The 70,169-nt window shown below is 48.3% G+C and overlaps 2 protein-coding genes across 3 annotated transcripts; both read left to right on the top strand.

Moving 5' to 3' along the window:
* Nucleotides 1-6,678: 6,678 nt before the first annotated feature.
* Nucleotides 6,679-33,439, top strand: NSFL1C (NSFL1 cofactor). 2 transcript variants are annotated; one of them, XR_011651366.1, is made up of 10 exons: nucleotides 6,679-7,135; nucleotides 9,441-9,538; nucleotides 17,553-17,627; nucleotides 20,052-20,217; nucleotides 20,835-20,927; nucleotides 21,925-22,034; nucleotides 22,421-22,558; nucleotides 28,661-28,825; nucleotides 30,617-32,991; nucleotides 33,105-33,439. XR_011651366.1 is itself a non-coding variant. In XM_053926158.2 (9 exons), the coding sequence occupies exons 1-9, from the start codon at nucleotides 7,031-7,033 to the stop codon at nucleotides 30,777-30,779; spliced, it is 1,113 nt and encodes a 370-aa protein (XP_053782133.1). In that variant the 5' UTR covers nucleotides 6,679-7,030; the 3' UTR covers nucleotides 30,780-33,439. The 2 variants fall into 2 exon arrangements, 1 of the variants encoding a protein (XP_053782133.1); XM_053926158.2 differs by having other exon boundaries at nucleotides 30,617-33,439.
* A 4,346-nt stretch (nucleotides 33,440-37,785) lies between these two features.
* On the top strand, nucleotides 37,786-61,862 carry FKBP1A (FKBP prolyl isomerase 1A). Its single transcript, XM_024559471.3, has 5 exons — nucleotides 37,786-37,935; nucleotides 38,017-38,064; nucleotides 55,947-56,059; nucleotides 58,740-58,904; nucleotides 60,791-61,862. The coding sequence occupies exons 1-4, from the start codon at nucleotides 37,899-37,901 to the stop codon at nucleotides 58,866-58,868; spliced, it is 327 nt and encodes a 108-aa protein (XP_024415239.1). The 5' UTR covers nucleotides 37,786-37,898; the 3' UTR covers nucleotides 58,869-58,904; nucleotides 60,791-61,862.
* Nucleotides 61,863-70,169: the final 8,307 nt, after the last annotated feature.

Here is a 70,169-nt window from a genome sequence, read left to right as displayed (position 1 = left end):
GGTATATGCCCACAGGTAGAGCTAGAAGGTCATAAAGGTTTTATGCTTCTTCAGCTCCACTACTTTGCCAAGTTGTGTCTCCATGCCTTTCGAGCCCACATACACTCCCGCCAGACACAACAGGACAATTCCTGTTGCCTCACGTCCATGCCAGTACTTCACGTGGTCAAACCTGTAAAATGTTTTGACCGTTGGACAGGACTAAAGGGCATGTTCTTGAGGTCTCACTGCTGACTAGTGCAGCTAAGCATCCTTTCGTTCACAGATGGGCAGTATTGTTACAGGACCAGTAGTAGTAGTAGTTGGTTTGGAGAAGGTGTGAAATGGGAGAAATAGTCCCAACTGCGCTGAGGCAGAGGTAGCAGGGAGGGGTGAAAGGTGCTTCTATGTATGGAAGCCTCTGGAAGATCTGACTACTAATTGATCATCAATAGGTTGCTCCACCTAACAGCTCTCCCTAGACAGCGAAGCTATAGAGGGGTCTGCTCTTTGGGAACCTGGGGGTGGGTGGGGCACTGAGGGGAGATGCACAGGCCCCACCCACAATGACATCACCACGAGTGTGGAGACGGCAGGAGTGCCACAGGAAGGTGCCGTGGGGAGCCATGGAGAGTGGGACTAAAGGGTGGGACTAGGTATGGCTAGGGTGGGAACTAAGGTGGGGATGAGATTGGAGGGGGGCTGGGAATGAGACCTGGGGTGTGAAAGGGTCAGGCCAGTTTCCTGACCCACCAGACTGCTCAGGACCCAGTCAGGCCAGTTTTCCGACAGGCTGGACTGCCCATGACTCAGTTATCCTGACTCACTTGATAGCCCAAGGATTAATCCAAACTCTCCCGCAATGGACATCTGACACCAGCCTCAATGGTCAGACCAACCCTCCTGTACCTGGAAACAGACCCACCCTTTACCTAACCCACTGTCCGGGCTCACATCCTGAAACCCTGAGGCTACAGCCCAGAAGAACAAGAGACTAACCCCTCCTTTACTCCCTCCCCACCCCCACCACTCACAACCCTGAGCTTTTTCTTTAAAAAACCCCATTCCTGCTTCCCTTCATGGCTGCACTCTGTCCAGACTCAGCCCACCTATAAGGGCAGCATCGAATAAAGGCACTTGGATCAAATCATCTGGTTCCTCCCGTCTCTATGTCTCACGCATTTACAACAGGGTGGAAGTGGGCACCCTGGAGGGTAGGGGTATGTACTAGTGGGGATGGGTTTAGGGGTGAACATGGGGCTGGGTGGGTCAGGAGGTGGTGGTGGTGGGTCTTTAAGGCAGGGGTGAAGCCAGAGGTGGCAGTGGTGTTGAGATGTGGGGCTGGGGATGGAGACAGGAAAAGAGGCTGAGTTGGCCTGCGGTACCCCTCCCCCCCCCAATTTTGTTAAGCACATTTAATAAGTGTTATGAAAGTGTAGTTTCAAGCCGACACCCTCTTATCCCCTTCCAATTAAATTGCCACCCTAAATGCCTGCAGTCAGGTCATTTGGAGCTGCCTCCAGAAACTAGAAGAGACTGACCAGCACAGTCCAACCGACCAGGGAGAGACAGGGTGGTGTAGTGGTTCGGAACACAACAGCTGGGTGCACACTCATTTAGGAGTCTAAGGTTTTGTTATCTATAAAATGGAAATGATAATGGAACTCACTTCATAGAGTTAGTGTATTTAAAGTTCTTTTAAGAGTATCCAAGGTGCCCTGGCTGGTGTAGCTCAGTGGATTGAGTGCCGGCCTGTGAACCAAAGGGTCACTGGTTTAATTCCCAGTGCAACACACGTGCAGGTTTGCAGGTAGGGGGCACATGAGAGGCAAGCACACATTCATGTTTCTCTCCCTTTCTCCCTCCCTTCCCTTCTCTAAAAAATAAATAAATAAATAAATAAATGAAAAAAGACTACCCAAGGCATAGTAAGTACGCAGTCAACATGAGCTGTCAGGCGGTGTTACGGGGGAGAAGATGCCCTGCAGCCTCTAGAAGAGGCCAAAGAAAAGACTTTCCCTAGTGACAGGAAGTCGAAGAGGGAGTAACATGTGGGTTCAGGGACTTGAACCCCAGCCGAAACGCTGGATCTTGGGGAGCCACAGATCTTTAAGCTGGGGCAAGTTGTCGTCCGGTTCCAGGGTGGAAAGCCTTGCTGGCGGCCGAGCTTGAGCACGGTCCCGGGAAGTTGGGGGACGTTTTCGGTTGACACAGCAATGAACGGGGCAGGGACTGGGACCAGGATTGGTACTGGGCACCCTTGCAACAGAAAGGAGAGTCTTGAACCACAAACGTCATCCTCCCACACATCCTGCCAGTGTCACAGGTGGGCACAGGTAACCAGGTTCTTGGTGATCGCGGACAAATAATTGAACCTAACACACAGTGTTTATAGCAGAGAGAGCAGGTTTATTAAGCAATAGTACACTCCACAGAACATAGGAGCAGGCAAACTCCAAGCAGAGATTGACCTCAGGGGCTGGAGGGATTCTATTCTTCCAGGGCGGATCCCTCCTGGCTAATTTTGGTGGGCTTTTATTGCATATGTACAAATAGTTGTATTACTTTAAAGCTACTGTGCATGTGGTCTCCCATGATTTTCCCTGATTGGCCACCAGGGAAGGAGTCGCACAATGTTACCAAATGAATCCCCCCTTCTCCTGGGGTCCCCTGTACTAGGTTTGCCTTGCCCACCACCAGGGAATCATAGCTCTCCATGTCAGAGACTGTTGAAAAGGAAAGGAACTATTTATTCAAAAGTCATACACACTTAAGAGTAATGACTCAATGTCTTCATTAAAATCCCAAAGTCCCTTAAAACACCCACAAACACACACAGTCCTTCCTTCCCTCCTTTGCCCAGTCTGGGGTACTGGATCTCAGGAAAAGAAATAGAAGTCCATGTCTCAGGTAGCTCCCAGTTCTTCCCAGTAATCCGTGCTCGGCTGGCAGCCCTCCCTCAGTTCCGGCACCATCAGCTGTGTCACCAGGATCTCCAGGTCTTAATCCAAAACCACATGACACCCCCTCATGGCCGCCAGCAAGAGTCCTTTCACCCCTTTCCTTCCCACAGCATCTCTCCTGCATTCTTCCGAACTGCTAAGAGAGACCTCTGTATCGCTGCTACCTCTTGCTTTCCTGGCTTCCTAAGCTGCGTGGCAAAGGGAGACCAAAAGCCGCGTGGTTCTTCTTGTCATGGCTGCCATGCCAGGGTGTAAATCCCGGCGCCAATCTTCCTCTGCAGCCCCATTTCCGACTCCTCCCACAATCGGCTACACCTGCCAGCATTCCCGTATTTTTCCAGCTTTGCTGGGCTGCACTAGTAAGTCTGGGCAGGTGTGGCCCTAAGGCGTTGAGCCAATCATCTCCAAGCTCTTACTCAGGCTCTGTAACCTGGGGGAGTTGCCTCCCAGTTACATCCTGGGTGGAAGTCCCTCCCATCTCCCTGGCTCAAAACACAGCCACAGGTACAAAACCAGTATCTATGAGACCAATTAAAACTTATAGATATGTTAAATGACCATGCTTGAGGTTATTTACGAAACTGTTGCTCTGCAAAACAACTCTCAATAGCCCTGCTCCATGTGTCCCATCCCCCAGTTCAGACTTGTGGGGGTGAGGACATCCATATTTTTAATATTTCCTGGACACTCTGAGCTCTGGACCCCATTAAAAATCCTTCTGGGGGGGCAGTGCTTGGCTGCCCCCTCTTACACCAGGACCTAGTACAGCTTATAAAAACTTGAACCTACATCCTAATTCATTTGACATGTAAACAGGAAGTATTTGTTGCCAGGTTTTAATATACACCAGATTTCCCCGAAATGCAACTACTGTGTCAGCTGAGGGAAGACTGAACTTTATGTTGTTCATAACTTTATTAAGAAGCCTTTTTTTTTTACTATTTTGAAAAATTGTCATCACAGCAACACACAGTATTGTAATCACTGCTAAACAGCCCTATACATACAGGCAAGCATCTAACTATAAAAGGGTGCAGCCAGAGGGCCCCAAAAGAAGAATTTGTAATTGCACAACAGTTTCATAACTAACCGCAGGCATGGTCATTTAACATATCTATAAGTTATAACTGGTTTTGAGCAATAAAAGCCCGCCCAAACTAGCCAGGAAGGATCCACCCTATAAGAATAGAATCCCTCCAGCCCATGAGGTCAGTCTCTGCTTGGAGCTGGCCTGCTCCCACACTCTCTGCTATAAACTCTGGGTGTTCAGTTCAATTCTTTGTCCACAATCACCAAGAACCTGGTGACCTGTGCCCACCTGTGACATAACTGCTTCACTTGGTCTTGCATTATACTCACACCTGAAGCCCGAAATACAGATCATTTTTAACGGGGAATGAACACTTACATAGAGCTACCTGTATGAATCTTAGTAAATTTTAAACCCAGTTTGTTACTCTAACCTGATTTTTCTCTCAAAACTACAGTATTATATGTTAAAACTTTCTTTTCTAAGTATACTTTACTAGAATCAACAAGTTCAATTCCTGTGCAAACCTAAAAAACAACCCGACCTTGGAATCTGGCTAAGCTGACAAAGACTAGATGGCCAACTCAAGGACACCGACCATAAAGATCCACATGGGACCTGCAAGGACACCGCCTGCGTGTCCACAACCCCTCCCCCCTGATCTTTGTTCTGCTTTCCCTCCCTTCTCTCCTCATAAAAACCGCTGCCTTCACTAAAATGTGAAATTATAACCATGATTAGTAGCTCCCAGCTAGTAATCAAAGTTATGCATTTTGTAACAAACCAAAGTATATAATCAACCCTGTGCTTTAGTTTTGATTGCAGTTGTAAAGTAAACCACAGGTGTCCAGGAAGGGAGGAATGCTAATGCAAATTGAGAGGTAACATCCAGGAACAAAAGGAGTAAACCTGGGTGGGAGCTGCAGGATTCCGCTTTCAGCCCTCCCCCCTTACTCCTGCTTCCCTCTCTCAAGAGAAACTGCACATCTGCACTCCCCCCAGGAATTCCTCCCTCCTGAGTTCCCATCAACTCCCTAGACCAATCCCTGGCTTGAACAGAGATGCTTAACCAGAGATGATTTTTGAGGACAGGAGTCCCCCCGCCCCCCTCCCCCCCCCCCCCCCCCGCACCATCTTCTCAAGATGCCAGCACTTGAATAAATCACTTTTCTTCTCACCAGCACCTGTCTCACAAGTTTGACTTCCGTTGCGACATGCAGCGAAACTTGGATTTGGTTTCAATGTTATTCCCAAATTTTTTCCCTTTGTATCTCCAGTTTGAGCATGATGTTGATTTTTTTTTCCCAATAAGCGTAAGTTAATTTTATTATCTTTGAATTCCATTTAAAGTAGCGACGGGGTGATGCAAAATATTTGTTATGAACAAAGAGGTCTGGGTCGGAGAATGCTGTGAACACTGGCCTGGCCCACCTCCCAGCACCCACCTCCCACCTTGCTCCAATGTAGGCCCTGAAGCCCAGAGAGAGCAAGAGGCCTTCTTACTTCACCCAGCTTGTCAGGGAAGAGCCCAGCCCACAACCACAGTGAACACTGAGAAGAGTGGCTTTTCAGCCACCTCACTTTGGGACAGCACATTTGCAGATCGGAGGGCCCAGGCCACTTTTCCTTGACGCAAGGCCACCTGTTTTATGGAAAATGAAAAGTTTTATGTATTGATTTACTACTCGTGCAAATGCATGTCTGGCACACTGAGGAGCATCAGGAAGGGCAGTGTGCCTGGGACAGAAGAAGCTAGTGAGAAGCCTAAGCGATGAGGAGGAGGGGCTACATGGGTCTTGCAAGCCTGTGAGATTCACATGGCCTAAGATGGGGAGCTATGGAAGGGTTGGGAGGGAGGAGTGACCTGTTGTTCAAGGTCTATTTTTGTTGCCTAGAATGTGAACGACAAGAGGGCAAGGACAGCCCTGACCAGTGTGGCTCAGTTGGAAAGGTTATGGGTTCGATTCCCAGTCAGGACACATACAGGATTGCAGTTCGGTGGCTGGTCTGGGCACATATGAGAGGCAACCTCTTAGTGTCTCTCTCTCACATGATGTTTCTCTCCCTCTCTCTCCCCTCCCCCTCTCTCTAAGAATAAATACATAAAATCATTTTTAAAAATAAATAAAAAAGAGAGGAGGAACTTTGCTTACCCTGGAGAGCAGGAACCGGGCCCTTGATAACATTCAGTAAATATTTGAACACGTGAATGTGAAACTGGAAAAGACACCGGAGTTAGGGCTGCCTGTCACTGCCAAACTCAATAAGCAAAGACAGTGATCGAATATTTATGGGCGCTTTATTTAGATTGCCGGTGATTTGAGAAGATGGCGGGTTCATACCCTAACAGGCCATCCTGTCTTTTCTTTCCAGGCCAAGGTTTTTAAATCAGGGAATAAACAATGTGCGGTGAGGGGTTTTGAAATTCAGGGAGGGTCAGATAGAAGAAACTGCAACATTCCTGCCCTGAGCAGTTAGCTGTTCTCAGGGGCAGGTGGTCGTTTGCCCTTCCTTGAAACACAATGGCCTGGATGCCTCCACTTGTCCCCGGGGGGTAATCTTTAGCAGTGCCCCATGAGGTCGGCTGTTTTTCCAGGAGCTAGGGTGGGCTTTATCTGTAACAAAAGCTTTAACGTATACATTACTTGCTACGCTTATAACTATTTACCTTAAACTAAAATTTTCCAACTCTTAAGTTTCCTATCAAATGGATGAATAAATTAATGAAAAGATGGGATGAGACCATGAATAAGAGTGACTCTGACTCCGTCAGAATCCTCCATTGCACATTTGTGTTTAAGACCTCCCCTCCCCCGCCTCTCATCCTTCGGACCACTCCCACCCCAGCCGTTGGGCTGCGGATCCGCGCCGCGGCCGCCAGAGGGCGCGAAGCGGCAGATTCTGCCACACGGAGGACATAACGTGAGGCACCGCGTGGGGCGGGGCCTGAGGCTGGGCGGCGCTCCGCTAGGCTGGCCCATCCGCGGGCGGAACGCAGCAGCGTGGCTGAGACTGTGCAGGGACGACCGGAGCGGTTTGGGCAGCACACAGGGCAAAGATGGCGGCCGAGAGGCAGGAGGCGCTGAGGGAGTTCGTAGCCGTGACGGGCACGGAGGAAGACCGGGCTCGCTTCTTCCTCGAGTCGGCCGGCTGGGACCTGCAGGTAATGCCGCGAGGCGGGCTGCGTCGGGCAGGCTGAGGCTGCGGGGCGCGGGCGCCTGGCGGGGCAAGCCCGTGGCGGCCGAAGCGCACAGTCATCCCGCCGGGCCGCAGCCCGACGCAGGCCTCAGGCGCCTGTGCTCGCTTTACACGCGTCGCCAGCTCGGCTTGCTGGTCGGAAAACGCGGGGTAGCCCCGGCCCCGGCCTGCTCTGCCTGGCTTCAGTTTCCCCTCTTCCTCGCCGGTTCGCTGGGCCCGCGAGACTTTGGGCACTGCAACAACCCGCGTGGAGTGGGGGAGCTGGGGGCGTGGCGGCCTCGCAGAGTCTGGGACGGAGGCCGGGCCGGCATGACCAGCGCTGGAGTGGAGCGGCGTCGGGGACGAGGTGGTCGTTTATCTCCATTGGTGTAGGCGGAGCGCGGGTGGCGGGATAAGCGGGGCCGACGATTTGGCCCACGCCCCCTCCCACCTAATTGCCGGGAGAACTACTCCTGGGGTGGCGACGCGCGGTTGGAGCCTATTTATCTTTCTTAGTTACCTTATGTGTAACATGGGGGTCTCGTGGAGATTATATCGTCTAGTTCACTGGCACGAATTAAATATTCATAAATACTTAGTAATTAAGACATTAAGATGAGCCACACGAGGCAGGGGGGTTTTGTCGACTGTTTGATCGCCTGTGCCTGGAACAACGCCTGTCACACAATAGGTATTCAGTAATTGCAGAAAGAATTGCGTAAATGTTCCTGGCCAGCGTACATCTTAGAGGATGATTAATGGTTGTGAGCACCTACCATGAGCCAGATGCTGTTCTAACTGCATTACGTGTGTCTCGAGTCATTTTGCAGCCGAGGTCTAGGGAGGTTAGGTTACTTGCTCAGGCCTCACTACCTACCAGGTGAAGAGATAACACTAGAACTCAGCGATGTCGGATTGCGAAGTCCAGACTCTTAACTGCCATATGCCTGGCACTTTACATATGGTGACCCTTTTAATGCTGGCAATGCTGAGGTAAAGAGTGGCCTCATCGTATAGATGGGGACCTGGAAGCTTGGAGGGTAAGTGATCTGCCCGAGGCTAACCTGCCATTGAGTAGTGAGGTTGGGATTTGAATTGGTTCTGCCCACGTCATCATTTAAATTGCCTCCCTGAAGCGATAAATCATCACACCTCTGCAGTCACACAGGGTGAACGAAGCCCTTGTTCAGGGCAGAAGCACAAAATGCAGCTTCTGCCTGAAAGTGTTACAATTGGTAGGTTATCGGTCCCAGTCTCCTCACGCTGTAGGTGGGGAAACTGGCTCACGTGTGTGACGTGACTTGCCGGACAGGGCCGGGGCTTGAGTGTAGGCACCTCTCAGTGACAACCTAGCACGTGTCCCGTGCCAGCACTCTTTCTCCCGGTAGGCCTGTTAGGTCCTGCAAAAGCTCACCATTTCTAGTAGGCTGATTGTGCCCCATAACGGCTAGCTGCCTGCTGTAAGACTGGTGACCTTGAGGACGGGAGCCATGGTCTCTTTAATCTCTGTAGACCTCAGTGCTCTTATTTCTTTGTGCAACGTGAGTAGTAAATGCTTACTTACCCATTGAGTCGATAAGAGAAACATACAGTCACAGCTAGCCCGAAGACTGGCATACGCCTTGTGTGTAGAGCTAAGACATGGCTATGCATAAACACTATGATTCTCTCATCCATTGTGTGGGTTTGGTGCCCCCATTGCACAGGTTAGGTAGCCAGAACTCAGAGAGAAAGTAGAAGTAGCAGTCTGGACTGGCCTCCCAGTTCAGGACTCCTGGCTATCAGATGGGGGTTGAGAGTAAGGGCCTGAGCACACTGCCTGGGATGGAACCTGGCTCTGCCCCTCACCAACTGTGTGGCCTTGGGCAGTTTTTCCTAATGTCTCAGTACTTCCAAATCAACTATAAAACAACATAATAGTACTAATTACATAGGGTTCTTTGAGGCTGAAATGAGTTCACACATATACAGTTAACATATACTCAGTGTGGCCCATAAATAAATGCTCAATAAGTGCACACTGCTTTTACTAGGTCGCAGTTTTTAGTAAAATGAGAATGAGGAATGACTTCATCCCAGCCTGCCTTCTTGCTGTTTCCCCCTCATAGTAGGTGGAATTTGTTTCACATAACATGAAGACTAACAGTTGGTCTAATTTTCTAGGACCTCCAGATACAGACCCACTTGTAAGTGTGAGCCGTATCTTTGTGTCTTTGCTCATTTGTACTCACAGGAAGTATGTGTTAGATGAAGGCCTGCTTAAGGATCCCAAGTTTCTGCCTCTCTTTCAGATCGCCCTAGCGAGCTTTTATGAGGATGGAGGGGACGAAGACATTGTGACCATTTCACAGGCGACCCCCAGTTCAGTGTCCCGAGGCACAGCCCCCAGGTAAGAGCCAGTTTCAGTTGTTGCTACATGGGTGTGCTTCAGCAGTGAGGAGGAGCTGTTTTCTAACTTGATGCAGGGTTGAGGCTTGGGGATATGGGCCAGTGGGTTTGAGTGAGAAAGCTAGACCGATTGGTGGGTATAGCTCCTTGTCCAGAAAGAAAATGCCGACAGCGTTCTCAGAAGCCAAGCTTGTACTAGCACCTAGAGGAATTGCGTGTGGAGCCAGCCTTCCCCCATCCTGCCCTGTTTGACCTGACTGTTGCTTTCCCATAGAGGTGGGGACCCTTACGTGAGTGTAGTTTATGGTCTAATCCTGGGGGGAACCACACACCCCACTTATAAGGTGTTCGAGAGTCTTTTATTTATGAAATGTGAGGAGTGACCTCTCCATCTCTGTAGGTTTTCCGTAGAAACTAAAGGAATTCCAGGGGTGACATAGAGGAGAAGATTAGCCTTTAGCAAGTTGTTGGGGTTGTTTTTGGTTTGTTTTTTGTTTTGTTTTGTTCTGACATTTTAGGATGCCCATTACCCTATTAACAAGTCTTAGAGAAAATAAACCAGTGTGACTTATCCTTTCCCAAATCGATTATGGAGACCTTATCTTACTAGGTGAACTGGTATTAACCTTATAATTCCATTTACCTCCCTGTCCCAGTTACCTTGGCTCCAAGGTTCTTTGATCTGCAGAGTAAAATAATGCTGGTCTTGCAGGACAAGCAAGGCCTCTTCCTACAAGTGTCTGAGCTATAACTTCTCTCTGCATTAGCTTGGTTTGCTTCTATTCTCTGGCATATGTTTTTACCAGAAAAATTTATTTGGGTTTGAATTCAATCCTGGAATATAGATAATGTTTCTTTGCCAGTGAAGTTGCGAATTGTGTTTCTGAGCCTTAAATTACATTTCCTCCACATGAAGGAACATTAACCCCAGATCTCATTGCTGCTTTAACTTCTTCCCTACCTCCCATTTCCAGAGGAGAGAGCTTACTGGCCACTCATCTTTCAGTTGCTCATAGGAGCTAACCTGCGAGATGCCCTTAACCCTGCGGAGGTCACGGCTGATCTGAGAGAGATAAAAACAAACTTAAATATTGCTACGTATATCAGGTGCATAGGTTCAAGGTCATGACTAGCTGCGATGACGTTTAAGCAGTCAGTTTGGTTATAACCGGTGTTTTGTAAGGGTGTGTGATATTTGATAGTATTAAATTACTATTCAGTAATAAATTGTATCTGACAAATACCACGAACTCCCAAGTCAGGGTTGGTGTAGTTCTTTTTGGTTTTGTATTTGTTTTTATTTTCCCATGAACTTCGGAGTCAGTGTTGTGTTGTGTTTTGTTTTGTTTTTCATTTACCATTTGAAAATGGCTGGGAAAATGTATCAATTCGATAATGGAAGAGATGTTGAAGAACTTCAGCGATTGCTACTAGAACTCAATGATCAGAGTGATAGAGTCGAATGTAAAAACAAAAGTGATTTAGAAGAAGGAAGATTATGTGGAAGTTCCTTCAGAAAATTCGGATATTGAGCAAGATATTTCTAGTGAGGAAAGTGAAGGTTAACTAGGCATGAGTGAAGAGTATTTTTTTGGAAAGGATAAAGAATCAAAATGGAGGGAAAATGCAATAAGAAGACACATTAGAAAACGGCCACAGAATATGTTGGGTCAACTTCTGTTAGTTTGGCCAAATGCAAAAATGCCAACACAGAACTTGAAACTTGGAACTGCTTTATCACAAATGATATTAGATCTAGTCTTATTATACACAAATAAATACATCAATTCTATCTCAAACCTGTTTTAATGAGAAAGAGATGCTGAATGAATAGACAAAACTGAATTGAACGCATTTGTAGGCGTCTCAGACCTAGCTGGTTTACATTACAGTGATCAGGTAAATTAGCAGGGTTTGTGGACTGCAGGTGGTAGTGCGGTGAACTTCATAGACTTACAGTATCTTTACAGAGATTCCGGTTTATTCATAATAGTATCAGGTTTAATGACAAACTCACCTGCTTAGAAAGCCTGAAAGTGGACAGATTAGCAGCTGTCAGAGACATTTCCTCAGCATTTGTAGAAAATTATAAAGTATGTCACTCTCTGGGACAGAACGTAACAATAGACAAAGTGTTACCTAGATTTAGAGGCAGCTGAGGGTTTAGACAATATATTCCATCCGAGCCTAGTAAACACGGTATGCAAATTTTTGCTATGGTCAATTCAAAGGAATTTTATACAGGAAATCTTGAAATATATGCCAGTAAGCAACCTGAAGGTCCTCACTTGACTAGTAATAAACCAACAGGCATAATCAAGAGACTTGCAGAACCCATTTACGCATCAGGATGTAATAGTACAGCAGACAACCGGTTCACTGATACGAATTTCATCTCCAGCTTGAGAAGGAAGCAACTTTCACATGCGGGTACTGTTTGTAAGAATAAACCCCAACTACCCCCTAATCTTGCGTCTTCTAAAAACAGGCCTTAAAAATCCAACTTACTTGATTTTGGTGCAATTGCACACTTGTATCTCATATACCCAAAAAGGGAAAACACGCAATTTTAGTTTCAAGTATGCATTTCCATGATGCCATAAATTTAGATTCACAAAAGCCTGATGTCGTGGACTATTACGACCAACCAAAGTCCGGAGTTTGCACTGTGGACCAAAGGACATGTAATGGACATGTGGACATGTAATGTGGCTAGGAGCACCAGGAGGTGGCCTGTGGTTACATTCTACACAATTTGAATATTGCAGCAGTAAATCCTCAGACCAGTCATATGCCAAACAGCAATGTGAAAAGAAGGAGCAGAATATTTATTAGAAATCTCGTAATGCTGTTAGTGTCAGAACAAATAAAAAGGTGTTCAGAACTCTACAGGTGTGCCTAAGCCTTTACACCTGACACTTCATCAGTTTCAAACACGAAGGGAATTCTAACAACAACATAGACATGGCTCCCTCAACAAGCAGAAAAAGAAAAAGATGTGTTAGGTGCTATAAACCCAGAAGGAGTTGCTTATCACAATATTGTTGCGAGTGTCGTGCAAAGTACGCCTCGAGCCCAGCGATACCGTTTGCGATGACTGTTACAAACGTTTACAACGCCAGCTATTGAAGAGACTGATAATTCATGTTAAAGACATTTTTTGGTTGTGTCTTTTAGCAATACCCATGTTTCCATTATTTGAAAAGAAAAAATTTTAATCTTTATGTTTTTATATTTTTTGTTTAATGATTTCTAGATTGTAACTGAAACTAAATAAAAAATCGTGTATTATTTAAATATAATAAATGCAAATTTGCAGTGTTTTTAATTTTTTTTTCGCATTTCAGCACATAGTAGTAATGAATGTATCTCAGATACACACGACCTACACTGTAATTTTTTTGCTCAAACATCCGCAGGGTTAATGGCACATCAGGATGTTACTCCCTGTGACGTGGTTATTAGTGTAAGGGCTCTTCTTGCAGCTGCTGGTTTCTGGGGTGTGTCTTTCATAGCCACCCCAGGTTACTATTGGGGTGTTGGCATGTCAGAAATACAGAGCGGGAGAAGTTGAAACTTAGACTATGCTGTCAGTCACATATTCACACTTCTCTGGTAGTCCCAAAGTCGTGTCAAGGGAGTGGTTTAGTAGAGCGTGGGCCTAGGAGCCTGACTGCCTAGGTTCCAATCCCAGCTCTGTCACTGGAAATTTGTAACCTTGGGCAGGTGACTTAACATCTCAGTCTCTCAGTTTTTCTCACTTGTCAAATGTTAGTAGCACCTACCAAATAGATTAAATGCGTTAATACTTACAAAGCATTTTGAACATGGTAAATGTTAGCTGCTGCTGTTGTCATTTTATTAACATTAGTATCCCTTCTCACCTTCCCCATTCTTTGTGTTCCCTGTCTCATTTCACAAGTACGCATATTTAAAAATAGACATAAAAATAAAGGAATCAAGGAAAATGGGAGAGTTTAATGTTAAGACTGAGGGGAGTAAAAGACTGAGCACATGCAGACCTAAAGGCCTTGCTTTGTAATTTTGGGTAAGCCCCAGACTTGGCACTGAGGGGGAGGAAGGGCACGGTTTGTTGTGTTGTTTTCCTTGTCCAGAAGAAAAACGCTGACCTCACTCCCATAACGTAGCCAACCTTGTACCAGCGCCTCAAAGGAATTCCGTACAGGGCCTGCTTCATCCTCACCCCCAGTCCTGTGTGACCTGACTGTTGCAGGACCCTTAGCCCGCCTCTGGTCCTCCCCCTGCCCCACTCTCATCTTCTCGGGTATCTTTCTTGTCATCACGGCTGCCATGGACATCAAGTAGTAAATTACTCCTTTGCCTGTAGAACAAAGGTTCTTGGTGTAGAGGCCCTGGTCCCTTTGGAGAAATCTGTGGAACGACTGTGAGAAGGTTCATGAGTTTCCTGGATGTTTAGGCAAAAATTTGTTAGTTGTATCTTTTCTGGAAAGGAAATCCATAGCTTTTAAGATTCTCAAAGGTCTGCAGGACATAAGCAAGGGTAGGCATTGCTATAAACTGCGTAGTAACTGCCGCTGTTCATTGAGCACTGGCCAAGTGCCAGGCACTGGGTTAGGTCCTTACGTGTATATTTCTGTAGTCCTCGCTACAGCCCGACAAGGTGAGTACTGTTGTTGTTCCCGTTTTACAGGTGAAGACACTGAAGCCGGGCATCTTCCGGGATCTCACAGCTAATAAAACAAGGATTTAAAATGCAGATCCGTTTCTGCTTCCAGCATTCAGCCAGTACCCGCCTCTTCTTGTGGGCATTCGTGGTCCTCCAGAGTTTGCCGTGAACCTACCATCCTGATCTTAACCCCTTTTTCTCATTGCTTAAATCTTCATTTTAACCGGACTGATTACTCTGGTGTCTCATTTGTGCCTTATTTTTGGTTCTGCTTTTTTTGTGACACCTGACTAGGCCTGTCCAGATCTCAGTGCCTCTTTCTGTCCACCTTCGTGTCCACCTGCCCCGTTGAGCACATTACCCCCGCCCACGGGCAGCACGCCGTGATCTTGTGCCTCTGCACTCCAGTCACAGCTGTCCTTCAGTTCCTTGTATTGCTTGGGGACATCTCTACTGTTGTCTTGAACTCTTCTCCTGCCGTTTAACTTAATTTTTCCTCCCTCAGTAAATCATAAGTTCCTGGAAGCAGGAGAGCTAGTATTTGAGGAACACTCACATCTGTAGCTCTGCCAGATGTTCTCACCCGTGTTCTCTACTTACATCAGTCGCTGTGGAAGTAGGTAGGGTGCTCACCCTTCACAGGTCAAGATGCTGAGTCTTAGAGAGGTTGAGTAACTCACAGTTGCCGTTATGTCAGATCCAAACCCAGGTCTGTGTAAATCCACAGATACTACCTTCCTGTTCAGCACCTCCCGCTCCTGCACCTGGCGGGGTCGACCAAAGGATAGCAGTTAGTTCCTGTTTTTCCTTTCAGCTAACAAAACTGTTCTTTTTGAATTGTATGATTCTCTGAAACTATACTGTCCAATATGGTAGCCACTAGCTTCATGGGTCTGTTTAACTTAATTACAGTTAAGTATTTGCACTTAACCACATTTCAGAGGCTCGGTAGCCCCATGTAACTAATGGTTTCCATATTGGACAATTCACACCACAGAAAATGTGATCTAACAAAGAAGTTTTGTGCCTCTTCAGGGTGCCAGGGTAGCCTGGGAGATAGAGCTTTGATGCTGAAAAATTAAGATTTTTCAGACATTTTGCCAATTTGTGGAGTACATAGACAAAATATTCTGAAATTGGCAATGTCCCCAAGACATCCTTACCATTAAGGTAGCTCTCAGAGCAGTGGTTCTCAAACTTGAGCGTCCCTCAGAATTGGAGGGAACCTTAAAAGCAGATTGCTAGACCTTCCCCCAGAGTTTGTGTGGAAGAGGCGGTCTTAAGGCGAGGCCTGAGGATTTGCATTTCTCACAGTTTCGCAGGTAACACGGATGCGCCAGTCCCAGGACCAACACTTTGAGAACCACTGCTCAAGAGTAGTACTTGAAATGTGCTCCAACATGCATCAGTACCCCTCCTGTTCACAGAAAGCCTAAGAAGTTGGTGCTGTGACTGTCTCCATTTTCACGTGAGAAAACGGAGGCTTCGAAACTTCATTAGCATGCCCAAGGTCCCAGGGTGGGCGGCTAAGTTGGAATCGGACCCAGGTATGTGGACCCCAGAGTCTGTCAGGTACTATGCAGAGTCTAGGTGTAAGAACTTTAGGGGAAGGAATCCAACCCATAGCCAGGGCGAGTGGTTTGCTCAAGGGCACGTGTGTGCATTTGAAGGTGTTTAACAACACAGCAACAAGACTTGTTTTTTTGAACCATGTCACACAGAGCATCAAGTATTACCCAGGGGGTTGTCGCAGCTAACTCAAGCAGGGAATGTGTTTGCCTCACCAGTTGCTCTTTGTCCTGCCAGGTCAAGTTGATAGACCCTCAAAGCCTGTTCTGTCCCCTATTTGTCTCCTTGAAATTAATCTTCAAGACTGAACTGGAGCTTCCTTCCTAGTAAACAACTCTTCCTTCTCTGTGTGGCCCCACAAAATCTGTATTACCCTCCTACCTCCGTATCATAGGAAAGCTACTGTTTTCTCCTAAGAAATACAGAAAATGTTTTTATAAAAATGTATGTCTTGTGATCCTTAAAAACTAAGATTGTTCCTTGAGGACAAATCTAAACTGGGAGAAGGGGCAGTGTAAGACAACGTCAGAGGTGTCATCCCTTCTCACACTGATGATTAGTGTGCCCTCTCCACCACACGCAGACAACTGCCTCTTTTCTAGACAGTAATAAATTCTTCTTGACTAAACTGCAGTAGAAGCAGGCAGGGGCCTCCTTGCCCGCATATTCATTGCATTTCTACATCTTGACCACCTGTCCTTCCTCCAGTGTGTTGCTCTTGACGATCTCTGTGTGTGTGCCGGTGCCACTCTCCTGTGGTGCCCTGCTGGGGCCCTTTCCCACCAGCCCCACCGCCCGTACGCAGTCGCCCATGCCGTTCCTCAGCGCTCAGTCCAAACCTTGCCTTTTTCTGGGAACCTTTCTTGGTGCTTCCCTTTCGCTGCTCAAAACGTGGCGCTCTGCTCCTGTGTCCCGTGTGCTTCCCTCTGCCGCGGCCCCCGCTGCACAGTGTTTAGTGATGGTTCCCTGCCCGAAGTGCTATAAGGACTCTCGGTGGTAAGAACTGTGTGTGTTCACCTTCATAGGCCTACCATCTAGGTGAGTGCCTAGTACAGGCATTCCCTCGGTATTTAAAAATTAGATTATGAAGATAGCTGTTCGTTAGTTTTTAAAATATTGGGTTGGCCAAAAAGTTCATTTGGTTTTTTATATGAGATGGCTCTAGCAGCGCTTAGTTGTCTTTAACTTCATTCAAAACAATTTTGTTAGATTGTATTGTGACAGTTGTCATCAGCATGCATTTAAAAAACAACTTAGCAAAATTGGTGAATTTTTGTGTAGCCATCTTAATATTGAAGATAGAAGGAAGTGCAAAAGTGGTTTGCGAAGTATCGTGCCAGAGATTCTCCCCGGACAATGCTCCCAGTCGGGTAGACCAGTTGAAGTGACAGCGATCCAATCAAGACATTAGTTGAGAACAATCAATATTACAGTGCCCGAGAGAGAGAGCCAACATACTCAAAATATCCAAATCCATAAAGTTATTGGTGAAAATGAAAAACGTGTCTTACTGCACAGAAAAAACTAAAGGGACTTTTTGGCCAACCCAATAGTATAGACCTGCATCTCGTTCCCCACTTTTCTAACTTATTCTCAGTTCTGTGTGACCTTGAAGAAATAAATGCCACAATATTTTACATAAAAACTTAGAGTTTAACTTTCTTCCGTGAAGATCCTCTTTCTGCCCCACCAAGAAAATCTAGACCCAGTGTCCTCAGCTCCCTGACAGCTGAGGGTGGGGATTGCCTTTCTGAACTCAACTCCCCTGAGATCATTTTGTTCTCTTCTGTGTCTGCAGCGATAACAGGGTAACATCCTTCAAAGACCTCATTCATGACCAAGACGAGGACGAGGATGAGGAAGAGGGCCAGAGGTGAGTCTTTTATGGGGGAGCACAGCCCACATAGGAGTCCTTGACAATGTGTAAGTCATGGTCATGTGTAAATCATTTAAGGGATAAACGTGTTTGGCTGTCATTACCATCACTGCTGTGGACCAGTCACACACGTAGTAGAACAGCCCCCTCCTCCCAGAGATAGCTCAGAGGTACGCCCTGTCCCCTGTTACTATATTTTGGTATAGTCTGGGTTTGTTTTTTGTTTTTAATTATTAAATAATATGTATTTATTGAAGAATATCATGGGAAGGAAAACAAATCAATAAGAAAGAAATCATAATACCATAGTAACTGTATCATTATTTTTGATATATTTCTTTTTAGCATTATTTTTAATAGAGAAGCAATGTATCACATAATAAACAGAAAAGGGCTTATAAGTATATATTACCTCACTATATACACATACACACAGTTTGTTTGCTTTTAACTTTTAGGAATGTTATAATGAAACTAGTGTTCATCGTAGAAAATGCAGAATAGTATAATGAAAAAATACAACATTCATCTACCATTTGGTAACTGCGTTAATATTTCAGCATATTTCCACTCAGTCCTGGTTCTGTGTATAAATATAATTTGTTTTATATTGTATTTTACATGGTGATAGTCAGATAATTGTGTTTTTTGCTTTTGTTCGTTTACTGCTACATCTTAAATGCTTCTTCATGCCATTAAAATTCTTTATAAGTGTTTCCAATGACTATAATAATAATCCATCACACGGGATGTCCAAAGTTTAAATTGTTTCATTTTTTACCCCTGTAATTGTGAGTGATGTGAACATCTCTGTCTGTTCATCTTTGACTACATTTCAGATTATTTTCTTGGGATAGTTTCTAGAAATAAAAATAACAGGTCAAGGGCATGAATATTTTTAAGGTACTTGGTCACAGGTTCCTAGTTTGTAGGTCAAGGTTTGGAGATCCCAGGCCTTGGAACTATAATAAAGGCCTTACAGTCCATTGAGCAGAACGTCGTCTCCCCGGAATGAGGGAGAATGAACTGGCTGCAGCCTCATTTCATGGGTTTTGCTTCCCAGTGGACTCTGCCTCAGTGTGTCGAACATTCCTAAGGAACATTGTATAATAAGCATCATGGAAATGCAGTTACCTCATCGTGGTCATTCTTAGGGAGGTGGGCTGAGAAATTACATGTGTTCTATGCTCTGATTTCATCTGTATTCACTTTCCACTGCTTCAGAGTCTTCTTAGGTACACTCACGGTTCAGAAATAAATTTAAGTTCAAGGTTTTACACTTCTTGAATGACAGGCAATGTCATCAAGTATGTGAGGACCCAGCTCCTAAATGACCTCCTCCTCTCACCCTGTCACATCTCCCAGCCATCGACCTTGGCCCCTCAACAGTTCAGACCTAATGACGCTGGTGGTGGTGATCTTGTCTTCATCCTCTAGGGAATGTCAGGAAAGAAAAGGCTGAGGCTGATTTTTATAGGTTCTTAATTCCCCTACCCAGAGTCATGCTACTGACTTAGCTGTGAATACAAGTAATAAGGATGCAGCCAGGCAGGCTGTGTGACTCCCAGTTTTCAGACCCAGGTAAATCCCAAGCCATGCTTGGCCCCCTGCAAAGCCCGATGTGGGTGTCTTGAGGCTTGTTTTCGAGCATCCCTGACCTTTTCCAGTAGCCTCTCCTCAGTGTCCCAGTGTATGTCACAAGCATAGCAAGGTGAGGTAAGGCTTGGGTGAGCTCTTGGTGCTGTATCATACCACCTTACGTGTGCGCATTACTCTGTGCTTGTTCTTTTGCATACATCTGCTGATTTGAACCTCACGGCCCTGACTTAAGGAGCAGGTAGGTAGGGCATGTGGTTCTTACCTCCCATTTCAGAGACGAAGAGAGTAAGCTACAGGGCAATGCACTGGCTTGCCCCGGGTCACTCAGCAGCAGAGCCAACACTGGAGCCTTGCTGCCTGTACTAACCGTGCCACTGTCACCATTAACCCAGAGCTGCTAGTGGTAGCTGCTTCTGACTGTGACCATAGTTGCCATGTCCTAGAGAGGTGCTGGCCCCCAGATGGATAATTGCCAGCTGGGACTCTTGAGCTGACGTGCTGTCATGCATGCCTGGAATGCCCATCCCTCGTTTCTTCACCTGATAAACATCCTCAAGACTCAGCTCAGAAGACACCCTTTTTAGGAAGCCTTGACTGTCCTCCCCAGCTCAGTGTTCCCAGAGTGCCCCTTCAACTGACCTCTGTTGCTGCTCACACTGCATTGTGCCTGCCTGCCTCCTTACACATGTCCCCAGCCGGACAGTAAGTTCCTTAAAGATGGGCACAGCACCCTCCGCCTCAGTGTGCCCAGCACCTGGCCCAAAGCCTGGCACTTTTGTGTTTTCCACGTGTGCTTGGTGTTAGTGTGTATTTTCTGCACAGGTTTTATGCCGGAGGCTCAGAGAGAAGTGGACAACAGATTGTTGGCCCTCCCAGGAAGAAAAGTCCCAATGAGCTGGTGGATGATTTGTTTAAAGGTGCCAAGGAACATGGAGCCGTAGCTGTGGAGCGAATGACCAGAAGCCCTGGAGAGACCAGTAAACCGAGAGTGAGCATAGAGGGCCATTGTCCCTGTCCACAGGACTCAGGTTCCAGAGCGGGGGAAGGGGGTCCTCCTCACCCCAGTGGTGACTGAATTTTAGTTTTAATTTTTGCTCGCTCACTTCCTCTTATACACAGCAGAGCAGCACAGTCGCTCCCATCCTTTAACGTGAAATCGAGGTTGGGGCAGTGTTTTCAAACCTTTGGTCTGGATTGGGTTCTGTACATGTATTATGTGGCCTATCCAACTTGACTTGCTGTTTTGCTTTATTTTGTTTTAATTGAATTAGTAGCTACCTGTTTTACATAAAATCTGGATTTCTGTCTCCTTAGGAAAATCAAAAGTTCTTCATTTTTAGTTATCTTCTACACAGATTTCTGCGTAGCCATGACGAACTGGAGCTAGGATCAGCTGTTCCCTTTCTCTAAGCAGCATCTGCCTCTTCCAGTTTTCCCCCCAACCCTAACCACTGAATGTCCAGGCATGTAGCTGGTCCTGCAGCTCTGCCTTTGATACCCCCAAAAAGTGTCTCTAGCTGTTAACAAGGTTTCAGTGTATCGTGTGTGAGTAACCCCACCACCATTGACCCGCTCCTCAAGTGTTTAAGAATATGTCTTTTATAGCCATTTGCAGGGGGTGGCTACCGCCTTGGGGCAGCACCAGAGGAAGAGTCTGCCTATGTGGCAGGAGAAAGGAGGCGGCATTCCGGTCAAGATGTGAGTGTACATCTACCTGCCTCAGGGGGAGGCTTGTGAACTGTTCTGCCATTTTCAGAAGGGGTTGGTCACATTTATGCATGAACTGGCAGCCTCTGAAAAGGAAGAGACTACGCTTGCTGTGGTCCACAAACAGAGAGGCTTACCTGAGAATTAAAGGTAGCTTTCATCTGGCTGGGCAGAGGACGTGGACAAATAAAGGCATTTACTAGCACTGAACAGTGAGCCCAGGGTTCTCTGGTGGGATAATCGCAGCTAAAGAATTCGGTCTTCAGACCACCCAAAGAGGCCTGAAAGGCAACTTTTAAAAAATGTTTCTTGCTCTTATTACCTGGTCCACCTGTTCTATGCATAAGGGTCCCCCCCTCCAGTAAGAGTAATCACGCTCTGTAAACAATTGTTTACAGAGGTTGTTTTAATGTCGTATTAATGCCATAAGCTTTTTCACATAGCCTTGTGACTGTTAGCTTCCATTATGTAGTTGTTTTTAATCATTTTGGGTTTCATTCCAAAATAAAGTCAAGGAAGAAGAAAATAGAAAATCTATCCATCTGAGGGAGCAGCTGCTAATATGTTCGTTTTTAGCTTTCTAGACCCTTTTCTGTGAATATGGCAGATATTTGAAATGACTGCAGAATAATCTGAGTAGTTTAGTTTAGCTGCATGCCAAGCACACTGGAAGCCCTACAAATAAGGAAGCCGCAGCTTTCATTGAGTTGCCTGTTCAGAGACACTGAGCTGGTGATGGGCAAAATAGAGGCGCAGACGCGGGTCTGCTCTCATCAAAGCCCATTCTCTCAACCTGTGCCCTTTTACCTTCTTATTCTAGGTTAATGCTTGGTTGGTTGGTTGGTTGATTTCCTCGCACATGCGTTTTTATTGGTCTGTTCAGTAATGGTACAGTAAGACAGTAAAAACCTGCTGACTTGCAGGTTCATGGTGGTGTGCTTGCCAGGTTCCAGACAGTGTATGGACTGCTTACCTCCTGTTGTCACAGGTTCACGTAGTGTTAAAACTCTGGAAGAGTGGATTCAGCCTGGACAATGGCGAACTCAGAAGCTACCAAGACCCATCTAATGCCCAGTTCCTGGAGTCCATCCGCAGAGGGTGAGCAGGAAAACCCTCCCCGGGTTTCATGTCAGCGAGCGGGAAAGAAGAGGCTGATCCAAATGTTTGCTCTTCAAGAAGTAAACATTTGTAAGCAGATTTAGCACAGCTGAGGTACAGATTCACAGAACTGTGCCAAAAACTTTGTGTCTGTTTTTCCCCTTTGGGCCTCAAGCAGAGCCAAGTGGCCAAATAAATACAGGTCTCTGCTGGGCCTTTGAGCAGACAAGGGAGAAGGGGAGGCAGACAGGTAGTCACTAGAGTAGCCAGCTTTCTGAGGGGGCCCAGCGATGTTCACAGTTGGAACTGAAAAGGTCATTCGTACTCGAGCAGTGTCATTCCCATCCGGCTCCGTGTGGGTCCCAGCATTGCCTTGTCTCCCGCAGGGAGGTGCCAGCAGAGCTGCGGAGGTTAGCTCACGGTGGGCAGGTGAATTTGGACATGGAGGACCATCGAGATGAGGACTTTGTGAAGCCCAAAGGAGTCTTCAGAGCCTTCACTGGCGAGGGTCAGAAGCTGGGCAGGTAAGGAGCAGCACAGGTGAGAGCGGAACTACCTGTCAGGCTCAGCAAACCCTGTGTGTTGCTCACTTTGTCTAAGTCTTTACAAAGTACTCCACATTCTGTCTTTACAGGAGGGAGATTATGGAGAACGTGGGCTTTGACAGTCTTCATTTTCTAGCCACATGACCTTGGACTGTAGTCTCAGTTTGCTCAGCTATAAAACGGGACTAATGAGAGTCCTTAACCTCCTTGATTGTTGTTGCGAGGAGAACATACAGCACTGCCCCCCAGTGAGCAGTCAGTGTGAGCAGCAAGGCTAACACGTTGCTGCTTTGACTCAGTAATTTAGGGTGTTCACGGCCCGGGTAAGCTCCATGGCTTAAGGCTGAGACCGACGCCCATATTCAGGTCACCCTACCAGAAAGCTCTGCAGCAGCATTATTCAGGATCCAGAGAAGCTCAAGGATATTGTTGCCCAGTGCAGGCTGCTGGTCTGCCATTATGGTAGCTCGCTCTTCTATGGTTCTTCCTGACATTCATTGTATCATTTCCTGTGACTTTCTGCCTTTTTTCCTCTGCCATGGTCTCTATCTTACATTCAAACCCTGATAGTATCTGATTAATTAATAGTCACTGTTACCTCTGATAGACAGAATTCTGTCTAGACCCTTGACCTATCCATAGGCAGGCTGCCTTCTCGGGCCCACTCACTTTTGGGCTGTGGTATGGGGTCACTTGACCAGTACTGTTCAGAGGGACTGGGGGCACATGAGGCACTCAGAGCACAGTATAGGCCCTATTTTCCAAAGGGAAAGCTGAGGCTCTTGGACTTCAAGGTTTACCCTTGGGTACATGACTGGTAGGTGGTGGAGCCAGGACTGGAACCCAGGCCTTCCGATTGGCATTCCTTCCCATACTCCTGCATAGCAAGATGTCCTCTCTGACTGAGGTCTGGCAGCTCTTGAACTAGCCTCTGTCCTTGCTCTTCTCACCCTCATCTGCAGGGGTCAGTGTGTGGTATCTCAGTAGCTGTGCTCTCTGAGCTGCTGGCTGCCCCCTCCTAGAATCCCCTACCTCCTTGTCGGCCATTCATCCCTCAGCAGGAGCAAGGGTTACATCTCAGGACATTAGAGACCATTGGATTATAATTTGCCAGAACCAACATTGTTAAGTCCACCCTGTTCTCATCGTTTCACCTACCACATTGGGTCCCTGGGTTAGTCCAGGACAGCTGGTCTCAGGGTGATCCACCTGTACCTTCCCTGTCGGCCATAGTAAGCTTTGGAGAGCACCAGATTCATTTTTTCTTGTACTATTAAAATGAAATGTGTTTATCTTTTTAAAAAAAAATAGAAAATTCAGGTAAAGAATAAAAACTGTTCCTAAATCTAACTTCCAGTTATATCCAGTTAGTATCTGGGAAGTATCCTTCTAGTTTCATATGTACAGTGTATGTGCAAACGTGTTGTTTTATCACCTGCTGTTTTGCCTAATCCATACAGTGTGGCTCTCACTCCATATCAATAGATGTGTTTCTGTACTATTTCTAATGCTAATATGTTTTTACCTGTGTATGTCTTAAAATTGAAGCAGTCCCTGCTGTTAAACATTTAGGCAGCTGCCAGTATTATGAACAACATTGCAGTGAATATCTCTAATTAAACCTTTACATGCCCCTTAATCTTGGGCTAGAAGCGAAATTGCTAGCTCCAAGGGTCTTCACATTTTTAAGATGTCAAATTTTTGGATGTCAAGACCTCCAAAAAAGGTTGTATCAGTTTTTACCCACCAGCAATTAGAAGGAAAGGCTCAGAACTGAGAACACTTTGCAATTTGTGTTTGTTTGGTTTTGTAATACTTAAATTTAGGAAATGCTTTTACTATGGGAAGGTCCAACTATATTATGTGTGCAAGACTCCAAATCTCAAAAAGTGAGAGTATTTTTAAGGTAGTCTATTTTAGGAGGATGGGAATACATACTTTCAGTGTGGAGGGTGAACCCACAAGTTGAGACAGCTTGATAATCAGATGTGATGTTTGTCAGCTAAATATATGTTCATAGCCAGTTCCGACTTCATTTTGTTTCAGTTTTGGCTTTTTAAAAAAGTTTTATACAGCTAAGCGAGATGCTATTTTAGCTTTTTAATCTAAACGATCCCTGCCCTTATGGACAGGTTTCTTTTGTTCTTGTAGTTGTTTTAGTTTTTCCCATAAATTTTACTATTGTTTTCTTTCTTTTTTTTTTTTTGTAGAGGGTTTAAATTTTATTTATTTTTAGAGAATGGGGAAGGGAAGGAGAAAGAGGGAGAGAAACATCAGTGTGCAAGAGAAACATCCGTCGGTTGCCTCTTGCACACCCCCAACTGGGGATCTGGTACGCAACCCAGGCCTGTGTCTTGACAGGGAATCGAACCAGCAAACTTAGGTCTGCAGGCCGGCCCCCAGTCCACCCGGCACTCAGATCCTGAGCCATACCAGCCAGGGCCTTGACTGTGTTTCCCATTGTCATCTTGTCAACTAAATGATCGGGAACCAACAGTTGCAGAAAAATTTCTCAGGTTTGCCTCAAAAATTAGTCAATCCTGGATTTTTTTCTCCAGTTATCTGAAAAAATACTTTGAAGGGAATGAATAAATAGTTGTCAGTTGAAAAAGTTCTTTCTGTTCCATTACATTTTGTTCTTGGTTTAGCTGTTGCAGTAACTTGCATGGGAACTGACTCGAAGGTTAGGAAGAGAGTGCGTGTACTTGAGTAGCGAACACCAAGAGCGCACTTGGTTGGGAGACAGTCGTTACCGTGGGGGGTGAGCTTTTCCTGCTGGCCATGCTTTCTGAAGTGGTCATTTTTTAAAAAGGGGTGACAGGGCCTCAGGACTTAAAGTAGTGGAAACAAAGCGCCTAGTGTCCACTTTATTCCCACTATAAAGGAAGTGAGCAGTCCGGTGGTTCAGGCCCTTGATCTGAATGAGACCCAATTTCCCTGTGACTCATTATATGATATTTCAGGGAGACAGCAAAGAAACTCCTCTTTCTATAGATTTCTGATCTGATCCGGCCATTCCTGCCCCTGAGTAAAGTGCCGTCACTGCTACAGATGGCCCGACCTCTGCTGGAGAGAAACGGCTCGGGAGATAGCAGTTGTCGGGTGTCAAACAGATTGGGCTTCCCTTGAGCAGATGCACATGGCTGTCCTACCCAGTGATGAGAGCAATTTGGAACTAATGCTCTTTGAGTGTCTTGCTCCAGATAAGAATCAGGAGGCCTGGTATTGACATTTCTCCACTCCCTACCCTCCTTTATGACAGCATAGGCTGGGAGTGCCGCTCAGATGACCTTCCATTCACAGCCCGAGAATAGACAGTAGCATCTCTGAGTGATTTGGGTCCAGAATTTATGCCAATATAAGTGGAACAGGACCTCGAAGGTAGTAATCAGCTTTTTGAGTGTTTTACTACAATTAGCTAAGCACTGTACTAAGCATTTCATATGTGTTACAGCCTTTAATCCTGTTTTGATCCCCCTTCTATAAATAAGGATGTTGAGGCTTATTTTATTCCTTTCTATTGAATTTATTGGGGTGACACTGGTTAGCAAAATTATAAAGGTTTCAGGTGCACAATTCTACAACCCATCATCTGTACACTATATTTTGTGTTTACCACCCCAAGACAAGTCTCCATCCATCACCATTTATCCCCCCATACACTTCTCTAGCTCCCCCAACCCCAATCCCCTCGGTAGTCACCACACTGTTGTCTGTGTCCATGAGTTTTTCTCTTCTTTTTTGCTCATCTCCCCCATACCCTGCAACCCCGACAGCTGTCCGCCTGCTCTCTGTCTATGAGTCAAGTCATGCCCAAGGCCACACTGCTGGCCAGTGCAGAGCTGGGTTCCCTCCCATCCCTGCCCTTATCCTCCATCCTGCATTTTATCCTGGGTGATCTTGCGTAGCCACAAAGCCTTTTATTTGTGCTCTACTGTGTTCTGGGTATGGTGCATTATTTTTAGCTATTACCTTAACTATGGGAGATTTTATTTAACTCGCATTTTATTGATGAGGAAACTTTACCTTTGGGTAATGTTCCTGAAATCAAGGCTAGGGCTGCCTGACTCCCAGACCTGGCAGGAGAGTGTGGCAGACGGGAGGAACACAGGACCTAGAGGTAGACGGCTTGGGTTATATCTTGGCTTCACCTCAAACCAGCACTGGGATCTTGGGCAAGTTGCTTAATCCCACTGTGCCTCGGTTTCCTCATCTGTAAAGTGGAGAGGATGAATCCCTATTGTGAGGATTAAGTGAACTAATATGTGTAAAGTACTCAGCACAGGGTCCAGCTCGATAATGGGTGCTTCATAAATGCATGCTGTGTTCATTACACCTCCCTAAGCCATCTAATTTTCAGAGAGTGTAAGAGAAACAGTCAGAATCAACCAGCCAAGTTCCTGTGTCAGGCTTTCCTTGACTTTCAAATGATGAGCATCCACTCTATGCAAGAGTCTATGCTGGACAGAAAGCCAGAAACATCAGTCGCCTCCTTGTATGGAGGACTTCCTAAGTGTCCTGTGTTGGGCCTTAGATGTACATTTTCTTATCGAATCTTCACAGCAGCAGAACAGTTCCTTGTGCTACACCTGAAGCAGCACATGTGACTGGTGGAGTGACTTGTTCAAGGCCATGCCTCTTGTCTAGTTTAGTGGTAGAGCTGGGACTAGACGGCGGGTTTTGTGCTGTTTCTCCAGCATCACACTGACTCTCCTGAATAATGATGGCCTGCCGTTTAGTAGATTGAATTCTCTGCAAACAGCAACTATAACGTGAAGAAAGGACACGGTGGTCGAATAAGTTTGCCTTAGCTGCACAGTCTCTCGAGACCTTTAATATGCTAGTGGCCTGGGATGCTGTTGCTGTAATATCTGGCATTTCCAGAACCTTCCTGGAAATATCTCAAGGGACTAGGACCCCAGGGAACACACTTGGGAAAGCACTTTCAATTGAATTTGCTAAGAGTGCCCTTTTTAGGTGTAAAGATCAGAGGGGCGGAAGAGGTGTAGGAACCAGTCTGGTGAGAGGCTCTCGTCTCATGGCCTGTCTTCTACAGAGGCCTAGGCCAGGGCACCTGCTAAGAGAAGGGCTGAGAGTAACTCATGTGCTGGTTTGCAGGAGAGGGACAAAGGCTCTAAGTGGTTGTGGAGAATCGGGCGTTCTGGGTACATCTGTGTTTGTCAGCCACCCTAACGGCTTTGTTTGATTCTCCCCTTCAGTCCCTCAAAAACTGAGCAAGGCAGGTACCCTCAACCCTCATTAAAGATTCTTGTTACTGTAACACTAAAATAAAAAATTCTCTTTGGGGAAAAAATTCTTGTTACTACTCTTGTTGAAACTACAGGACTTAAGTAACTTGCTCAATAGCACATAGCTAGCTGTTGAGTGAGTTCTGGCCCCATCTGCTTGTAAGATCTGAGCTCTTAACACTGCAGCCGACACCATGACTTGTCCGTATTGTATAATTAATTTCTGTGGTGCTAGGCACTTAGTTGGCCTTGGGAAATGTTGCCCCCCTCCCTCATAGTTGACACATGAGTATGAAATACACACGTGAATGAGGTTGCAGTAGGGAATGCAGGCCTGAAAATTCCATCACGGGGGAAGAGTCTGGACTCATCCCTTATACCCATCCCATCAGCTGCTGCCTGCCTCCACTGCAGACTTGGAATTCCTCTCTCCCCATTCTGCCCTCAGCCTCTCTCATTGAGGCTAAAACTTCTCCTGGTCTGTTGGGCCCTCCAGCTCCAAGTCCCAGTCTCTCCCCCCCTCAGCTGTCATGCATCCTGCTTTCCTCCCTTCTTTGAGCCCTTGTCCAGGTGAGAACACTGAGGAAGAGGAGGTTGAATGATTTGCCCAAGGTCAATAGAAGTGAGGGAGCTAGCAGTAACCCAGAGTTTGAGGCGAATTCTGCTGAGCCTGTCAGTTCCATGAGGGCAGGCATTCTGCCTTGTCACTGTTTCAGCAACCACAAACCCAGTGCCAGGTGTAGCAAATGCTTAGTAAAATTCTGAGACAGGATCTCCCTCCTGCTAGGGGCTTTGTTTCTGTTCGTGTCCTGATGCGATCCTCTCTCCTCAGCACTGCACCCCAGGTGTTGCATACCAGCTCTCCAGCCCAGCAAGCAGAAAATGAAGCCAAAGCCAGCTCTTCCATCTCAATCGACGAGTCACAGCCTACCACAAACATCCAAATACGGCTTGCCGACGGTGGGAGGCTGGTGCAGAAATTTAATCACAGCCACAGGTACCTTGGGTTGGCTGACCCAGCTTATTCCAGGAGGGTCCCAGAGGCTCCCACAAATGAGGGCGGGAGGTGCTGTTCTTCCTTCCACCACCAGCAGGCACTCTGTTTTCCACAAAGGAGGCAATGGGATAGGAATGTATGCGAGTCTGAAGCCTTTGATCCCTACTTCCATTAAATGTTTCCAGTGGTTGCTCACTTCCCTCCTGTGGGTCTCATTCCTCATCTGTAAAATTAGAGGATTGGATTCCTTAGGGATTTTTCAGCCACCAAACTCTTTGTTCAAAGGAAATCTCATGCTGAAGTCCAAGTGTAGAACAGATAAAATTTGAACAGCTGTGGTTGATAGAGGGGAGAGGAGACACAGCACCAACAGCACTAGCATCCCACTCACAGCTCTCTCCACCTCCTTCTCGCAAGGAGCCTCCACAAACCACCGGGCTATTAAGGTCTCTTCTAGATCTGGCATTTGAAATTCTAGAATACCTGCTCTACTGTGTCAGATTGGGTGGCCTGGATCAAAGCAAACTGTGCCTCCCCCATTTTAAAGATGGAGAAACCGAGGTACAGGGTGATGAAGTGATTAGCAGGGGAGAATTGTTACCAGTAAAGGTAGTTGGCAGTTCCTTTTTCTAGAACAGCAGTGCTGAATGTCATCAGTTACAGGCCAGGTAAACCAGAACCCACGTGTGGGGCTCGGTGAGTGGTTTGAGTGTCCTTGAGCACTGGCAAGGTTCACACCTCGGGTGAGCTGTGAAAGAAGCTCTGGGAGCAATGGGGGCTTTGTTCAAACATTTCTTGTTCAGTAGGAACCACTTACTGCACTTCAGTGCTTGCAGTTAAAGGAATTAATCCACCTCACTGCTCTGAGTTCTTAGGCTCCGTTTCACTTCACTCATTATCCCCAGCCTATTGGCGTAAGTGCTGCTCACTGCCCAGGGTGGACAGCCCATCCCAAATGCTTACCAGCTGGTGGGTAAGAGAACTCTGTTTGCGGAAAGTCTCAGACTGTCAACATGGATGTCTGGGCCCATAGGTGTGGCAGTTGTGGACTGCATAAATTTTAAGGGTTGGGGGCAGAAAGAAACTCCTATTAAGCTCTCTAGGGGAGCAAGCTGTTTCAGATGACTCGGTTCTCATGAGCACCAGGTTCGGGATGCAAGCAGTGTCTAGAATAGGGATTCCTGGCACCTAGGGGTTGCTGACCTTCAGTAATTCTTCTCCCTAATAGTGTCAGTAATTTACGAAAGAGACGTACTTGCTACCTTTCTGGAATTCATGGTCTACAGGAGGAGACAGGCGTTAATCATATCCCAGCATTGTTTGATTATAGACTTGATCAGCACCATAGAAGCGAGGTCAGGGGATGGAGACAGGAGCTTGCAGGGAAGGCAGCCCTGAGGATGCAGCATCCAGGCTGAGGCCTGAGGCTTGATTAGGATTACAGGAAAAACATCAGACAGAGGAGCCTCTAGAAAGAGGGACTCAGACGCAGCAGGGAGCATGGTGTGATGGAGAACAAGGGGGAGGATAGTGGTATAAAATTAGGCCTTAGGACCATGGTAAGGAGGTTGGTGTTTCTCCTGAGGAAAACGGGAGCAACCCTGAAGGGTTATAGGCAAGGAAGTGGCCTGATCTGGTGTGCTTCAAAAGGAGAGCTTCAGCCATTCTGGAGGACAGGGCCAGGGAGGGGACTTGGGGAGGGGTGTGGTGCAGCCTTCAGCAGGGTGGGGTTTGCGGGCAGCAGAGAAGGGCACTGCTCACCCACCTCCCCACTCACCCCTGCTCCACCAGGATCAGCGACATCCGACTCTTCATCGTGGATGCCCGGCCAGCCATGGCTGCCACCAGCTTTGTCCTCATGACTACCTTCCCGAACAAAGAGCTGGCTGATGAGAACCAGACCCTTAAGGAAGCCAACCTGCTCAACGCCGTCATCGTGCAGCGGTTAACATAACCACCCAGCCCTGCCGGGCGGCCTCGCCTTCCTCCTGTGTTTCCCACGGCCAGCTGCCCTGTGGGGACCGCCCCTCCAGCCCCTTCTTGAACACCCAGCAGTCCAGTGCCACGTCTCCTCCGTAGCTCTGGGTTCTTAGATCTCAGTTGGACATTTGTTTTCTCCTTAGTTGCATTTCCTGGGTTTTTGTGACGATCAATGGACTTTAAAGAAAAAAATAAAAACAACCAAAAAAATGGAAGGAATATCACCAGCATGTTATACGGAACCTCTCCTCTCCCACTGAAGTAGGCTTTGATTGCTTTAAAATCATTTACCTCCAGGGTGTGCATAAGAATTGCTTGTGGCACACAACGCCTGTCCGCTCTGTGTCCACCTGCCACCCCCATGAGGACCAGTGGAGGATTTCCCCCTTTATGAGGAAGGAAGTGGGGAACTTGTGGAAAGAGGCTTTGCAGCCACTTACTCCCATACGAACAAACTCTGCCCAGGTGAAACCAGGCAGCAGTAAGAGTCCCCTGAAGTGTGCGGTCAGAGCTAGATGCTCACGATCCCTTCAGATGAAAATAAATGCTTCCCTGGGCTCCTTTCGCTCAAACCTGGGAAATTCGAGTTTCCAGGCCTGGGCCAGTTGAGACTCTCAATGACACCTGCTAGCCACAGCCCTTTCCTCCCTATCACCTGGTGATTCCAGCTGCTGTGTCATTGCTTTACTCACGTGCAGAAATGTGTACGTAGGGAGTAGGTGGGGTAGCTTTTCACTGGGTAACAGCTCATGCCAACCTGAATGAGTCCAGACTTAGGGTGTCTTGGTGAGAAACAATCAGGACGCCACTGAGCTGTTCAATAACATTGTGCATGACAAATACTGAGAGGGGGTGTTCTGTGCTTCCAGCACTTTTTACTGTGTTAGCGTTTGCAGGAGGCCTGGGCTGAGTGAGTTTTGACAGTAATTGAATAAGGTCTGTGCCCGGCTTTGGTGTGCAGGCTCTGCCTCACAGTTCTCTGCCCTGCTGTGTTCAGACTTGCAGTAATTTGGGCAGTCTGGTATAGACCTCCCCATAAATAAGTGTGCTTTTTTTCTGTGCAAGTTTGGGAGAGGCGGATCGCTGGGGTCTTGGAAGCCTCAGTCTCCTGGTTTTGAATCATAACGTGCCTCAGTCCTCTTTCCAAGCAGTCCTCGCCAAACACTCTGCTTCACATCCTGCAACAAGCCAAGAACCGACACTACTTACACCCAGAGTTGGGGAACTCCTTGGATTTCAACCAAGACCACCCTGAGAAAGGGACCTAGCTTGGTGCTTCTGATCCCAAACTGGCAGGGGCCTGCCAGGGCTGCAGCATCTGCCACAAGAGTGTCCTCCAGCAGGTGGCAGCAACTGTGGAAAACAGTGCAGGTCTGGAAAAGCTGTAAATTATTGTCACATTGACCATTAAAAACCAGAATAAGGACAATGGAGTTTGATACTTTCTAATGGATTGGCTTTGAAGAATTTGTGTGATAACAGCAGCCACTGTAAGTACTTAAGTGCCTCACAGTGGTCCCATTTCACAGTGCAAAACCTGAAGCCCAGCTCACCCAGCTGGTTAAGTGGTAAGGTGTGCCTGCTTCCAAAGCTCATGCTCTTAACTGCCACTCCCCATGGACTTAACACTTTGTCCCCAGCCCCAGCCTCACACACATACACTCAACCCCCGCTTCAGGGTTGTTCCTTAAGTTACTAGTACACACCGGAAGAGATCACAAAAACACCACTGAAAACCTGCACATGTAGAAAATGACAAAGGTCTGTTGGGATTCCCACCACCCACAGTTCAGACCAGCTACGTGTGTCTGGCCCAAGGTCAGAGGGCTTATCTGCCGTGGGGCCAGGCATCACACTGGCACTGCATCCAGTCTGGCTAAGGATGTTTTCAGCCCTAGTCCTCTTTGGGTGGTCCAGAGAGAAGGGGTTCATCCACCCAGATGGGATTTCACAGATTTTTCTTTGTTTTAAAAAGAATACCAGCCACTGGTTCTGGGACTTCGGAATTCAGAGCATTCGTTCTCAACTGAGGCATTTTGTTAATTGGTGGGGGCATTTTGGATTATCCCAAAAATTAGGTGGCAAGTAAGGGAACCTCCTGGAGTTAAAAAGACCAGGCCAAGAGGATGGAGCAACCCATAGGACATGTCCTAATGAGAAGAGAGCCAACGCTTACAGTGAAAAAGGTACATTAGTTGTGATGATGCCCTTTCTGATAAGTTCAGCTTAAACGAGTCTGTTGTGGGATATACGTAGTGTCTGCTGGGACTTGTAAACCACACCATGCCAAACCTTGTAGGTACAGTTGGGGGCATGTCTGGTTGCTTCTTCAGAAGACGGCCGCTGGAGGAAGCAGACGTGTGCAGCAGGAGCTGAGCGTATCTTTGACTTTGAATGGCATTGCCAAAAGCGTCCTCTAGAGCGGCAATGCCCTTTGGTGTGCCCACCAGCCGTACGAAGCATGCAGGTCCCCACCAGGAAGTCTTTAAAGCTGACTGAGCTTATTCCATGGAAGCCACTGGTGCAGAAGGGCGGGCTCCCTGCGGCTCTCTAGCCCAACCGCTAGGGTTTCAGAGGAACTGCTGTCACGCCTTCCACCTTCCAGGGCCAAATAAAAGAAGGACTTTTAAAATAGGTTTGCTTCTGTGTCATGGTCTGTAGCTGTGGCCTCGCATTCGCCTCCCCCACACACTCCCTTCCAGGTCCACTCTTTCTCAGGCCAGGACAGAGAAGTAGAGCAGAAAACACACTGTTGACTTCTAGTGTCCAGTCTGGTCCAGGCTGAGCTGTGTGACTGCAACTCTCCACCACATGTCCAGTCCTTCAGCAAGTTCTCAAGGTCCTCCTGCAAAAGCACCCCAAATCCAGCCACTCGTCATCCCTCCCCTGTGATCCCCCAGGTCCACCTCCATCATGTCTCACACTGATAACTGCGGTGACCTCTTCATTAGTCCCTGAAAAGCCCTACAGGGCCTGGCCCCTGCCCATCACTCACACTATCCATTTGCCCTGCTTTATTTTCCTCCTTGCTCTTATCTCCATCTGATGCATTAATTACATACTCTCTGTGTGATTGTTTCCTTTGTTCCTCTGTGAAGGCAGGGGGTCTTGCATTCTCCACTCTTTGCACTCACTGAACACTTGGCACAGTCACATAGTAGGTCTTCAACAAATGACTACTTGGATGAACCCGTGAAATAGAGATAAGACCTGACTATCTAAAGAATAAAGGGGATGATGCTTAAAAGTGCCTCATATAGTAGTGCTTAGGTAATTACAGTCACCCCCTTCCTCCCAAAGCAGGTTCTCATTGAGCCGCTGGGATACGTCGTTCTAAAGAGCACTGGTAGCTTCCAGCAAGGCTTCCAGGTTCTTCCAGCAAAGACGTTAAGAGAAGGTGGAGCTAAGAGCAGATGCGCATGTGGGATGGGACAGCAGGGTGTGCAGGGGATGCCACAGCACTTTCCTCACCCTGCCATGGCTGGACTCAGGCCACTTAACCTCCAGCTTGAGTATCTGAGACCCTCAATGCTAAGACCAGGTCCTTGATTCTACCAGTGATAACAGCAGCGGCCATTATTGGAGCACAGCTTTGTGCTAGGCCTTACCCCCTGTAGTTCGGCAACAACCCAAAGGTAGCATGGTTAGCTCATCTTACAGAGGGAGACACTTGAGGCTTAGCATGGTGAAGGGGCTTAACTGAAGTTACACACCAAGTAAAAGGCACAGCCAAGATTTAAATCCCCAACTGCCTGAGCCCTTGGCTTTAGGAGGAGTTAGGTCAAGGGCCAAGCTATAGTAGCTTCTGCCGGGTGGTTTCAATGAGGGCTACTGGGACCTGTCTGTACAAGGGGGTGGACACGAGGAAATGAATGATTCATGAGGAAAACCATTGTAGTCTCACTACAAAACCTCAAATATTCCCCTTTCTCAGAGATGGCGGATCCCATAATGTGTTTATTTCCAAGTGGTCACAAGGTGAAATGTACCTTATTGCATGCATAAGCACCTGCACTCCCTCCTCCACCTTCTCTGCCATCTTCCACCACATCCTCCCCTAGCATCCGCTCCACCACCATCTTTACCACCATCCCCACAATTACTGGTACCTCTGTCTCCGAGTCCACTACCACCACTTCCACGGTCTCCACCATCTTCTCTTAGGACACTCCAGTCTCTCTCGCTTGCTCCCTTCCAGCTTCCTTTGCCAGATCTTTGTTTTTGATTGTTTGGGTGGTGATTGTTTGGGTTTTTTTTTTTTTAGCACTTTATTACTTTCTATCACAAGACGCTCCAGACTCATCTTGTATGTTTCCTACCCCAGTTCAAGAATCAGCCATTTTTCCAAGGAGCCCTGTTGTCTTTTATTGGAGAATTGTATGAGAAACCAAGATCTGGCCAGTAGGTAAGCTCGTTGCTGTTTGGATTTCTTTCTTTTTCGCCATCTTAGCTAACAGAGCAAAGAAATACTCATATGTGCCTGTATGCTAACCCAAAATATACCCATTTCCATTAATATTTCTATATGTAACCATTTGTATGTATGTTACATGAGTTCTTACCAAAGGCTTTTAAAATAATGTCTATTTCATTATTGCGATTTTCTATTTTTTTCCTTTGTTTCAAGAGATTTGTAATTGATGGCTGAATACTTCCCATATTTGGTGAAAGATATAAACCTACACATTAAGGGAACTGAATGAACCACAAATGGGATAAAACCAAAGAAATTTAAGCTCTATTTGAGATTTCAGAGCCCCAGGGAAGGAATCACTTCCCCTGTCATCAGGGATTCTTACACCTTGAGACAAAAATGACTCTCTGTCTCCCTTATAGACCATAAAAATAATACACAAGAGTAAAAATAATTTAAATCTGTTCAGAATGATATTATGTAAAAAGTCAAATCTCGTGAACTTCCTCTCAGTCCCACCTCTTAGAGTCGCTATTTCTGTTTTAAGTTCTTTGGGTTGCTAAATGATAATTTTAAAAGATTTGAACATTTAACATTTTTAGTTAACTAGTATCTAGGCTTAAAATAACTTGCCTGATAAGAAAATAAATCAATTTTTTTGGAAAAATTAATGATTAGGCTATACATGAACATAGTCTCCAAACTAACTTGGAAAGGAATGCTCTCAGTGACTTAAAAAAAATCAGACAAATGTTTAATTGGTGTCCCTTGTGTTGCACAGCAGACATCAGTCCTGGGGTCCAGTTCATCTTAGGCCTGGGCCACATTATCACCACTGCTAGCTGGAATGATAGTCACATGTTTTCTTCCCTCAAAACAGTGAAGAAGAGGTAGTGCAAACTTGAGGTTCTCAGTGAACCCCCATGGGAGGAAATAACCAGAGTCTTATGTCTGTGGATTGGGAGGAACACCGTCTCAAAGGCAGGTCTGTGTTTTGAACTGATGCCCAATTCAGAGCCATGAGAGAGCCCCCCGATCACAGAATGAAAGTGAGGGGAGCCACATCTGCTGGGCTTCGGGGAACACTGGACCCAGGAACTCTCTGCAGTCTTTTTCTAGGTGGTGTTGGCAGTGGTGGTGGTGACACGGGTGTATGGGGGGGGAGTTAGAGGGGGGTAGGGTCCTGTCAACTGCTGGGCTCCCCACCTTTGGGGGGGCTATTAATATCTTTTTCCATTCTTCTATAGGAACAGAACTCCTATTTTTCATTGAACACATGGCCACCCAGAGTGAACATTATGTTGCCCAGCCTCCCATGCAGCTAAATTCAGCCAAATAGGTTGCAGCCAATGAGGCATGAGGAGAAGAGATGTATGCAACTTCTAGGTCATGCACTTAAAGGGGATGGGATGTGCTTTCACATTCCCTCTTTCCACTGTTTGGAATGAAAGTATGTTGGCGTCAGCTTGTACCACGCAGAGGAAGGTAGGATCCTAAGGATGGAGAGGCACAAGTAGAAGGAACATGAGTGTCTGGAGAGCCTGTGAAGCCAAGCTGTCCTATCTGCCTCTGGACTGTTAAAGTGCCTTGTGCCACTTAAGTCACAAGGTCCCCGAGATTCTAGGGAAGGGGACACAGATGATGGAAAGAGTGTCAGAGAACTCCGATTTCATGTTTAAAACACCTGAGGAGCACATGCAGGGAGACCAAGGGAAGGATTAGTTCCCATCTGCCTCCCTCGGGCCCTAGACGCTCACAGTGCTCCCTCCTGCCACAGTGCTTCCCCTGCTGCTTCTGCCTCCCACAGCCCAACACATACAGCCAGCCAACTCCTTCAGACCTTGGCTAAAGCTGGCTACCTCGGGGAAACATTTCAGTACACTCCAGGCTAAGTCAGGCATCTCTGCCATGCCTCTCAGAGCATAACACCATGGATCTCTCTTTCACAATACTTAAGAGATTTGAAGCTTTACATTTCTTGTGTGGTTATTGGCTCGCTCTCGCTCACCAGAATGTTCATTCTGTGCGGGCGGGAACTGAGTCTGTCTCCTTCACTCCTTCACTGTTTCCCCAGCATCTAGCGCAATGCATGCCATATAGCAGAGGCTCAATAAGAATATATGTAAGCTATGAATGAATGAATGTATGAATGAGTGAATCCAGCGTACCTAATTACTACTCCAACAGAAGAGCAGAGCTCATTATCTCAAACCATTTATTGAACGCCTACCAGAACGCACATCTGCGCTGACCTCTCACAACCCCCTTTTTACAGAATGAGTGGGTACTTAGAAGTGTGAACCTGCTGAAAGTCACCCAGTCATCGGCGGACCCCAAGTATTCTTCCCATCTTTCAGATGCGGAAACTTAATTAAAGAGATGCCAGCCTGGCTGGACGCTAAGAGAAAGTAAGACTAGAGGAAAAACTGCCATTAAACAGTGGCACCCCCCTGGGCTCGGCCCTTCCGGACTTCCGGTTCCGTGCTCCGAGGCCCGGGCTCCGGGACGTGCACGTCGTGTGGAGCGCGCACGTAGGGCGGGCCGTGCGGGGGCGCGCGTGCGTGCGCAGGCGTTGCTCAGAGGGACGAGGCAAAGCAGAGAAACCAGCAGCAGGTCTGGTCTTGGTCCATACCGCCCGTCGCGCCGCCAGCCTGTCCCGCGTCTGTTGCCGCCGCCGCAATGGGAGTGCAGGTGGAGACCATCTCCCCGGGAGACGGTGAGTAGGCGCCTCTGACGGTGCTGGGGCCCCCGTTGCCGTGCGCATCCGCTCACTGCACCCGTCTGTCTGTCTCCTCAGGGCGCACCTTCCCGAAGCGCGGCCAGACCTGCGTGGTGCACTACACTGGTGAGTCGGCGGGCCCTCGGGGTGGGGGGCCCTCCCGCCCCCGGTCCGGGCGCAGGCTGGGGGCAAAGGCTCAGGGCGTGGCGGCGGTGAGGCCCTCGTGTTCCAAGGCTCAGGCCTGGGTGGTGGCAGCGCCCCCGAGGGGGCAGCCTCGGGCCTGCCGAACCCGCCACCATCTGAGCCGGCGCTCGTGAGCGCTGACCTCGGACTTAGTGTTATCTCGCCCTTTGCAAGCAATTTTGTGCTTTAGATGCTGCCCTTATGTCCACTGCACAGATGAGGAAACTGAGGCTTGGGAGGCGAAGTCACTTGCCCAAGGTCACGCTCGGGAATTGGCAGAGCCCCGGCCAGGGACCATCAGAAAGGATTTGCACCATTTCTGTGTCCTGGTTGACACCCTGCTCTCCCCACCCCCGCCCGGTTCTGGCCCTCCCTTCGATGGAGATAAGAAGGGTGAGGTACTTCCCAATCTGCTGCACTGCCTCTTCCCCCCTCGGGAAGTTGGGCTTCAGTCCCTCCTCCGCGGGTGGAGCCGGTAGAGAAGTCCCAGTTGCTAAGGCTTTGCCTTGACCCAGCCTGGCCATGGAGAAACTAGATCTGCGCGGCCTTCCACCTCTTTTTACTTTCGAGACACTTACACATCCAAGCTTCGGTGGCAGTGATGGCCCAGGATGCTAGAACATGTCACTTAGTGCCCCCACGCTTCTAGGAGTAGACTTTTTTCATCTCCATTTTAAAGATAAAGAAACTGAGGCCCAGGTGGGGTAACAAACACATAATGTAGGCCAAAAGAAATCGTAGACTCCCAGCCAAAATTCAGACATCAGAGTCAATGCCGTCTTTTATTCCATGCCCTTACAAGGTCCTCCTGGGTTGTATTGGGTAGGGGAGTGGGGAGACTAAGCAGGCGGAGACTCCAGGGCTGTGGGTGGAGGGAGGGGAGATTGGTGTAGCCTTAGTTGCTGATATGAATCATTTCCCTCCCCCTCCTCCTTCCCCTTTCTCCCCCTTCCAACCCTTTCTTCTGTTCCTCCTCCTACTTCCTCTGTTTCTTCTTTCTCTTGCTTCTCTCCCTCCTCCTGGGTAGTAGGCTGTGGGCAGTTCTGACTGAGCTGCTCAGGTCTACCCTTCTAGGCTTTACCCTTCTGTCTCAGACCATGGTGGGGAGCCCTCTGTTGAGGGAAATGACTTTCATTAGGAAGGGCAGGGGGAGGCAACTAGAATTCCCCCTCTGGCGGCCTTTTATTTCTCTGGCCTTCCTTTATGGGTAAGAATGGGGGTAGGGGTGGAGGGAGTTAAGGACTAGAACCTTTTAAAAGGCTACGGAAGGAGGAGATAGGGAAACCCATCTCTGTAGGGAACAGTTTCCTGCCTGTGAATGAAACTGCAAAGTGGCTTTGACGTTTTAAATGACTGTCTTTGTAAGCCACAGTCAGCACCTGAACCTAGGGCACCAGTGGAGAAAAGCACGTCAGTTAGGTGGTTTCTGATCAGTAGGGTGAGGAGAAGGTCCAATGCCTTTCACACACAGTGCTGGGGGTGTGGGCAGTTCATTCAGTTCCCACAGCCAGCTAAGCAGAGACAGGGACTCAGGTGATTGGGTGACTTCTGCACCCCGCCTCTGCCCTCCAGTTTGTGAGTAGCCAGATTCTGGTAATTGGCTACTATTGTACATCAGTCCCACTCCCACGTCTGTGCCCCTTGTCGCCAGTGGCGGGACTGGACACCAGCATGCAGGCAGAACCACATTTCACAGTGCCTCTGGAGGAATTGTCCCCACACAGCGTGTCCGGAGCCTTTCGCTAAGAGAGCAGATGGTCGTGGGGCCCAGAACACCATCAGAGCTCCCAGTGCCTCTTCTCCAAGTCCGTGTTTTTCCTCGAGGGTGGCACCCACGCACACGTTCCCAGAACAGCAGCAGGACCCGGGCACGCATTGGGACAAAAGCTTTCTTTTCTTACTTCATTTTTGAAGAGCCCTACAGAGACGCCTTAGTGAGAAGTCAGCTCTGCTCACGCTCACAGAACAGGTGGTTCTCAGGCGGGTGGCTTTGTCTTGTGGGCCTTTGCCACCAGCTTTCAGGAAGAACCTGTTTAAGACCTGTGGGGGTGTGAGAGGAATGGGTAGGTGCTTTGAGATTTCATCTGTAGTAGTTCAGGCTTTTAAGCCATCGGGAACAGAATCCCAACTTGAGGGAATTTGATGTGGGGTGGGGCAGTGAGTGTCGTAAACATCTGAGTCTTCCAGTGCAGGAGGCCCACTGGGCCTTAAGAAGGGAGAAGACATTCTCATGATAACCCCGGTTTTCATGTCTGCTTTTCCCGCCTGGCTGCACCAGTAGTTTCCTGTTACAGTGTAGTTATTGTCTTCCCGAGTGGTGGGTGGCGGAAGTCCCCTCTGAGCCCCCTGCCCCACACCCCCAGTCCCCTCCTCTGTGTGTGTACCTCCTTTTGAGTGTCTAGTGCGGATTGCTGGGCTGCGTGACCCCAGTGATTGCAGTTCTAGGAGGAAGAACCTGCCTGACCCAGGTTCGGGTCCGGTGAACACATGATCATCCGGTCCTCTCTGGCTGGGCGTTCACTGCTGCAGATGTGGGGGCAGGGCAGAGAAATAGCAGTACAGCGAGGTGCTTGCCAAAATCTCCCCTTAGCCGCTAGAGATCCGCCTGGCCCAGGCTGCAGGGGCATTTTCAGTACGCAGGTGGCTCCGGGAGTAGGCCTGACATCACTCTCCAGGCTCCCTCTGGCATAGCATGAGCGTGGCCTCAAAGAAAGGCTGGTGCCACCTTTTGCTGGTGCCAGGAGGGAAAATGAAAACTTGACTGTCACCTGCCAGGCACCTCCTAGTAGCATGACAGGCACTGAGGGGGGAGGAGGAAGTGGAAAGGTAACCTGCCACCTGTGTGCCTTGAGGGTCCTGTGAGTTGTCACGGCTGCTTCCTTGCCTCCAGTAGCTTTGTCACCTTGATTGCTGCTGAGCTTGTCCTGACACAGAGCGAGGCTTACGGCTGTCTCCCTACAGCGTGAGAGCAACCTCAGGTGGGTTGTGAAGGCATCCTTTTTTACCCTCTTAATAGTAGCTGACGTCTTGTCCTTGCATTCGGGTTTGTCAGTAGTCTGGCTTCTGGCTGAGGAAAACCGAGGGCCCCTCAGCCCCATCTCTGCAGCAGGTCCACTGGGAGGGCACCTGACCTTTCAGGGCAGGTGCGGATCGCTTGCCTGCAGCCTCCCTCTAGCCCCTCTCTTATCTTTAGCCGCTGTCTTCCCTCGCCTCTCTCTTTCCTTCCATCTGCTTCCCCGCTGGGTGTTTCTTGGCTGCTGAGCTGATGTCTGGAGGAAGGCGCGCCCCCAGCAGAGACTGCTCAGGGGGCTTCCCCGGCGCTGTCTTCAGGTAGCTGGCTGGAGCTGCCCGGGCTGGGCTGCGACAGGGCCCTTCCTTCCTACAGCAGATGTTTAATACGGCCAGGCAGGCCATGGGGATGTGGCCAGTGAACTAAACAGACAAAGACATGACCTGGCGGGGCTTCCCTGGGTGGCAAGACCAATGGCATGAAGGTGTGCCGTGTAGTGGCGAGAAGCACTGTGGAGAGATGAGAGCAGGGTGAGGGCTTGGGGAGGGTTCTTGCTGCTTTTAGTGAGAGTGGTTGGAAAAGGCCTCTGACAAAATGACACTTTCATATTTGCCGAAAAGAAGTTGGGGAGTGAGTGGCGTGGCTGTCTAGAAGAGTATTCCAGGCAGAGGGGAAAGCTAGTCCTGAGGCTCTGAGGCTGGAGCGTGCTTGGTGCAGTAGGGGAACAGCCAGGAGACCGGTGTGGCTGCCGTGGGTGATGTAAGGGGGGAAGCGGTAAAGAGGAGGTGATGGCAGAGCCTGGTAGATTGTTACTGGAACATCAGCTTTTTCTCTTGAGTAAGGTGGGATCGTCGGAGGGTCGTGAGCTGGCTTGGGTGTTAGTAGGCCCACTGCCTTCTGGCTACCGTGTGGACAATGAACTTCGGGGGGCCAGGGCAGACACAGGGCCCTGCTCGTATTATGGGTGTGTGGAGCGTGCCGGCCTGGGAGGGTGCACAGAGGCGGTGCCAAGTGGATGTCATCCCCAGGAAGATGTGGGTCCTTCGTTGGGTTCACATCTTGCCTCTGCCCTATGTCACACGTTACAAGTGTTTGGGAAAATTGTCCCGCTTTTCTAAGCTTCCATGTGCCGTCCGTAAACGGGAGTGACAGCGCCTGGTGTGAGGAGCTGCCGGGGCAGGTGCGTTCTGGGTGGAGCAGGGGCAACAGTCATGCTGTGGTTGCACGAGCTGTCATTGAGACTTCCTGTGTCCCGGTCCAGGGCAGTGTATCCCCTCCGCCCCACCTTTGGTCCAGCTAGCCCGCCCTGTGAGGTGGAGCTAGCGTGGGAGAAAGGAAGAGCCCTGGCCCTCGCACCGCAGCTCCTGGAGCGGCTCAGATGTACAGGCAGTTTAGGGTCCGAGACCTCACTCTCCACTTGTTTTACAGATGGGGAAATAGGCACCTGTAAAAAAAAGAGATGAATCTGAGTTAGGATTCATCTTAAAACAGTCCTACGTGTTACCCACAGAATATAATGGCTAAGAAGGCTGGAGCCATTCTCTTAAATGAGAACCAAAGGAGGTTTTTAGTGTTTGTTGTTTCCTGTGGGTATGAGAGGCACAGAGCTAGGCTATAGCAGCTTCGCTGTGTGGGCAAGTTAAGACATCCGTCCTTTTTCTACCCGGGTCTTCTTGACATTATGAGATTCTAACATTTTGAAAATAGACCTTGCTACGGACACATGATTTTCTTTCTTTTGGGATTGTGATCACCAAATACAGAACCCCACAGATGAGGGCGGAAGGCTTGCCAGTCTCGAATGAATGAACCAGAGGCCCCCACAGCGTTGGGGTGTGTGTGCAGCTCTCATTTGTGAAATTTTCAGACGCAGACAGAAATCAGAGCAGAACTGTAAACACCCATGTGCCCGCCCCCCCCCCCCCGCCCCGCCCGGGGTTCTGCAGTGATTGAAGTTTGTCCCATTGGCCCTCTCTGTCTGTTTACAGGATGCGTACAGCTGTGTTCTGTGGGGGTTGGTTTTGTTTGGATGAGCCGTTACAGTCACAGACAGCGTGACACTTGACCTCGAATACCTGAGCATGCTCTCGGAGTGAGAGTAACCTCCTGACCCTACTGGCCACACCTACGAAAATGAAACTGATTCCATAGTATCTCCAACCAAGTTCATATTGAAACTGCCCCGGTTGTCCTCAGAGTGTTTTTAGTAACTTAAAAAAAAACCCAGACTCCAGTTGAGGTGTACTCATCGCAGTTGGGTATTGTGTCTATAGTGTCACCTTAGAGGAGTCCCCTCATTGATGTCTCTTAATGACTCCTGTTGTTCCAAAGACAGCAAACTCAGTATCTTATCGAATGCCCATGTCTGCCTCGTTGTTCTCTCCTGGTGTTGCCTGACTCCTTCCCCACCCTGATTTCCTGTACCCTGGAAACCAACTGTCTGAACGGTTTCTGGGTAAGCACTCGAGTGCGAGGACTCCGTACGTGAAGCTGTGTACTTCATACTCGGAACCCGGTGGGAGACACTGCTGTTTGTGAGGCTGAATGTGATCTTTCTTGTAAAGGTACGCTTTCCCCTTTGCAAGGAGCAGGCAGTCTGGGGGGATCAGCACAGTCCTGCAAGCGCCCTGCTCATCAGCCTCTCCCTGCTGGCGTTCACCCCAGTGATTGTTCGCGAAGAAATTACTTCATTGGCATTTACAAAGTGGCAGTTTTCAAGTTCTTTCCTACCTTCTGCATTTCTTCGCTGCCACTCTGTAAGGTAGGGTACAGCTTCATTTCTTTCCCTTTAATTGTCAATGTTTAAAGTGAGGAGTCAGTTTTATAGTCATCCCCAGTGGTAGCAAGTGACTTCCCCTCTATCAGTTTGCGTGTAGTACACTGAGAACTCATCGGTTTTACTCAGGGCCTTAAAATCATTGACAGTCGTTACTCTTTTTGATGCACGGTCCCACATTTTGCCAGTAGGAGTCCCTTCAGACCTTTCTGACGAGCTCCCACTTTTCCTTAGTCGCTACCTCGGTTTCACGGCTCTGGCCTTGGCAGCAGTCACCTCTCTGAAACAGCCACGGCTCCTTCTAGCGGGGCTCACAGGCTTTTGTTGGCATTAACAGCGTTACTGGATATAATTTATGTGCCATAAAACTCACTGATTTACTCATAGATCTTTTAACCTGAACAGTTTCTGTTGGTTAAAAATTGATTTTTTTGTGAAGTGCTAATGGCTTCACTATATTCACAAACCAGGGAATCATTTGCCTGCCTTGGGGTTTTCTCTAAAAATAGTATTGTCACCTGCTATTTCCCGTGGAAAAGGCCAGGGGTGTTTTGGATAACTTAGCATGTACTATTCAGTTCTCCCTTTGGTGCTCCTGGTAGTGTTTGCTTGTTTTTATTTCTATTTTTTCGGTCCCCTTTTTGCTTTTAACCTACTGCTAAGGAACTGAACTAGATCTTTGCATGCCTTCCCTCACCCCCTTTTAACTTGAGCCAGAGGAATTCTAGAGGTTCAGAAAAAAGCGGGAGGGAAGGAGGGGCGCTGGTGAAATACTCAGCTCCAGGATGCTGCTGACTCTGCTCTGGTTGCCTGCACACGCCCCCTCCCGGAGCACAGACCTTCCTGGCCTGCGTTCCTGCTCCCATTCCCCTCCGCAAGGCAGGCTGTTAGTGCAGCTTCAGTGACACCCTCTCAGTGGGTCTCCCTGACCCTTTGCTACAGTGGGTCTTCACAGGTGTGCGTGTGCGCACCCCTCTCTGATTTTCCTACAAGGCACCCATGTCCTTCTTAGCCTTCCTCGCAGTCAGGCTGTGTGCAGTTAACATCTGTGCTTCCCCCAGTAGACTGCAGGCTCCAGGAGGCCGGGCCCACACTGGTAGTGTTCTCCTGGGTCTCCCCGTCCATGCCGGGTATGGAGTAGGTGCTCAGTAGCTGTGTGAATGAGTGGCCCGTTGGGACGATCTGGCACAGTCTGTAGCTGCAGTGTGAAAACCCACATTCCTGTAGTGATTGGGGTAACATTCTATTTCCTTTAAGTTAGAATAAGAAAGAAAATATCTACATCATTTTGGATTTTGCCTAATCCTTATGGATTAATAAAATTGTGACCACTTCTCCTTTCACGCCCACTGCACACGGGTCGGCACACCAAACCCTTCTCTTAGTTATTCAGTAAATGGGTGAGAAATTAAGGGAGTGCCTCGGTGTTGCCCTGGAGATGCTTATCTTGTAGGAGGTGCCTCCCCTGGTGCTTGCCCTCAGAAGAGAGGTGCCTGGAGCGCCAGACTCCTGGGGCTGTGAGTGCCATGCGGTCTCAGACGGGTGTGGCTCAGGCAGGCGGGAAGAAAGGGTTTAAGTGTGTGCAAAGGCCTTGAGTGGGGAAAGATACTTTTGATTTTTCTGCAAGGTGCTGTTCTGGATACCGAGAACGTGGGAGTGAAGAAGACAGTCTCTGCCATCGTAGATTTACGCTGTAGTGTGAGAGACAGGTGACAACGATGATTAGTAAGTGCAAGTGCACCGTACATTAGCCAGGAAGTGCTAAGGAGAAGACAGTAGAAGGTTGAGATTTTAGACAGACCGATGGGAAAGCGACATTTGCAGAAAGACCTGAAGGAGGTAAGGGCTGATGCATGGGACTTTGTGGGTGAGAGGATTTTAAGCAGAGGGAGCAGCAAGGACGAAGGCCCCAGGGTGGGCATACGGCTGGTGTGTGTGCAGAACAGAAGGAAGCAGAGTTCTTGGCCCAGAGAAGCAGGAGCGTAACCAGGTGAGGTCAGAGAGATGACCATGCTGGGTGGCAGCTCTTACATGGTCTCGTAGGCCGTAGGAAGGACTTGGGCTTCTGTTCTGAGTGAGATGGGGAGCCATGGGAAGGTGTTGAGCAGAGGAGTAATAGGGTCTGACTTGTATTTTTTTAAATGTCCCTCTGGCTGCTGTGTCAAGTTAGAACTGTAAGAGAGCAAGGGCAGAGAAGCAAGGAGGGCCAGGGGAGGAATTGCTATGATGATCTGGAGCCAAGCTCCAGAACTGGCGCTTTTAACCATTGTACCCTACAGCCTCCTGCCTCTGTGTTTTGTGGAGAACTGAAAACAAAAGAAAATTAAAGGTCGTGTATATTTCTGCTATCTCCAGTATGTTTCCTTCTGCGCATCCCCCCACCCTCCATGAGACATAATATGACAGTCTTTTTTTTTTTTAATTTAATCTGTTTTATTTTTTTCCCATTACCATTTAGTCCCTTTATGCTGCCCTCCCCAGCAACCACCACACTGTTGACCATATCCACGAGTCCTTTTTCCTTTTTGCTCAATCCTTCCACCCCCCAACATCCCCCACCCCCCTTCCACTAGCTGTCATCTGCTCTCCATCTATGAGTCTGTCTCTGTTTTGCTCGTTAGTTCAGTTTGTTCATTAGATTCCACTTATGAGTGAAATCATATGGTGTTTGTCTTTGTCTGAGTGGCTTGTTTCACTCAGCATAATGTTCTCCAGGTCCATCCATGCTGGGTCCCAAAGGGTAAAATTTTCTTCTTTTTTACGGCCAAGTAGAATTCCGATGTGTAAATATCCCATAGTTGTTTTACCCATTCAGCTACTGATGGACACTTGGGCTACTTCCATGTCTTGGCGATTGTAAATAATGCTGCAATGAACATAGAGATGCTTAATGTTCTTTCAAGTTAGTGTTGGGTTCCTTCAGATACATTCCCAGAAGTGGGATCCCTGGGTCAAAAGGTCTATTTTTAATTTTTTGAGGTCTCTCCCTACTACTTTCCACAGTGGCTGCACCAGTCTGCCTTCCCAGCAACAGTGCACAAGGGTTCCCCTGTCTCCACATCCTCCCCAGCGCGCGTTGCTTGTTGACTTACTGGTGATGGCCATTCTGACAGGTGCGAGGTGGTACCTCATTGTGGCTGATGCGGCAGTCTTGTGTGTCTTGTGATGAAGTGGGAAATGGAAAGGCATCCCCCAAGGACATGCCTTCTGGTTTGTGTTCTGGGATCCTGGTGTCCTTTCGGTCATGGGCCCTCCTTTGAAAACACTTTCAGGCTAGAGGGATTTAGCCAAAAGCTAGAAGCATTTCCAGATGGAAGTGTTTTTGCGCTGGGTTTGTGTGAGGGGAGAAAGAATCTGGTCCTGTCTTTGGACAGGCGTTCGACCTTCGGTCATACCGTGAGCGGCTCTCGGAACTCCAGTTCAGGAGGGGCGCCTTTGGTTGCGACCTCAGAGACTCGGAGACAGGACAGAGACGTGAACTTGAATTAACACCTCTTAGCTCCCTCAGGGGGCAGAATCTCTTTTCACCCATCGTGGTTGGGACACGTAGATAGTTGGCACATTAATCATAAAAGTGACACGGTTTATGTAAACATTTCAAATCCAGACATAAATCATTGGTTAAATGATCGTATCTTTCTTTTAGGGTGGCTCTTCTGGTGGGGGTTTACCATCAAGGTCCTTGCTAAACCTAGTTCTGGCTTTTAAAGTAGAGCAGAGGCTGTTCAAGGTCATTTTCATGCCAACCTTTCTAGAATTTTAAGCTTGCTTTCTCCAAACACACATTGGTCTCACCCACACCGTTATTTCCAGCAATATTTTTTAGGGATTTGCATTTATTGAATCTTTCCAAACGGTTATCTGGAGCCACTCCTCTTTTCTTCACACTCATCTATCATGTATATACACACTACCGAATTCCGTTATTAATGCTCAGGAAGTAAAACTGACGTGAGTGGATTTGAGAGTGACATCGCTGACTGACCCTCGGTACGTACGCATAGAACTCACATGGGGCTGAGCTGGAGACTGGGGCGGGAAGGAGCTTTCTCTGGCTGGCGCTGTGCAGGCTGTAGTTCTTTTTTTTTTTTTTTAAGATGTATTTATTTATAGGCAGAGGGGAAGGGAGGGAGAAAGAGGGAGAGAAACATCAGTGTGTGGTTGCCTCTGATGCACCTCCTGCTGGGGACCTGGCCTGCAACCCAGGCGTGTGCCCCAACCGAGAATCGAACTGGTGACCCTTTGGTTTCCAGGCCGGTGCTGGATCCACTGAGCCACACCAGCCAGGGCAGGCTGTGGGTCTCATAGGAGTCTCTGGTGAGGCAGTTAAGTAAAAGGTGTTTGAGAGAGAGTCTGTATATATTAAGAAGGAAGGGAAACGGATAAGCCTAATTCAGTACACCCACTTGTGCCTGAGTCAGTCCATCCATTTATATGGAAATCGTCCAGGTGGCTTCAAGTCCAAATCTACAGAAACAATAGCAACTTTGAATTTGGTTCCCCCACCTCCATTCAACCACTGGACTTTTTGTGCTTAAGGAACTACCTTTTGAGATAAAAATAGAAATCTTTTCTCTGTCTTCCAGCCATAAATGGCAAGAATTTTATTTGTTGTGAAAGTTTGGGGTTTGGGATGTTTCCCTTTGTCATTGCCATTGTTTGATTTAGGTTTGAGTGTTTTGTTTTTTAATCTTAGAACTTTCCATATTTGGACCCTGTAAAATGCTACCTGTGAAAACCACCTGCAAAGATGCATCAGCAACTGAAAGCCACATTGTGAGTCTTGAGCTGTAACTACAAGTGCTAGAACCGTAACCCTACACACACCTTCTTCGGTCATCTTCCCCTATCCCGTTGTGGGTGTGTGGTGACTTTGCCTTCCGCAAAGCAGAATACACTGGAAGCGACTCCGTTTCTGTTGGATCATTAGCAAAATAATAACCCAGTGGTCCTCTTGAATCTCTAAATCCTGGCCGTGGGTCTTAACCACTGCTTCTGTGACTTGGGCCAAGCACCAGGAACACAGTCTTGGGGCACTTCGCTCAGGAGCTGCTGGCCAGGTCTTCTCTTCTGGTTCCTTCGGAGCAAGAGCAGTCTCAAACACACGAGCAGCAGGAAAGAGCAGCGTGCCGAGGGGGAGATGAACTCAGGACACTTCCCCACGCCCTTTGTGGTGGTTACTAAAGTCCACATGCTCCCTTTCCAAGGCTTGGTGTCTGGTGCTTCCCCCAGCAACAGCTGAACAGTTTGGGAGGAGACCCAGACGAAAATGACATCAACTGCCTTGCAGCCAGAGAACAGTCCCTCATGCAACCATAGCTTGCTTGCTTTTTTTTTTTTTTAATCCTCACCTGATGATATATTTATTGATTTTAAAGAGAGAGAGGAAGGAGTAGGGGGAGAGAAACATCGACTGGTTTCCTCCTATACATACCCTGATTGGGGATTGAACCCCCAGCCTTTTGGCCTACGGGACAATGCTCCAACCAACCGAGGCCCCCCAGCCAGGCCAGCTGAAGCTTTCGCTCCTTTCATGGTCTTGTGGTTTTACCTGGAGACTGCGAGTTTGCACATTTTTCCCACTGATCAGTAATTGAAAGGTGCTGGAAGTAAAAACTGCCATTCTGGGATAGCCCCTCAGATTCTCACCACCATAGAGGGGAGAGGTCTAAATATGGAAGCCTTGTGCTTGTCCTGCTGGTTCTCAAAACCGTGCAAAGGGAGCAGATCCGAACGTGCCCATGAGTGCCAGCATTGTGAGTGCCAGGAGTTGAGCTGAGTGCCGCAGGGACATAGGACTCTGAGTTCAGGTCTGTGACCTGGAGACAGTTTTTGAAATGGAGAATATGGACCTATCCCAGGCAGATTCCGGGTCATAAGGTATATAGGTTTGTGTGTGGTCAGAAGTGAAATTGGTCAGTTCCGGAAATAGAAGGTCGTTCTGGCGTTGATTTTCACTAGGAGTGGCCTTCGGAGAGTAAAGAGTGTCAGCTCTCATGTCTGAACTGTAACTTCGGGCCCCATTGCTCAGCAGAGCGTGCTTTCTCTAGGAAATGATGGCACCACCTTGGCAGGAGGTCTCACTGGTGGAGGGCCCGAGGTCCTGGCACAGAGCTGTCTGGAGCTAAAGGGGGAACAGCTGCTGGGCTTGACTCGCTGCCCCAGACACAGGAAGCCCTTACCATCTCCTGCCAGGTTGGGCGTAGTAGGTAAACCTGCGGGGTTGTAGTAAGTCACACGGTTTTCCCCTTTAAAAAGAAAAACCGTTTATAGAGGCGTAACTGCCATCCAATAAACTGGCCGTATATAATGTGTATAATTTTGAAAGTTTTGGTGTGTTTCTTTGTTACCCTTTGGAACCTCACTTCCCACTTCCAACAATCAAAGATACACGGACTTTCTGTCAGTGTAGATTAATTTACATTTTCTAAACCTTTTTGTAAATAGAACCATACAGTATGTACTCTTTTTTTTTTTTCAATTTTTCACTTACAGTTGACATTCAATATTAATTTCAGGTGTCAGTCTATACTCTTTGGCTTCTACTTGGCATAATTACTTTGAGGTTATTGCTATTCTCGTGTATTAATAGTCCGTTCCTTTCTATTACTGAGTAGCTTTCTGTTGTACGGATATACTTGCTTATCCGTTCACCAGTGAGCAGATGATCGGGTTGTTCCAGGTTTGGGCTATTAAAAGTAATAGATCTGCTATGAACGTTTGTATGCGAGTCTTCTCATGTGGACACAGGCTGTCATTTCTCATGTATAGATACCCGGGAGTAGAATGTCTGGGTCATATGCAAGGTGTATGTTTCACTTAAACTACTAGATTCTTTTCCACGGTGCTTTTCCATTATCTGTTCCCATCATCAACCTGTGAGAATTCCAGTCCCTCCGTATCCTGACCAGTGCATGGGATGATCAGCCTTTTTATTTGTGCTCATTCTCATCGGTAGTAGTCATGCCTCCTAGTGGCATTTGCGTTTTCGCAGTGACTAATAACGTTGAGCATCTTTCATGTGCTTAATTGCCATCTGTGTGTCTTTTCCAGTGAAGTGTCTGTTCAGACTTCTTCCCTTTTTTAATTGTTTTCTCATTGTTTAGTTTTGAGAGCTCTTTATATATTCTGGGCATAAGTCCTTTATGAGGTATATTATTTGCAAAGAGTATTCTATTCTCTCAGTCTGTGACTTGACTTTGCGTTCTCTTAAAAGTGTCTTTTAAAGCACAGATGTTTTCAGTTTTGATGAAGTTCAGTTTATTCTTACGGACTATGCTTTTTGACTTCGTATTATAAGAAATCTTTGCCTGATTATTTGCCTAATGATTATTTCTCTATTTTCTTCCAGAAGTTTTATAGGTTTCTTGTTTATGTTCAGATCTGTTACCTGTTTGGAGTTGATGCTGATCACGCTGTAAAGTGCAGATCCAGATTTTTATTCTCTGCCTGTGGGCAGCCAGATGTTCCAGCCCAGTGTACTTTTCATCTCGGGCACTGTCGTTTTCATCTCTGGAAGTTCGATTTGAATCTTACTCTCCTTCTCTCCTGATTCTAACATCTGTGTCAGTTCTGGGTTGGTTTTGGTTGTTTGATTAGTCTTGGCATTGTGGGTCGTGTCCGCCCGCCTCTCTGCATGCTTGGTAATTTTGGATGATGGGCATGGACTGTACCTTTCGGGGTCCTGGATGTCTTCGTTCCTATAAATCATCCTGAGCTTTGTACTTGGAAGTGCTGAAGTTACTTGGAAACAGTTTCTGAGGTCTTGCCTCGGATCTTCCTGAGTACCCTACCCCAGTGCTCCATGGCTTTCTCCTGCCCGGCGAGTAGGAACAGGCGCGGACCCTCCTAAACGCTTGCGGTGGCTCTTTTCCTGGCCTCGGGTAGTTTCCTCAGACACTTACCTGTTTATTCCTCTCTGAACACTTAATAGGGACCCTCTGCAAGGCTCTGGAGATTTCTCTGTAGCTCTCCTCCCTGGTACGTATCTGTGGATTCGGGCTGGTTGGGCTCCATCCCAGTTCCCGGGCTCGCCTTCCCAGTTTCCCATCCCTCCAGAATCACCACCCTTTATTGAGATGGTCAGTGTCTTAAAAACCATTGTCTAAGCTATTATCTGGGTTGTTTTGTTCCTTTTTTATGGGGGGAGAGGTTGTTTGTTTTGTTTCCTATTTGTTTGGGTTTTTTGTTCTTGGGGTTTTTTGGGGGTTGTTTAGATGGGAGGGTAAATCTGATCCCCGTTCCTCCATCTTGGCCAAAACTGTGACCTGTTTTGATGTCACAGCTTTTCTTGCATTTTGCGTTCGACCCTGACCAGCCTAATTCCCACTGCGGAAGGCGCTGGAGCGCTTTCACTCCTGCTGCTCAGGGGACACCGCCTCCTGCCCTGCATCAGCTCCTCCCCCAGCCTGACCGCGGACAGCTGTACACAGTGCGAAGGGCTCTGTTCCTCCCCGTTGAGGGGAGGCCTTGTCCCTACAGCCTGTGCCAGTTGTGTGACATTCTGCTCAGCTCTGGGGATGTTGCTCACCTTTCAGACTTAGATTACAGGAAATCCCTCCTCCAGCTGCAGGGACCCCACCATTACCAGTACCGGCTCTCAGCCCCTCCCTGTGAAGGTTTCTCCGAGGAAGTGGGTGAGAGTGACGGGTGCTGGCTGCTGTGGTCTGGAGTTCTGGAGCAAGGCTCACGTGCTCTTCCCGGGGACAGCAGCTCATCTGAACTGGGGTAGGAGAACACGATCCTTGGCAGAGCTCCTACATAAAGCCCATATACTCAGAGATTCTACTTGATGCTTCTTATGGTTTCTTAAAGAGGCTTCGCCCCTCAATGACCCAGAAGAGTGTAAGAGAACCAGGGTTAGACAGACGTTTTCCCAGACCTAGAGTCTCTTCGGTGGAGAGTATCCAGTTCTCCAGGCTGGCTCAGCGGCAGAGGGAGGCTGGGTCCGCCTTGCGGCCCAAGTCTGGTGCCAGTCACACACAGAAGCGTCTCACCTGCAGGCACAGTGGGATGGGGGCACAGGACATCGGGAGGTTGCTTGGCGGTGCGTGGACAGTGAGGGGGTCTGTCTCAGCACCCGTGGTTTTTCTTGGCAGTCAAATGCGATCTTGCCCAGGTTCGGGGCGTGTTCAAATCTGGCAGGAAGTAGGATGGCCCTTTCTTGGTGTACTGTATTTTTAAAACTATGAGTTGCAACCCATTAGTGTATCCTGAAATAAACTTAGGGGTCACAGGCAGCATTCTCTTTAACAATGTGTGTCCTGGGTCCTGACACAACACACTGCTCTGCTGTCACAGTCGGTGACAGCTCTTTGTGCTGTGGGTTCTGGAGTTCCGTTTCTGTCACTCCTCTCTTGGCAGCACTGCAGTGGGGTGTGTAAGTGCCAAGTAGAGGCATACATCATACCATTTAGGTTACTCTCAGCCGCGAGTAACTGAAAACCTGCCTTAGGGCAAAGCAGACTTTGAATCACCTTAGAGCAGAAGTCTTGAGGGAGGTGGTTTGGGTCTGGTTCGGATCCGTGGAAGGACTACTCTGGTGCTCCTGACCTTCTCATGGGTACAAGGTGGCGGTCATGGTTCCAGACATCACATCCTCACACTGCAGCATTCAGCAGGAAGGGAGGGCAGGAGCTTTTTTCCTGAGTGTGTTTTTCTTTTTTACCGGTGAGACATGTCTTTTCCTGCAAGGTTGCAGGAAAGCACAGTTGGTCTGAGTGCCAAACTGACCCACATGCCCCACCTGCCCCAACCCTGGAATAAGAGAAGGGTGTAGATTGATTCCCGTTCACCCACGGGACCAGGCTGTTGCTGCTCCTGGAAAGCTGATACTGAGTTATAAAGGGCGGGGGTGGGGGTGGGGGGGTTGTTGCTGAGTCCGGATTTTCTGAAATCTGGAGTGTGCCACAGCCTGGCCTCTAGGCGCCTCTCTGGGCAGGTTTTTCTCTGTGGGTTTTGTCCAGCTGGCCTTTGCAGACAACCAGGGGCCAGGGACCATCCTTCCATCTGTGGTTCTTTCCCACAGGGACTTCTCACCTAGTGACTTATCCCCTATGGCTGCTCAGGAAGCCCCAGGGCTCTGCTCAAGTTCTGCCCTATAAAGAATACAGACCTGGACACGCTACTTCTGATCTTCAGTCTCCTCTGTAGCTCACAGTCCCCGTTGGGCAAATAAAGTCTTGCTGCTAGAGCCAGGCCCTACTGCTCACTGGCTTGCACCTTGAGCAGGTTGCTGAACCTGGGAATTGGTTCCCTTGTTTCTGTTACAAGCAGTCTCAGGAGGGTGGAAGGAAAGGCACTGTTTGGCCAGAGGACGAATCTGAGAATCCTGGCTACTCATTGCCTACTGTCACTCTTAATGCTGAAGTTCGGTTGAGCTGGGCTCAGTGTTGGAAGTAGAGCTTCATACAGGTGGGCTGAACGTGGACTGAAGGGGGGGTGTCTGCAGTGAGTAGTGTGGGGTGTGGAGACCGTTCTTCTCTCAGTTACTCTTTTGTAGCAAACTGGTAAATCCTGCCATTTGTCCTTTCTTTGATCAGGTAGTGATTGTGTCTGGCAGAGATAAGCTTCGTTTACACCCCAATGTGCTAGTTCCGGGGTGCCAGTTCCTGGCTGTGCACCGACTTAGCAGGGATAGATTCCTGCCCATCCTCCTGTCTCCCTCAGTCCTCAGCTCGCAACCCCGGGCTTTAGGCAGTGGCAGCAGGCGCCTGCCCCCACGACATCTGTCTCCTCTCCCAGTCTGTAAGGGGGGCAGTTCTGCTCCCCGCCCCTCCCTGTTTCCTATTTTGTCAAGGCGCAGATATCCTGGTGCCTGAGATAAAGCTCTCACTTGATCTCTGCTTCCCCCTCCCACGTGAAAGTGTTGACATTTTTAGGTTGGGGTTTTGTTGGGATTTTCCTCTTCCTCTCAAAAATGCAAACACGACAAAATTCTGTCTCACTGGGCCTTCTCAGGGACGCCTAGAACCCTGGCGGGTGCCACCCTCGGCCTCCAGTGGAATCAGCTTTTGTTAACTATGTGGCAGCAGCTGGCTGACCCCTTCCAGTCAGGGATCCTGGTTCGAGGGTTTTCAGAACCTGAGTGACAGTCCCCACCGTCGGCTGACGCTGGCTTCTGAAGAAACCAACACCGACCGTCTTCTTTGGACGAGTTGTGGATGTCTGTTAACTCTTTTCCCAGGACACTCGCCCTCCGGCGCCTCCGTCCCTGGAATTCCCCCGTCCAGTGGAGGGTGCCTGGTGGTTTGTCTGGCTTCCAGGAAACTGGAATAGTAAAATGAACGTGGTTTTTGGATTTATAGCCCAGCTTTACTACTTCAGCAAGTTACTTTACTTCCGTCTGCCTCAGTTCCTTCATCTGGGAAAAGGGGACAGTGCCGTGGGAGGGTTGAATAAGTTTATGTATGGAAAGTGCCCAGCTCAGTCCCTGACTGGGGGTGGAAGCGCTGCCCACAGTCCTGCTGGAGTTGTTAGCCGCTCACTGGTGAGAGCTCGTCTGTGCCTTTTCCAGCACCGCTCCTCTGGTTCTCTGACACCAGCTGGTGCCCTACAACTCAGTTCAATTTTGACACTACCCACATTTCTGTAAAAGGTGACGGGCGGATCGAGGAAGGAATATTGCTTCTTACGCTGTGTGTGACTTTCAGCTGCTGTGTGTGCCTGGAAGGCCCGCAGTTAGTCTGGGAGGAAGTCCACAGAGTACTGGAAAGTCGCGCAAGGAGAGTGTACACCCCCCCCCCCCCCCCCCCCCCCCCCCGTTCTCCACCCAGGGCCGACTGCTGCCTGCCTCAGGTGATCCACTTACTGCTTTGAGCCGGGGAGAGCAGCCACAAGCCCTCGGTAGAGGGACTACCCCGACTCCTTAGAGACCTGCCGAGGACACGGGACTCCTCCCTGGACGCCGCAGGGCCTCCTCGGGCCTAGCGCCCTGCCCGGCCCTGCCGCGCTGGCTTCTGGGGTTTGCCTCGCTGGTGGCTTCTGACTCGCCCCTTGTCATCACGCCTTGTTGCTCATGTTCCCATGCATTTTCCACAGGGATGCTTGAAGATGGAAAGAAATTTGATTCCTCCCGGGACAGAAACAAGCCCTTTAAGTTTGTGCTAGGCAAGCAGGAGGTGATCCGAGGCTGGGAAGAAGGGGTTGCGCAGGTATGCTCTCGTTTGTTTTCTTTTGTTTCTGAGTGTCCACCTTCTAAACTGTGTGTCGTCTGTCTGCAAAACGCTTCCCGTACCAGGAAAAAGAAGAAACCAAAACACGAGCTCTCTCTGCAGCTGCACGGTGTTTCCATGGTGGGTGTGCTCTGGTTTATTTGACCAGCACCCTGTTGCTGGCCATCTGGGGCATTGCCCGTGTTCTGCGGTTGTAAACCAGCCGCGGTGACTAACTGGGGACTCAGTTTTACATTCGTCGGGTGTTGCCGTAGGCGAGGCCCCAGTAGTAGAGCGAGCGGTTTGGTGGCTGTGTGCGCTGTCTTCGACATATTGCCGAGTCGCCATTCGTGGGGATCACACTGCGAGCTGCCACCAGCGGCCTCTGAAGCTGCTTGACCCCCCCTCACCCCGCCGGCAGTGTGTTGTTAGACTTTGGCCTCGGGGAGATACAGTGAGTGACGAGTGTTGTCTTGGGGTAGTTTTCATCTGCGTCTGTGTTACTGTGGGCCGTTGTGTCAGACCACTTCTGAGAGGTCATGTTCAGGGATGGAGTCATCTTGTTTGTGTTGAGTTGTTTCTTCACCACTCCGGGCCCGTTGTGTAAACAGCTTTTGTTCTGCCAGCAAACGGAATTCCCAATAGACAAAAGGGGACCCAGGGCTGCCAGACTTCAGCTGGATTCTGTCCTTCCACGGAGCCCTGCCAGCCGAAGGGATGATTACAGTGGCCCGAGACCCAGTGAGCTTTATAATGAGGCCCTGCGTGTTGGTAGTAAGTCTGTTTCCCTCTGACCGAAGAGAATTGGAGCTTTACCAAAGCAAAGAGAAAGATTTCTCTCTTTCCCTTTTCTAGAATAGACATTGCTCCACTTCCTCCATAAAATCACTGATTTATCACCAAATAAATTGCTTAACTTTCAGGAACTCTAAGGCATCCCATTCCTGGGCTCTAGGTTTCTGTCCCTGCAGGGCGGAGCATTGGCAGTGTGGGAAGGAGAGGATCTTTGCGGTTTACTTCCCTTCGGAGGCCCTGCCAGCTACACCTTTCTGTCTCATCCTGTGCCCCACCCCCCACATCTGGCTAGCTCTTGGTCTGCAGCCCAGCCCCCATCTCCCATGCCAACCATTGTCCACACCACAGCCCATCTTCTGTGGCTGTTCAAGCCCCGGCACAATAATTGTGTTGTGCGTTCCAAGAGCCGTAACTGCCACCGAGATTCGTTATCAGCCTGCTTCACATTCCAGGCTTGGCAAGGCATGACGCGCAGCTGGGGAGATGCCCAGTGTGCTTTGGGGTCAGTCACAGCTCTCGTTCGCGAGAGTCTGGGTGCCCCGGGACCTCCGTGGGGCGTCTTCGTTAAACGCCTGGACAGAATGTTTCTTTAGCAGTGTGTGCAGGAAGGCGGGGGATCGTCTTGGGCCCCTCTTCCCTTCTTTTGATGTCGTTCTGGTGTTGAGTGTTTATAGGCATGCAGTCCTCCCACAAGTACCATCTCGGCAGCTTGCCAAAGAAGTTCGTTGGGCATGTATCTGGGGCGTCTTTCCATGTTAGTACATTTAAAGCCACTATAACTATACTCTTTCTAGTGGCGAATCCATAGTGAGATGTGCCTTTGACCTGTCTCCCCTTACGATGGGCGTTTGGGTTGTTAGCAGAAGATTCTGGAAGTAGAATTGCTGGGCAAAAGGGTAGGATAGTTGTGAATTTTATCAGATTAAGCCACATGCTTCTTAAGTGTCCCCACCACCTTGGTCTCACACGTCCCTGTCTCTGAAGGGAGCTGCAGGAAGCACGGCTTGTGCGTAGCGTGGGGAACCTCACTGCAGCCTGCCTCTTCCTCTCAGTCCCTGTCCCTCGGGCGGGGCCTTCAGAGAGGCGGTTGGAGAATGGACATGTGGCAGAGAACCTGCTCGCTCGCTCTTCATAAAATAGATTTTTCAACTCATTTGTGCATTAGATTAGAAAATGAAGAAAGTACAAACATTTTTTAAAGCGAAAATTTTCCCTCCACCCTGGTCACTGTACTCTGTTCTCCCCGTAGAAAGTGGTGGTTTATACAGGCAGGTACAAATATGTAAATATTTTTATCTTTCTCACAAAAGTGGTAGGTATTGTACCATGCTACTTTGTACTCCAGAAAGTTATGCTGTCTGTTTTAAAGTTTTTCTATATTTATAAAGTATGAGTTTATGAGTGTAGAAAAGTAGACTACCCTGGATACTACTTTCTGTCTCTGGGGTGTCCTGGTGCCTGACAGCCTGTGTCTTTTAAGCAAAGTTTTGTTCCAAGCACTCCTTTTTCAAGAGCCTTGATGCCACTTACCACGTCCTCTGACCAAGAGGCCACTGCAGGACTGAGGTGGTGTCACCTCCAGAGTGTTGGCTGCCTGGAGTCAGGTCAGGAAACTTGGGCAGGAAGTTTGAGGGCCTAGCTGTTGTGGGGAATCCGGGAGCTTCTCATCTGCCGTTGGGCCCCTTGGAGCCAGGTACAGGGACATCGCGCCTGACTGCCGACCCCCACGTCCTGCGTAGGGGCGTTGCCCGGTGCCCAGTGCCCAGGCAGCTGCACAGTTGCTGGAATGTGCTACTCACACCGTCCTGGACAAAGGACACCCAAGCTTCTTACGGAGACAGTTGAGTGCGTCCAGCTGATTCTTTTTCCCTTGTTCTTTTCACAGATGAGTGTGGGCCAGAGAGCCAAACTGACTATCTCCCCAGACTATGCCTACGGTGCCACTGGGCACCCGGGCATCATCCCACCGAATGCCACTCTGGTCTTTGACGTGGAGCTTCTAAAACTGGAATGACAGGAATGGCCTCCTCCCTGAGCTCCCTGTTCTTGGGTAAGGAACTTACCGTTGCAGGGCTTTTAACTCCCTTCGCCCCCCCCCCCCCCCGCCCCCGGTCCCCGTGTCCTGTCAGCATGAGACGGGTGGTGGAACCACAGAGGCCACCACCGCCACCCCCATTCTCCTCTGTGGGCGTGCTTGCAGTTTTGGTTATCAGTGTGCACCTCGAATGTACAGGTGGCGCACCTGTGGGAGGGGGTGGCATATGTTCTCGAATGTACTCACGGGGATGGGGTAGCTGATGGTAGCTGCTCAAATGAAGTATTTGTATGTGTAGCTTATAAACTAAACCTCAGTTGGGAGCTGGAAACATAGGCCGAATATTCAGTGCCAATGTTTTAGTTCTTTAGCAATAGGATTGTTAATGACTCTGCTTAGCCTCTCCTGGCTTGTGTTCCTCCCTCATCCATAGTCAGTGGTTGCTGCCTGTTAGGTGACGTAAGAGAGGCACTGCCACCTGGGCCACCTGCCCTGGGGAGCAAGGCCAGGCAGTGGAGGCCAGCAGGCCAGTGTATTGTCAGTGAGTTGAAAGCAAGGCCAGAGGATGTCACTGAAGGGTGGAGGGTGCTCTCAGACAGTCCTGGGAGGGCCTCCTAGGGACCTGAGTCAGCCTTCCTGTGCAACAGGGGAGGAAACCGAGGCCCAGAGAAGATCACAGTCGGTCAGTGGCGAGCTACAACCAGAACCCCTTTCATGCCTTTCTTTCCTGGACTTTTCCTTCCCCTTACCTTCATTTCTAGGAAACCAAACCTCATATTCTAATGACACAAAACTTTCCAAATGGGTGTTCAAATCATAAAACATGTAAGGGGTGCCACCTTTCCAGTGGGCCCAGGACCTCAGTGCTTGCTCCCCTCCTGCCCTGGAACCAGAGGGCAGAGCCGGTGGCCGGGAAGAATGCTTTTGTTCGAAAGCTCCAGTAAGTGGCTGCCCGCCGTCTGCTGTGGCGCAGCCGCGTCCCGCTGTGGACTGCTTTAAGTGTAGGGGGACGTTGTTGACTAACAGGTGTCTTCTCTCTCTGTGGTTTGAACCCCACACAGCCGGGTCACGCAGGCATGCTCGGGTTTGGTGACTCTGGCTTCTCCGTTTGACATTCCTACCAGGAGGGAACGCCTGACACTTCAGAGAGCCTCCCTCTGCCCAGAGTACACCTAGTCCACACCCTCTTTCCTGTTCTTTGAAAGCCAAGTTCTGGGAACGTAAATGTACTTGAGGGAGCCTTGGAGTTACTCTGATTTGGGAGCAGGCTTCTGTAAATCTGGTGGGATGGAGGATGGGGAGCAGAGGGGAGGGAATGAAGGGCTCCGAGTTAGCCTGGTGTAAGCCTCCCTGTGCACTGCCAAAGAACATCTCAGAGCTTCCTGCAAGGGTCTTGAAGGAAAGCCCAAGAGCAAAAAGTTACAGGTTTGGGTGAATGAATGAAGACTGCGCTCAGCATGGGGAATATCACCCTAGGGCTTTGCACATTGAAGTCGCCTGGGAAGCTTTTCAGACTCTTCTGGTGCCCCTGCCTCAGTTGGCACAGTCACTGGGCGTGAGATCCAAGGGTTAAGGTTTGTTAAAGCCTCCAGGTAATTCCTATATGCAGCCAGTGATAATAGGGGTGGCCTTGGTGAACTGCCCCTCCTGCTGTCCTCAGCAAGATAAACCTAACCTTGAGTTTAAAAAAAAAGACCAATTTAAGCAGGAAGGGGTTGCTCATCTGGGAGCACAGCCCGAACCCAGCTGGCCCTCCCCAGCTGGGGCAGAAGTGGCTGGTCCAAGTAAGACCTCACAGCTGTTGGGAAGGGACTTGGCAGGGCAGCCAGCCTTGTGGCTGTCCCCACTGCACACAAAGAGCACTGCGTCGCTGGAACTCATGAGTTTTCTGTCCCCAACAGATGTGCCCTGGAGGGACCTGACGCCCCCGACGCACACACGCGAATCCGTACGGAGCTTTTCCTGATGTTCCACTACACTCTGTACAGACATCCGCCCGACTGAATGTGTCTGTCACCCAGCTTCGCTCTCCCTCTCCTCGTGTGTGTGCGCCTGAACTACATGCCACGACCTCAAGTTCCTCTTTCTTTCGTTTTCCTTTTGGGGTGAAGATTCCGTTTCAGTCTTTCAGATCTAGGTTTCCAATTGCATATTAGTCAAGTATTAACAGCACAAGTAATGGGTTAACTTTAGACTAGGAATTGGTGGGGGGGGGGGGGGCGGTGCAAGAATCTTTATTTTATTTTATTTTTTGGATGAAATTTTTATCTATTATATATTAAACATTCTTGCTGCTGCGCTGCGAAGCCATAGCAGATTTGGGCGCTGTGGAGGGCCGAGTTGTCTCCAAGTTGAGAGACGTCTTTGGGTTGGATCAAGAGCTCTACCCAAAACTGAAGTGGGGTGGGGGGCCTTGCCTCCACTGCTCCATCCCACTCTCCCCTTAAACCCTCTGCCTTTTAAAAGCAAATCGTTTTCACTGCGACATTGGACACTACAGGTATCTGTCCCCGGGCCAGCAGGGACCTCTGAAGCCTTCTTCGTGGCCTGGCTTTTTTCCCCCATCCTGTGGTTTTTTTCTAATAGATATTCAGGACTTTTATAATGTCATAGCTATCCAGGCTCCACTTCCTAAATTTTGAGAACTTTAGTCGAAAGTTTAAATCGAAGGTGCTGTTTGTAGACACTGAAAACCCAGTGAAAGCCCAGCCACCGTGGCAAATCCCTGAGTGCTGTTTTAAGAAAACGATGCTGGTCATCACAGCTTCAGCATCTCCTGTTTTCTGATGCTCACCTCCCCCTGCTAATCTCAAATTTCCTGGCTTCTCCTCTCCCCTCTCACTCCTTTGCTGTCCCGTGTAGTGATCTGGTGAGAGAAGTTACTGCTGCCTACCCCCACCCTCCTCCCCTGCACTACATATGAGTTTCAAGTTTTATTATTGCAATAAAAGTGCTTTACGCTGGCTTTTCTCAGCTCGGTGTGATGGTGGTTGCTTTCGGGTGCCTGCCCTGCCTTTTGGTGCAGGGGGTAGGGTGTCGGCTCTGTGCAGAACAACAGCAGGGACATCCTTCCTCACTGATGTCTCTGGGGGTGGGGTGGGTTTGCATCTTCACCCATGGAGGGAGCTGCCTGAGGTCAGCCTGGGGTCGTTGGGGAGCACCCCTCGCCCCTCATCAAATGTTTATTAAATGCGTGTTCTGGGTAGAGCGCTGTGCTAGGTTGTCTCGGGGGTTACCAAGAAGTGGAAGGTGTGCTGCCAGCAAATTAATAAAGAATTACAAAGACGATACGGTTTTATTTATTTTATTATTTTTTAATCTTCATCCAAGGATATCTTTATTGATTTGAGAGAGAGAGAGGAAGGGAGAGAAGGAGAGAGAGAAACATCGACGTCAGAAATACCGATCGGTTGCCACACATGCACCCTGACCGGGGACAAAACCTACAGCCTAGGCACGTGCCCTGACCGAGGATCGAGCCCACAGCCTTCTGCTGTAGGGGACGACGCTCCGAACAGCTGAGCCACCCCACCTGGCCAGAGCAGGGGAGTGTGGTTTTAAAGTGGTGTCCCTCAGTGCCCTGTGGAGCAGAGGTTCTGTCACGTGGACAGGCTGGGTGGTGGTGGCGCAGCCTCCTGGCCCCTGCTCTGTATACGCCCCTCCCTCCCTCGTCCCAGAGACCACCGGGGGTGCTCCTGCTCCCATGCAGAAGTTTCCAGAGTGGCCCTCGTGAAGAGAAGAGCCTTTGATTGTTAATAGGTTGTTCAAGGACTTGCTTAATAATATTCCAGCTACATCCCTTTATTAATTTAAGGCACCAGAGTAATATTTCAGGGTTATATCATATTTTCCAAAAACGTGTTTCATAAAAATTGTTAATGTGATTTTCAGACCGGCCACCTACCTTTTACCATAAACATCCTACCACACATTTATCCATCGCTCTGTCAGTCCACCTTTGTGTATTACATTTCAGAGTAAATGTCAGGCGTCCATCCATACAGTGCCTCCTGAATATGTATCAGTAGGATTCAGTGTGTGTTTACACCTCTGTACCCTGAAACCCTACAAAGACAGAATACCACCATCTCAAGTTTTCTTACGCCCTTTCCAGTCAGTCTCCACCCACCCCAGAGGCAACAGTGGTTGTAATGATTTTTCTACCATAATGTTGCCTGTTACAGAATTTAAATGAGATTTTACACTGCTTGAACACTCGGTGTGGTACCTTTACTCAGACACATAGGAAGGCTGTTAGTTTTCATGGAATTTAAAGGTCTGAGAAATCCTCTGGATTGGGAACGGGGTCTGTGATAGGCAGGACCGTGGACCTCAAAGACGCCCACGTCCTAATTTTTATAACCTGTGAATGTTACCTTACAGGCAGAGGGGATTTGCAGATAGGATCACATTAAGGACCGTGGGGTGGGGTGGCGAGGTTACCGTGGATTACATGTGGGTGGGTTCCTTGTAATCACAAGGGTTGTTAAAGGGGTCAGAGAAGTACATGGGAAGACACACCTGAAGATGCCGTGCTGCTGGCCTTGACGGTGGAGGAAGGAACTTCGAGCCCAGGAATGTGGGAGCTGGAAGAGGCAACAAACAAACTGAAAAACAACCCAAACAGTCACAGGGCCTCCGGAGAAAGCGGCCTTGCCCACACTTTGGTTTTGGCCCAGTGAGACTCATCTGGACTTCTGACTTCCAGAACTATAAGGTGACAAATATGTATCGTTTTAAGCCACTGAGTTTGAGGTAATTTGTTACAGTAACAATAGGAAACTAATAGAGGGGCATTTGTTTCCTAGTTTGAATGCATAACAGAATAACAGCAAATCAGAATTTAAAGAAACTCTCCAGGATCCTACCACCCTGGTAAACAGACTTAGGGTTTTTTTCCCTCCTTCCCTTGCAGTCTCGCCCTAAACACTTAAAAATTTTTAGTTTCAGTCACAACCTAGTGCAAGATTCATCACTTAATGTTTTATCAAGAGCATTTATCCATATTGCTTTATGGTCTTTATAACGACTTTAAGAGGACTGCAATTAAAATCAAATTAATGTACTAAGGTTATTAGTCACCAAATATTAAAGGATAAATTTTTTAAGAAAGTAAAATGATTCAAATACAAAATGAACATGTCAAAGATTTTTATTTAGCTCGTTAATGAGAGAACTAGGAAGATGTTTTATTTGGTTCGAAGGAGAATCCAAAGGGCAAGTAAATGTACAGGAACGCTTCACGTTGCCCATTGATTCTGGGAAGCCAACTTGAAGCAAAATCGTGAAGCAATTTTACCCCAGGCTAATGGACGTAAACAAGAGTTAAGTTCCCATGGCCTATTTCTGGTCACAAAAACACCAAACTTGTAAATAAAAGAACCAAACACTTCTAATATTAAATATTGAAATAAAGGTGAGCTATACTTACATTTAGTGAAGGTAGAAACCAAATGAAACAATTGTTTCGCAACCTGCTTATTCACCCTCCCATAGCAGGACACACACACCCACACTCGGCCTGGGACGGTTTAGACACCAACTCACCTAAGGGGCACATCTGTGGGGTGGGAGAGGAAACGGGTCCCCAGAGAAAATGCTCGCAGACATGGGGAGAACACGCCCCCCTCGCCACAGACGGTGGCCTGAGATGGATCTTTTTATCAGTGTTATAACGAAATAACAGTTTGAGGACCTTAAAGTAACTTAAAGAGAGGAAGGTGGAGACACTCAGGGTGGGCTCAGGTGGGACACCCAGTGATCGGGGAGGGTCAGGACCTACCTCAGAGTCTCACTGCTGACCCCCACTTCTTCCCCGTGTTCATTGGCCGCCTTAAATCTGAAGGGCTGGCTGGTCTGGACGACTTGAGGCCCCTGCACGCACTAGCGATGGGGAGGGCGCAGGCGTCCCGAGGCCCTGAGCCCCTGAACGGGATTCCGTTAATGACATAGTGGGGTCATCAGTGGGCTAGAACTAGAACTGGCTTATGTTGTTACTGACTTTTTTCTCTCTTTGTTTTAAATGCTTCTGAGAAGCACGATGGTTACAGTCAGTCCTAGGATTCAGGAAAACTGTGCTTGTGACTGCTGCGGCTTAGACCCCACATTCCCGTGTCCGAGACTTCCCACTCACGCATCGAATGCACTTGGGGTGGGGGCTGAGGCATGGGTTCACCCGGTCAGAGTGGCCAAGTGAACTTAAGATAACTTCCACCTCTAAACCTAATTATTTAAAATTGGTGATTGCGTGAGAAACGTGCTGTCATGGCAGCCACTCACACCCGCCCCCTCCGCCCCCCCCCCTCCGCCCCCCCCCCCCCCGCCCCGTAACCATGACGTCAGTTTGGCTGCAAACAGGCACCTCATCGACCCCTCTTGTTCCAGGCAATGGCTGGCCGAAAACCCACCACCCCTTCCTCTTCTGAAATGTCCCCAAACTGCTTGCCTGCCCCTTGCAGCCGACCGCCATGGCCAAGTGTACTTGAATACCAGCTGGTCTCTCCCGCAGTCCACAAGTCCTACCCTAGCAGGACCTTCTGCACTGAGGCAGTGTGTCGGCGTTTCCTTTTTTCCTTAATAAAGCATGCTCCCTGACACCTTTAACCCCTGCTGAAACAACCGCACCGGCAGAAGGGGGTTTTGCTGCAAGTTTGTTATGAACAGGCCTTGTTAATTGTGTCTTGGCTTAGATTTATCTTTGCCCCATGGGACGCGCATCTAAGAATCCTGCCCTTAACACGCACCTGCTTCCTGGGTAAACGTGGGTTTGGGTTCACTCTGGCTGACAGCCTGGGACTACATTGGCTTCTGAGGACCCTTGGAGAAACCGTAGTTCAGGGATTCTCGTTCAGCCCTCTGATTAAATTCAATGAGTTAATGAGGGACAGCTGACATCGAAAATGGATTAAAATTAAAATGTCAAGGGCAGCACTCCCCTGGCTTCTGCCCAGAGTGTGTCTGATGAGTTCCTCCAAGTTCCCTGAGTTCCAGGCGTGCACAGGGCAGATTGGCTGCGGCCGTCAGAGGCTGGGCTGGCTGCAGCAGCTGCCTGCACAGGGCACACAGGAAAACAGCCGTCAGCTTTAAATTAGGAAGGTAGAAGTATTTGCCAGTAGGTATGTAGGACTGGTATATTATCGGATCTCTCTGCTAATTACCACTGTAGTTCTTGGAATTAGTTCATATATTTCTCAATACAATACATGCCCAAGACTTAGGGAAATACATTCAGTTAACCGTGGAATGTATTTACGGGGTGCCATCCCGGTGGTCAGTGCTGTTCTGGGTGCTGGGAGTGCGTCCAGGATAGGACAGAGAAAGGCGCTCACTGCCTGCAAGGACCTTGCGTTCTAGCGGAGACCCAAAATGTGAAGAAAGAAATAATGGCAGCTGCCCAGAGTGTGAAAGCAGTGAGGAGAGTGAAGTGGCCCGGTGAAGGCTTGAGGAAAACTGTCCTGAGCTATGGAACATCAACGCAAAAGCTTTCCAGCCCACTGAGGGGTGGTGAGTTAGAGGTGCTGGGAAAACGCTAAGACCAGCATGGGGAAACGGAGGTGTGAAGGACAGATTTGGGCAGGGGCCAGGTAAGGCAGGGCATTGCGTGACAGGTATGTGAGCGTAATGATGCCATTGGTGGATTTCAGCAGGGGGTGGTATCTATTTGTTTTTAAAAGATGTCTCTAGAAACTGGAAAATTGCCTGGAGGGATCATGATCGCTGGTCTCCAAAGAGGGCCCCCAGTGATGCTCCACTCCCCCTGAGGCTTGGCGGGCTGCATGGCTGCTCTGACCGCTGTGAGCAGGCAGTGGAAGAGATGTTCCGGGACTTCCAAGCCCCCGCCTTTGAGGTCTGCCAGCTTCCACTTCCTACCTCTTGAGCCCAAGCTACACAGAAGAGAATTGAGGCCCACAGCCCCGTCTAAGAACCCAGCCAACTACCAGCGCCAACTGCCAGCACCAGCCGGGTTGAATGCGCCGCCTGGACACTCTGCCCAGCAATGTCACGTGAATAGAGGAACACCCCTTGGCTCAAGAAAACCACAGAATTATGAGATTTAATAAATTGGTTTTGAAGTGGTTTATTTCATAGCAATGGATAACTGAAACAGGCAGGGGGGGAGGCAGGACAGCAGTGAGCTGGCCATTGGGGTCATTTCGGCAAGAGCTGATGGAGGCCTTGACCAGACTGGCCAAGGCCAGTGAGTCCTCAGATTCGGGATACATTTGTCAGCGTAACTTCAGGCGAAACTGTGGGAAACTCGTAACAGAAAAGCAGCATTTCCTTGCCTGGCTCTCCTCACTCCAGGCCACTCTGCAAAGAGAACTGTTTTACACTCAACTCTCTTCTTCCAGTCACCACCATACAGCACCAATTACTTACACTGCTTTCTTTTTTAATACATGAGATTAACATAAACTTTTGTGTGGAGGGACTTAAGAAACAAAACCTCAATGACCTAAAGAAAATTACTCATAGATGTGGCCACCAAAAAATGAAAAACAATAAAAATAAAAAATATATATATAAAAGATAATATAAACAAAGTTAAAAGATGAGCCATAATGGAGAGAAAAATATTTGCAAAGTATAACAAAATGTTTATATCCTAAATATATATACAATTCTAAATAAAAAGACAATCTAATGGAAAATAGCATTAAGCTGCTCTAAGAATTTTACGTTACTTTTCTCCATCTTGCTGTGTCATTTTTCGACATTTTCTCGTGTGGCCACTCGTCGTCCAGTAGACATGCCTAGGCCTCTTCACAGCACGGTGGTCTCACTTCCAAGAAGGTCAGAGGAGATGCTTCGAGGCCTCTCTAAAGCCCTGGCTGCAGAACTCACACAGTGTCGCTTCTGCCACATTCTGTTGGTCCAAACAAATCGCACGGCCAGCCCAGGTTCAAAGGAGTGAAAAAATAAAGCACTCTCCCTGGAAGGCCAAGAAAGTTCCATCGCAAGGGGGCGTGGCTACAGGAGGCGTGATTCTTTGGGGACCATTATAATGCTCGAGCCCATTCTGTGTAAACATGTCTTCTTCCTCACAAGTGGTCGATAGTTTGCCTGGGGCCGTTATTCTCGGTTGGTTATTATTTCCCTAGGAGCGAAGGCACTGCTGTGTCGTTTTGTGGTTTCCAGTGCTGAGAGGGGCGATGCCATTTTCGGTTCCTTTACATGTGTCTCTCGTGTTCCTCTCTGAAGTCCGTCAGATCTTTGCTTATCTATGGTTTTGGGAAATTTCGTAATGTGGCCTTTTGTGGGTCGTCTTCTTTTCTTTTCTTTAATCTTTTCCTCCTGATTTTCATTTACTGAGCATTTGGAAAATCATTTAAATCTGGAAATGTGGTTTTCAGTTTGGATGTTTTACTTATTTAATTGATAGCTGTATTCCCCACAAATATCTTTTGCCCTAAAACATATTAGAAGAGGGATGTTATTTTACATTTTTGCACATCTCTTTAATCTTGGCCTAATAGAAGACAATCCTCACTTCTACTTCTGCATTCCATCTGTTGCAATGTGTTGTTTTGCTTGAAATATATGAAGAAATTACAACCAGGCACATTTTAAAAGGAGCTTGTGTCTGAACAGATAGTACAGAAACCAATATAACTGGAAACCTGGCAACCAACTATTTATCTTAGGACGTGGCTAAATGGGAAATATTCAGTCATCTTTTAAAAAAGAATGTATCCAACCTTGTATTGGTAGAAACTAAACCTGATTTTCTCCCAGTATAAACACTACTTAGCACTGCATTTGGAAGTCTGAACATGTAATTTGGGGAAAGAGCAGTCAGAGAAACCATGCTTCCACCAGGTAAATGTAACTAGCCAGCAGAGACTCTACAAGGTCAGGTAACCCCTAGCTGATCTGACAGTCGCCATCAAAAAGTTAATCAGCTGCCCAGAGTAACACACTTCTTCCAGCAGGGATTCGAGTGTGTGATTGGACAGAAGACAAACCTTAGAGAACTTGAGGGTGTGGACAAGACTGTTTGGAGAGGTAAGCAACTCATCATAAGCCACCAGGCATTCGACCCGAAAGCGTGGTGCTGGTTATGTAGGACTGGAATCTGGCAGTTATTCTTGCATGTGACGAAGAAGGTGTCGGTGTTCCTGTCATTAACTCATTGAACATAGACAGCAATACAGGACCCAGGTCACAACCCCCTAACATTCTCTGGCAAGAGAAGGGCTTTTTCTATGTACTTTGTTCTGAGCAGGCAATTAGTCAATATAGGATGTAGCATATCAATCCAGGAATCCGGGAAAGAAACCATCCTTTTATTCTGAAATCTTAGCCTACCCATACCTTGAAATAACTACTAAGTGATGTATCGAAATTTTCCTCCCTTGGCCCTGACTGGTGTGGCTCAGTGGATTGAGCACTTTTTAAAACATTTTCCCTTCCTGGATCGAAGAACAGGAACTTAGAGAGCAGAACCATAGCAAGGGGCGTGGCAGGAGCAGCTGTGGTCCACTGGCTCTTGGTGTCTGTTGGACACGAGCAGAGGGTAGTGACAATAGGAATGAAAGCACAGACCAAAATATAAGGGAACACTGCTCGGCAATATGAAGGAATGAACTGTTAATACACCTACTGATAGCGATGAATCTCACAGATAAACTGAGTAAAAGACGGCAGATTTCCACCAAAATCACACAGGATGCGTAATTTTCTTTATCTGAAACTCTGGAAAAGACAAGTCTAATCCACAGTGACAGGAATCAGATCCGTGCTTGTCCGAAGGCTGTGGTGGGGGCACTGGCTGGGAAGGGGCACAGGGGAGCCTTTTGGGGTGATGGAAGTATTGTTTACCTTGACTGTGGTTACATGGGTATGTATATGTGTCTAAACTCATGAAAATGTACCTTTTAAGTGGATACATTTTATTGCATAAATTGTACCTTAAAAGGTGTGTATATATATATAGCTTCCATTTTCAAACAAGATGGAGTAAATGAATGTCACCATATTCCTTTTACTTGTTACAACTAAAAATCTGATCAAATACACAAAGCAAGTATCAGGATACTCGGATAGTGGAAAAAAGAAGGTGGGCTGGCAAGGCAACTTGGGTCCCAAGGGGTGACATAGCCAGGAGTCGTCAGGGGCTTTACTTCTCCCCATATCCCAGGCTGGGCCCCACAGAAAGCCATGACCCTGAACCGCAACCCGGCACAAAGTGCCAAGGGAAGCCCGCTTTCTCGGGTCAGCAAAGTGGGTTGCTCCGCCCTGGCGAATACCTAAGGCTCTGCCCCTTACAACATAACATTC

Source organism: Desmodus rotundus, chromosome 6, assembly GCF_022682495.2.
Source record: "Desmodus rotundus isolate HL8 chromosome 6, HLdesRot8A.1, whole genome shotgun sequence".
Taxonomy (NCBI): domain Eukaryota; kingdom Metazoa; phylum Chordata; class Mammalia; order Chiroptera; family Phyllostomidae; genus Desmodus; species Desmodus rotundus.
Note: the sequence above shows the minus strand (reverse complement) of the source record. Positions and strands in the feature narration are given on the sequence as shown.

Coding starts and splice junctions, on each gene's coding strand:
- NSFL1C (XM_053926158.2), top strand. CDS start 7,031: ATGGCGGCCGAGAGGCAGGAGGCGCTGAGGGAGTTCGTAGCCGTGACG. Junction 17,628..20,051: donor GATGAGGAAGAGGGCCAGAG/GTGAGTCTTTTA, acceptor TTTTCTGCACAG/GTTTTATGCCGGAGGCTCAG. Junction 22,035..22,420: donor CTGGAGTCCATCCGCAGAGG/GTGAGCAGGAAA, acceptor TGTCTCCCGCAG/GGAGGTGCCAGCAGAGCTGC.
- FKBP1A (XM_024559471.3), top strand. CDS start 37,899: ATGGGAGTGCAGGTGGAGACCATCTCCCCGGGAGACG. Junction 38,065..55,946: donor CTGCGTGGTGCACTACACTG/GTGAGTCGGCGG, acceptor CATTTTCCACAG/GGATGCTTGAAGATGGAAAG. Junction 56,060..58,739: donor GGGAAGAAGGGGTTGCGCAG/GTATGCTCTCGT, acceptor TTCTTTTCACAG/ATGAGTGTGGGCCAGAGAGC.